The following is a 72,089-nucleotide window of genomic DNA, read 5'->3' as shown; positions in this document are numbered from 1 at the left end:
CAATTAAGTACACAATTATCATAGAACGACCACATTATGTACATGTTAATCATTCCGCTCAGTTAAAATACATTTTTGTTTGAGGTTAGTTATCATTAACCACACCTTTACGAGACGTGTGCTTGATATTACTGATCCATGGAGAAATAAGGATTTTGGCTTGGAGGCTAGCTGCTGGTGAATTGCTGGTGTGATAGGAAAACCAACACAGATGAAGTCTACTACTCCACCAGACCACACAGTGCAGCTAGCAGCTGGTGTCTATTACTGCAGTTGGTACTGGTCACTGATCCTATGCATGGAAAATATGGATGAAAGGGAGTTCATATGGACAGTTGGGGACACACACGAAGGAACATACTTTGGGAAGCAGCTGCAGCCTGGGCTTGCTGGTTTTCTGATCTGCAGGTTCACAAAGTTACAGATGATTTCACATGTTGCTACTTGAAGCAGCTGGAGGGAATCAGTGCATCATTTGTGCAGATCAAATGAAGAATGGGCAATACTGCTTGGGAAAAACACTGCTGTTTACAGCAGCTAGGTAAAAGCAGTGCAATGCATGGATTATACTATCACAAAGATAATCAGCTATGTCAATGATCTAACTATAAAGTGAAGTGCAATTCGTTTTGCTAAGGATTTCCTTGCAATAAGTTCCTAAAGAGTGTTATATCAAGCTGAGGGCACAGTACCAGAAAATACTGTCTGCATATTTGCAGCCGGACTATTTACTAAAGTCATCATATAAGGCTTAAGTTTTTCATTAGTTTAATTGTGAAATTATAAAATTTTGAACTTACATGGACAGCTCGGGCACGCTCATCAACAAAAGATTCTCCATCATGATCATGTGTATGGACATGCAAATGTACCTCACCTGGTGTTGGATCTCGACCCTTTGCAACAGCCTATGCAAAAGTTACTCATTTCAGAAAATTACACCAAGAACAATAGCAGTATAACCAACAATAGAAAAACCTAAATAATTCAAGAAAGACAACAACATAGTAATCAAGAAAATAGCAATATATATACCTAGGTAAACCAGAATCAAGAACTGCAAAAAACACCTTGAAAAAACAATTTTCAAGTAGTATTTTTCAAGTAGTAAATATAAAAAATTTAAGAGTGTATGAAAAAATATATACTTACAAGTCTCTTGCGATGCTCCCCAATGCAGATAGAGCCACCCGTGTGAGTCCCGGCAACAACTTTTTTCCCTCCACAACGATTCTTTGTATTTATTTCCGACTTTTCGACACACTTAGGATCCGCCCAAAGTTGCAACCAACGTTCCCACACATTATCAGACACATAATCCGGCTTAATCCTTTTTTGTTTAATTTTGCTAATGAAATTCCTATACTTTGTTGCTGCCTTAGTATTCCAATGTTTTCTGATTACACTCTCTTTTATGTTAAGATAATGGTGCCCCTGCCGTCTTAAAATCCTGGGTTCGCCTCTGCTATAGTACTATAGTCGAACCTCTCTATAACAGTCATTCTCCCCTATAAAAGTAAAGTTTTCTTTGGACCCCATATTTCATATTATATTATATGTGTTCCCTATAACAATTTTTGGCTATGGCAGCCAAAATATATCCGGACAAATGACGCTATTATAGAGAGGTTTGACTGTAATACATGCTAAAAAGCAAAGAAAGTTCCTATGGATATAATACACTAAACAGAGAAGATGGTTCTATCACATGACACAAAAACCCAACTGCAAGTAACGTTGAAGAACTAGCAAGGGTAGACAGCAAAAGAAGTCAAATTGTTTCCTTAACATGAATTGCTGTAAAATTACAGCTTCAATTGTAAACAAGCACATGAACGAAAACGTGAGCACGCTGGGATAAACTAACAAAATTTCAATTCCATTCCTAGTAGGTGAGATGTCCTTCTTCTCTGCTCTTAGTGACACTGGCTTCACATTGTCGCACCCATCATGGCCAACTTACCTACAAGATTACCTCAAATATTCATGATTCAATTTTTGAAAAAGAAAAAATTGGACCACTCAAATTTGGAATGATGCTCCAGTTAGCTTCTAATTCTTCAAAGGTTTCCCATGCCTATGTTACTATGTGACTAAATTTGTTTAATTTCTCACTATTATTCTTTTTTTCTTCTTTTTGTTCTTTGGGCCAGGGGAAGGGGACGGGAGGGAAGACATTGAATTTTTTCCTACTAGATAGACAATGACTTGTGATAATCCATGTTAGACTAATATGTTTTGATTCTTGAAGTTTTCTACTATATGGTAATTTTCTATTGCATCTTATGGGGACTTTGAGAAATTAAAGGACAAGGAAGAGCAAAACATGTTGCTTTAGACTTTTTTTTTTTTTTTTGTGGTGAATAAGTGAGATCCAATTAAACCATTAACATGTAATTTTTGAGTTCTGTTCTACTTTACAGATTGTGAGATTCCCCCTATTAGTCCCAATATTTTCAGAAATTATACTTTTGATGAAGACAGGGTGACAAACCATTTATATCAAAGTCCCTTTCAATAGTGAACTACTCATCAATAATGCAGCGTGTGTTTTAAAGTTTCCAGAGAGTGATATTTTTTACATCGATACAAAGACTAGCTAATTATCAGAGCTAAGGGACATGATTCTGAGACAAACAAGAGATTGGTAAAAAGGAAACAAACTGTAGAAAAACAAAATATCTAGAAAACAAAAGTGTAAACATAAAAAGTTTCAACATTTTACTAGCAGTCACAGTCTAGATTCTCATTAATGTATCAAATTGCTATTAGTTAGCTTTCCAGTTAGTATGTATACATTACTAAAGGGAAAAAGCAGATTTTTAACCAAAAAGAAAAAAGAGTAACCCTCTCATCCAGGATCCTTTCAAACCTTCACGCATCCAGGAAGAACAAACGAATGGATTTTTCTCATGTGTAGTACAGTCTAACTAAAGAGAAATTCCAACAAAAAAAAGGGTCCATCCTAAAATTTACATACATGATGCTACCCACTCAAACGAGTCACTTGCATTGAGATCAATCTTCAAACAGACAGACAAACACACACACACTGTATATACATATTATGCACACATTCATATAAAGGTACTTTAGTCTTTAAGAGGTCAAAAGCCTGAATTTAAGTCATTCAATATGGATTAAGCAAACAGAAGATCTGTCAATTCTTGCATAAAAGGCACTGAACCAAGAAAAGGAGGTGGACACTGATATGTGCACTTCTGTATTTTTCTAGAAGAAGTTAGGTACAAGCAAACCATTACCCGATAAGCCTTCAATGAAAGATCAGAAACCTCTTTCTTATCGTCACCGCTTTTGAACTCTACAAGATAGCGATAATAATCTCCTTTCTTGTACACAAAGTAAACCTAACCAAAATGAACAACCACTGAAGCTTCAACTTCCCCAAGTCATCATAAACAATATTTGTTACTCAAGCTGAGATTATATGAGAGGGTTACTCTTTTTTCTTTTTGGTTAAAAATCTATTTTTTCCCTTTAGTAATGTATGCATGCTAACTGGAAAGCTGACTAATAGTAATTTGATACATTGATGAGAATCTAGACCGTTACAGCCTCCAAGTAGATGAGAGGGTTACTCTTTTTTCTTTTTGATTAAAAATCTGCTTTTTCCCTTTAGAAATGTATACATGCTAACTGGAAAGCTGACTAATAGCAATTTGATACATTGATGAGAATATAGATTGTGACATCTTGGTTATAGCAACAAACTTTTGAATATTTTTGCAGATAAAATATGCTAGTTACCTAATCTGTTTTCCAATGATTGAACCAATTTTTGTGGTTTGACCTGTCTCCAAGCTATTTTTAAAACTGAACATTTTGTTCTTACTATTGTAAGAAAGGAGCAATAACAAAGACAAATCCAAAAGTAAAGCAAGAATGCATGGTTGAGAAACAATTCAAGTAGACAATCTGATAGAGAAGCAATTCAAGTAGACAATCTGGTAATCTCATTATAGCAAGGTCAGAACTCAGAAGAACAAAAGCAACCACTAAGCAAGAACAAAGCAAACTTCAGCTGGAGCTAGTATCACGAAAGTGAAGATATTAACACCACAACAGAATCACATCATGCCAACGAAAACAATGTATTTATACAAGTGAATTGCTCTAATATTTGCACTTTCAACATAATTGTCTAAAGAAAAAGAAAGCCTACAGTACCAATGGTTAATCGAGTAAGAAACCCAGTTCACTAACACTGATTTCAAATCACAGAGTACAAAAAAAATCGAGTAAGAAACCCAGTTCACTAACACTGATTTCAAATCACAGAATATAAAGAATGTTGAGTTCTTCAAGCTTTTTCTCAACATGCAACGAATTAAAACAAACTTTAACCACCAAATAATATTATCCTACAAGGTTTAGCACAAACAAAGGTCGAATTTCCATTTTCATCAGATTTTGGCCCAAATAGAGATTCCCAACACTTAACCTTCAAATAAATTATAAACCCAACAGTTTTCAAGACACCCACCTTCGATTTTAGCCAAAAAAACACTTAAAGACACTCTGTCCTTTAGATAATAAGCAAAAAAACACAGATTTCTTAATTTCTATTTTAGGTTTAATGTCAGAAAACACAAAGAAGGAGATAAAGAAGAAAGAAACTGCCCATAAAACATAGAAAAATCAAAACATACCTTTCCTTTAGATAAAAGATGCAACAGAAGAAGAGAAAAACACAATAGAAACTCTAGATTCACATTATTTTGATCTATGTTGTGCGCTCTCTCTCTCTCTATGTTAGCAATTTCGCACACTCTCTCTCTATATCTGTGTTGGGTGTGTTTTGAAGTGAAATGAAATAAATGTTTACGCTAGGATATATCTTCTGTTTTAACACTTAACGACGGAATAGCGACGGATTTTATATTCCGTCGCTAAATAATACATTGATTTCTTTTAATGATTAATATTGCGACAAATTTTTCCGTTGCTGTAAATATATATTTTTTTCGAGAAAAATTAAAAGGCCTAGCGACAGATTTTTCGTTGCTGAATCCGTCGCTACATAAAAATAAAATTTGTCGCGCCTCTTCTGCTGCTAAATCTGTAGTGAAATTTAAGGCGCCAAAATTTCGCGCTAATCATTAGTGACGAAACTCAGTTTTTGTTGCTAATCCGTCGCTATATAATGAGATAAAATTTTAGTTGCTTTTCTCGCGACAAAATGAGCAATCCGTAGCTAATCCGTCGTTAATTAGCGACAGAATATGGTCTGTGGCTAATATTCCGTCACCAAACGCTAGTTTTTTAGTAGTGAATATTTAACCAATCATCACTATCCGTATTAGAATGGTTGTGAACTTGTTGTATGGGAATCCTATAATCATATGCTTGTTGTAACATAATGTAAGTGTAGTTCCACCTAGTGTCAACTTCTACTTGAATTTTCCTAGGTCTAAGGCCATTTTGCACATAAGAATTCTTAAAATATCTCATTTTTTGGTTATTAGCATTACAAAAAAGAAAAGCAACCGCATTTCTAACTTTTTGAATAGAATCTTCAAAATAGTCAAGACCATCTCTAACAATCAAGTTTAAAATGTGATAACTACATCTCACATGAAAAATATTTTTTAGTGCAGGGTTTAATTCCCTTTTAAAAGACCAACCGCATTTGTATTATTAGAAGCATTATCTAAGGCAATACAAAGTGTTTTTCTATAAATGTTAAATAAAATTCAGAATAGTTGACATTGAATCCGCTAAAAAATTTCTGTCATGACGACCTTTCCCTTCATCATATAAAAAAGTTATAATTCTTTTTTGCATCACCCAATTATCATCAACCCAATGACATGTAATAGCAAAAAAATCTAACTTGTTAAGACTAAGACCCAAATAGGCAGTAAGAGAAACACTACAATTTAAAGAATTAAATACATGACGCAAATAAAATCTATATTTTTTATATAAATCTATAATATCCGCTCTATAGGTACTTTTAGGAATACCCTCAAACATTGGATTATAGCAACGTGGAATATAAGTAACAAACCCCAAATCCAAAGGAAAGGAAAATGGTAGAGCATCAAAAGTAATTATTTTAGCTATTTCTATACGCTTTTTTTTCTTGTCATGGCTAAAATTTCTACAAGTTCGTAGGTCTATTGTTTGTTGAATACCCCCCACATTTGGACCCGTTTTCTCTCCCCAAACATCCTTATGTTTAGATTTCATATGTCCCGTTAGTGAACCCGTTCCATCATCCTTACTAGTTTGTTGCCTAAAAACAAATTCTTATTTACATAAACTACATGTAGCTGTTTGTCTTTCCTTATTTTTAGTCATAAATTTTCAAATTCTAGTGGTTGGCTTCCGAGTTCTTAGCGGTTTGTCTTGTGTATGTGATTGTGCAGGACCTGTATCTCCTATGAGATTTTCGGGGGCTTGTGTTTCATCATCATCATCATCATCATCAATTTCATTAAAAGTGCCGGTATAATGTTACATTATCTAATGATCTAAAAGTGGATTATTTTCACAAATATCAATACCTAAATTAGGTGTTTCGTTCACAAATGTGTCCTCATTAAGCCCACCCCTAACAATACTACTACTACCGCCACCACGTCTCACTCTCTTCGACATTATTAAATAGAATTAATTTAAATCACATGCAAATAAATCACAAGAAAATAAATTGCAACAAATTAAATTGCGTAAATTAAATAGCGGAAAATAAAGATAGAGTTGGAACGAAGGTACCAAATTGCCGGACTACTTTCCACCAAAGTGAAGGCGACTAGAATTGCAAATCCACCAAAGCTTTGGAGCTACTTCGGATTGTTGCAAGATCACCAACTCCACCAACAATTTTTTTTTATAATTGCAAAATTAATAATTGAAACTAAAATAAAACTTTATAATATTTAATTGAGAGAAATTTAAAGTGCCTAATTGTTGCAAAGTAGCTATAATTGAGAGAAATTGAGAGAAAGAGAAGAGTGAATTGGTGTGGATTAAAATTGGAAATGGAGAGGGGTTTATATAGGGGTGGGGGATGAGTCAAAGTGTATAAAAAAAAGTTTGGGAGGCCAAAAGGGACGTTTGGAGCTGTTGGCAACGGCCATTTTTTGCAAAATGGACTGTCGTTGCCCAACGGTCCAGTCCACGCAGCAGATTTAAAAAAAAAATTGATCGGTTAACCGGTTTTAACCGGTCAACCGGTCCCAAAAATTGAAAACTGGACCGGTATAAAAATCCCGGTAAACCGTTAACCGGTAAACCGGTCCACCGATTCCAGTTTAAACGGTCCAGTTACCGGTTTTAACCGGTCCAACCGGACCGGTTGACAGGCTTAATGACAAGTAAAATTTTCATTAAATAATTCACCGAACATTAAATGAGCACAATTGAAAGACAACTACATTTACTTAGAAATAGGCAATTCATTCTTTACTTCCTCTATTGACAACACTGAAAGCACAAAAAGTTTAGTCAGCAAGTTGCAGTTAATACACTTTCTATATCGTCTCATTACACTATAGTATTGCTACAATTTTAAACTTATGGAACGACCTATAATGCGTCATAGAGCTTGGACAGTGACATTGGATGGACTGTGCTACAACACATTGATTCTCCATAACTTAAAACTTCTCTTAAGTATCAAGTCTAACCTCCCTAGTTTACCCCGCCCCCCCTCTATTGCCTATTATTTCCAAAACTTCTCTCCATACATACCTTAAACTTCACTTAAGTATTAAACGGAAACTTCCAAAATATACAACCCAACATAAAATATTACGCTACATTGCCATATTTTCAGTTTATACAATATTATACAACATTATACTGGGGAAAACATTATACATAATGTATCAACCTTGTATAAAAGTGTATAAAAGGTGTATATAAACAAATATGGACTAAACCGGGTAACAAACTCAAAATATGGGTAAATATTTTCTCCCATTAGACATAGAGCGTAATTTTCCCTAAAAATAAAAGGAAATGCAAGCGTAATTTTCCCTAAAAATAAAAGGAAATGCGTCTGCCGGGAGTCGAACCCGGGTCTATTGCTTAGAAGGCAATTATCCTAACCGGTTGGACTACAAGCGCTTTGATGACACTTGTTTGTTAAGAGGCACATCATATAACAAACGCAAAACAAAACGAGAGAAACAAGAAAATGTCTGTTGTATTACTATTCAGTTACGTTCCGTTGGAGATCTCAAGAAACTGAAGTTGGCTTTAGAAGAAATTTCAAAACTCAATTCATGTATGAACTTAGCTCCAGTCCCGTTCAAAAACACCAATTAAGAAATCCATAATATTTCACATAGGAAAACCCATCGAAAAACACCTGTGGTTGATAAAAAATTTCACTTAGACACCTCAATTGAACCTTGCACCATTTAGACACCTAAAGTAGAATTCGACTGTGTTGTTTAGGCACTTTTCGCTGACTAGACATATTGTGTGTAGTTTTTTTTTTTGGTGAATAGTTCTTATACTATTCTCCTTCTTCTACCTCACTCTTCGTGCCACTTATTCCACCTTCTACCACCATCCACCCAAACACCACCACACTAAATTTGGAAAATCTTACGAGAATATGGAAGAACGAAATAGGAAAAACTGAAAGAAAGGGAGAGAAAAATCTGGCCATCTTTGTCGGAAAATCACTGTTCAAACACTTTGAATATTGGTGTGAAAACCCAGATTTGGAATTCAATTTTGCTGGCAAAATTTTAATTGAAATGAACGATAGTTGTTTATTTCCGCTTAATTTCTTGATTAAAGCACCTTTTTGTCACTTTGGATGAAGAATGTTCATATGAAAATTTGAAGACTCCATTAAAATTCATTTGAAGCTTCCCACAAAAAATTTCCGGAACTCTTGCTGTCAATTTTTTTACAGAGCTTGACTTTGGAATTGAAATTGTTTGGCTTGAAATTGAAATTATAGTCTTCAGCTGGTTCGTTGTCGTTGGGCCTGAAATCGGTTTCGCCGCGGAGGCCGGCATGTTCCCTGACGATATTGATAGTTCGTGTTCCACTCCATATGTTAGTGCTTCGTCAAGTAGGGGTGTCAATGATTTTCAAAAAATCGACATAATCGACCGAACCGTATTGTATCGAACCGATTTTTAGGTTTCTTTTGATAAAACCGACGATTTTTATATAGATTTATAACCGTACTGAATAATTATGTTGGTTTTTAATTTTATATAAATAAACTGAAATAATACCTAACCAATCTAATAACTTTATATGTGTAAAATATATTTTATATATTACATTTTAATATAATAAAATATTAAAATTTTCACTTTGGGTTCGTGATGATGAAAACGACTACAAGCTGACAACATAAGTAACACCTGAAGTTCCAACTCTGAAACCTATTATACTACTCATATTGAAATTAATCTAGTTCTAGCATCTCGAGTAGTACCTAGCTTGTAAGCTACAAAGTATTCTAACGATCTTGGATAGAAAGCTACAAAGTATTATATATCTTTCCTCTCGTATGATTTTAAATTTCTCTTATTGGATACTTAATTTTAGTAAACTCAATTCTTGAGTCCCATATTGATTGATATTTGCCCCCTCATGAGATCTAAATTATATATTGGTCTTTCCTTAACATTGTTTTACACTACCGTAAAATAGTGGGTTCAATCTTTATTCTTGTCGTGTTTCATGTTTTCTTGATTCATCACTTTTTAAATAGTAAAAATGCTAGAGAGTTTTTGCCAATCTATAGAAGTATGCATGATATTGTGTCTTTAACTTTTACCACTGACTATAACATGATGTTTTAAAAAAAAAATAACTGAAAATTAATCGAACCGTACCGATACCGAAGAAAAACTGAGATGGTGGGAAGGTTTCGAAAAATCGAATTTTGGTGAAATAACTGAAAAATTGATATGATATAAATTTTATAAAATAACCGTCCGAACTGTATCATTGACACCTTTACCGTCAAGTCCGGTCCGTGGCAAACCACACACTGTCGTCTATTACAATGCTCAGGCGAGTCCGCACTTCGTTTTGTCAACTACTAGTGTGAAGAAGAATGTTGGCTTGATCTCGACGAAACTGAGGATGATGAAGAGAAAGGTTTGGAAGAGATCTGATTTTATTTTGGATGAAAATAGTTTTTTCTTTTCTTTTTTCTTTTTAGTTATTTTTAATTAAATTATTATTTTACACTCAAATGTCATATGTCCTCTTTTAATTAGTCATCATGTCACACCGGTGAGTGCATTACACACTTTGTAATTCTAGTTGACTGTAAAAAGAGTGTCTAATCGGAACAAATTCAATGTAGTCTGAGTGCTGAATAGGTACAAGTAGGGGTGTCAAAAAAATATGAAAAATCAACTGAACCAAACCATACCGAACCGATTTATAGTGTTTTTTTCAATAAAACCGTGATTTTTTATTTAAGCTTAAAACCGTCCCGAACAATTAGGGTGGTCTTTTTAATTTATTAAAAAAACTAAAAAAATCCCGAACCGAACCGAATAGCTTTACATGGATGAAATATATTTTATATATTACAAATATGTTAAATTGAATATGTTAAATTGAATATATAAAATATATTTTATAAGTTATGTTCCAAATATAAAAAAGAATGTTGGCCACTGGACATATATGTATCAAATTCAACTTGTGGTTTCTATGGCTTATAAGCTGATGTTTCTTTTGGCTCAATTGATCAACATTGTTGTCTTTGGCAAGTTACTCTTCTCCCTGGTCAATCAGTGAGGGATTCACGTCGTGATGATACTATCGTTGTTGTCTTTCTACTTGATATAACACATTTCAGTTTAATTACTTTGTGTAGTTTTTAATAGCTTTTACATTAAATATTTCAGAAGATATAAATTGAAGCTTTATTTGATGGTGTGCTACAAATAGGTTTGTGGAGATCTGTATCGTTACATTTTAATAATGGTGCATTTTTAGGTGACACTTTAAAATTAAAATAACTGAAAATTAACTGAACCGTACCGATATCGAAGAAAACTCAAGATAATGGGACGGTTTTGAAAAGTCTAATTTTGGTTATATAAAATAAAATAACCGAAAAATTGGGATGGTATAATTTTTTTAAAATAACCGACCGAACCGTCCCATTGACACCCCTAGGCACAAGACTTAGTTGAGATGTTTAGTGAAATATTTTGCCAACCACAAGGGACCTCCGATGGATTAGGCCTTCACACAGTGATAATTAAGTCAATCCGTAAAAGAGTTCCTATTCAATTGTTGATCTAACACCTCTAAACCTACCCAAGTCACTACACACTTCCCCTAATCATTCTTAGTGTTTACCCCAAATTTGGATAATCAATTAAATTTGTGAATAGGTATAGGATATGTGGTTAAGCCTCAATCTATTTGGTGAAAAAAGATATGTATGGATATGATATGAAGAAAGTAATAATGATCGGAGATTCGGTATAGATTTATGTATCTATTAATATATGAGTATTACTTAATTGAACAAATTTAAGAGATGAACACAATGAATCCGGACCAAAATCCGATATTGAGAGAGAGATTTGTATATATTTTCTAGTACAAAATTTTTTTAATATGAGGAAGCCAACCGCTCAAAAGTGGGGCAATGAACCGTATTTATAGTATCGCCCCATGGGCTTCATACAACAAGAGGCCCTAAAAAATAAAGAAAAACTCTAAAATGGATTAGGTTGGATTAAGTTGGTCGTACGGTCTGACACCCGTACGATTGGCAGCTAAACATGGCAGGACGGTATCGACGCGTGGCAATCGCGTAACGGATCTCCCAGACCAACGGCCACGATCAAACGGACTAACGGCCACGATCAACTCGACTATGGAGAAACCGGACCAAATAATGTTCTTCTCTCTCTTCCTTCAGTCTCTGGTCTTACCTGTTTAACATATATCCGGTTTTTACCGTATACAGATAGTCCCCACACTTTCCGGACCGTATTTTTATCGGAGTAACGGGAAGTGGATGCATCAAGAAACTGGTGGCTCAATTTATCCGTTGTTATCTTTTCATTTTGGCGGGAACAGTTGTGTCACGTCCCTCAGTCATCGGCCACGTGTTCTCATCCCGGATGGTCAACTCTGACAACCGCCGTAACGCACGTAGCTTCAAGTCATTCCTCATTAATTATGGGACACGTGGCACTCCCCGGTTGGCTGGGAATTGTAACCGCCTCGACCCCATGTCTACATAACGTCTTCCAACACTTCATTTTTTCATTTTACGATCCCTTTAATCTCATCTTCAATCCTTCACTTCATTTTCTTACAGTTTCAGTTCTTCATTTCTTCTTCATTTTATCTCCTCACTTACTATCTTCCAATTCACATCTCTCGTTGATTTGTTGCTTATAGTACGTAAAAAAGGAACGATTCTGCCAACTTCACCACTGGTCGTTCTTGTGTGTTGCTGCTTCTTCCTTTCGTTCTTTACCATTTTTGAATTCATTGACTGTCCCCTTCACTTTTTAACTTCCTTTCGAAATCACCCAATCTCCCTTTTCCATATTTTCAAATGTCTGCCAACACCGAAACCACTTCCCACGACGTCCCCTCGGTTTTTTCTCAAGGAACCGAGCCAACTTCTCCAGCCAAGGGGAAGGTCTCCTGCGAACCTACCGCTTCGGACATTGTACCGGCCAAACCTAATTTCAACAAAGACTTCAAGGTTGAAAAAACTTCTCCGGTATCCGATAGGGTTCGATGTGAGACGATATCCCTCATCCATTACCAAGGATAAGCTTGACTTAGTCCGAGTTGATTGTGGATGGGACAGCCGTTCGGTCCAAATTTTTGCCCCCGGGCTGGACGAATCAATCACCTACCATCGGGAAGGCTTCTTAAACGTTTATACTTACCCTTTCACCCTCAAGCTCGACCCCCCGGTCGATCTGGTCATCTTAGACATGTGCCGGACTTACAACGTGACCTTGGCACAGATTGGCCCAATTGTTTGGAGGGTCGTGGCCTGCCTCCGGCTGTTGGCCAATAATGCAGAAAAGGAATTCACGTTGGCCCACTTAATACGGCTATATTCCCCGAGGTTGTTCCGGGGTGGTGTAATAAAACTCGTAAAGCGTAGCCGGAATTCAATTTTTTCGAAAATGGATGAAGATAGAGACTGGGGCTGGTTGGAGCGATATGTCCGGGTGCGGACCTTGGACATCATTCCGGACAACTACATGCCTTTCCCGGAAAGGTGGAACAATAAGCATAAGTCTGAACTCTTTTCATAATCGCTTTTGTATGTTTTGTCAAACTTCAGTCCCACTTTCTCACTAATTGTCTTCTTACTTATATTAGCCGTGGGTTGGATTCCTCCGGTCGTCCGGAATCTCAATGAATGGGTTACTGCTCTCCTCAGCCAACATGCCCACGACGATCGGACGTGGGGTCACCTATCACGTGGCTGATGGGTCGCCAAGAACCACGGTAATACTTTGCTTCTATCCATATTCATTGCATCTTCTACCCTTCTATAGCATCTTCGATTTTCAGGTTTACCTAAAGGCTCGGTGAATCCAAGGCCGGAGTCAGCAGCTGAACCCGCAACGTCGGTACCCGAGTTCGATTCAGCGGGTGCATCTCATATCCTTGCTGCCGCCGCCAAGAGAAAAAGGCCCTCGGACAAAGGGCAGAAACCGAAGAAAAGGGTGAGGAGTGTCATTAGGACTTTGAGGGATGAAGCAGAGCCCGAGCTCCTCGTTCGGAGGATCAGTGTTGCCACTTCCATGGCTTCCATTTCGGAGGGGGGCATTACCGTTTCACCACCTCCTTCAGCTGGGGAAGGACCTTCAGCTCCAGCATTATACACAGGTGAGGAAGAAATTCATTACCCGACTCCTCTAAGGTCGATTGAATTTATTGATATTTTAGGCGATGTTTCTTCCGAAGAGACCCCTCTGCAAAGGACAAGAAGACCCGGGGAGGCACCCGCTGCCGGAGCCGGTCAAAGGATTGAGCCGGTTCCGGAGACCGAAGTCCCCACTGATATTTATTTGATGCCCGACCATGAGGCCGCTGCAACTTCGGAGATCCCTGCCTTTGCCGAAGCTACTGAAGTCCTTCCGAGATCTCCAGCCCTGGCTTCAAGATCGGAAGAGTTTGAAGACATATTTTCGGACAACCCTTCTGCTACCGGCGAAGCTGCTGGTTTCGGACATCTCCCGATCCCTCGAGCCACGAGGGCGGCTAGTCGGACCACCGAGTCCGGTGCTAGGGATAGCTTGGTCCGCACCTTTTCGGCCCCTAGTGTGGAACCGAGGAGGACAAGATCGCCTGTGATCACCGTTCCCGAGGATTGCAGTTTTCTTTCTCGCCCGGTGGGTGTAGAAAGATACCTGAGGCCCCTTGTCTCGAACTCGGACAAACGACAGATGAACGGAGTCCCTTGGCAGTGCCTCATTAATGAGGGTATGCACGCGGGCAATCGAGTAAGTATATCAACCATCTTCGCATAATTTCATTGAGAATTTTAATCTCGTTTATTCAAGTTTTTGACTTCATTTGCAGAGTGTAGTGCTTGTCAACGAAGCCTTTGTCCGTGCTCAGCAAGAGGTGGACGATCTTAAGGGCCAACTGGATGCCCAAGGTCGAGAAACGGAGAAATTTCAGCACCTTCTGCGGGTGAAGGAGGATAAGCTAAACCGAGCAGTTACTATTTCCAACCTCCAACCCGAGCTTGATGCAACAAGGGCTGAAAATCGTCGATTAAAGGGTGAGCTGGCCGAGATGGTCGAATATAATTGGAGTCTCGAAGTGGACAAGATTGGCCTTAGCCGAGATAACACTCGTCTTTCTTCAAAGCTTGGTGAGCTCGAAACCACCATCTCTCAACTCTGGGAGGAGCTGGACTCTGTCAAGTCCGAAGCTACGAGCATGGCCGAGAGGCATCGGCTGCTCGAATCTGAAAGTGCCCGGTATAAAGAGCGTATGAGGGTGTTTCAGGAGAAAGCGTAGAAGAGGGCCCCGATATGTGATGATCTAAAAACCGAGCTCGCGGAGACGGTTGATGCTAATGATACTCTCAAGGCCGAGATCGAGTCGGCCATTCAAATACAAAATGTCCTCGAAGAGGCTCGGGATGTTCTGGTGGCAAAGCTAGTACAGGCCGAGGCTGATTTGGAAGAAGCTCTAAAGAGCGTGGAGGCCGCCGAGGCTCATACTACTATTGCCGCTAAGTATGAAAAGTGGAAGTCTCGGAGGATCACTCTTGAGCAAGCCGAGCATGGCTTTGCGGATCTTCCGGCCTTGATACTCGAGGCTAAAAGAGTCGAGGAAGAGGCTAAGGGTGCCCTCGGGGCTGACTCCGACGACTCCGAGCGGATAGTGTCCGAGCACTCCGGATCCAGCCATAGCGGATAGATTAGGGCTGGTACTTAGCCTTTTATTTTTTGTCTTTGCAGGAGTCTCCGATGTAAAATCCTTTGTATACTTGATTCTTTACTTTGTTTGAATGTTTGTTATGACTTCTGCCCGAATCGTCGGTCCGTTTTAAGGAGTCATTATTTCTGATTGTGCCTGAATATCGGCTTTTCTCTTCATCCGGTACATTTTGTCCAGGAATTTTTCGGAGTTTTTGCCCGTGGGACTTATCTTATGCTTTTGTGAATTCGGACATCTCCGAATCACGATAGGCAGTTTTAGGGCCGGTATTTTTCGGCTATTTTTTAGGGCCGGTATTTTTCGCACACCTGAATCTCAGCCTTAGCTAAATTTTGATGTAACTGTCCCCGTTTGAGGGATTAACAATTTTGTCTTGGTTCACTATGACCTTGTTGCCTTTGTCGAATTTCGACCGTAGTGCCCGGAATAGGGTATATGAATGAAGTAATGCCGAAATACGGCGATAATCATCGGGGTAGTGTTTTAACAAGAAGACATCCGAGATATCGTTATCCGAACTTGCATTGATTTTTGTATTGCAAGTATTTGTACATACATTATGGGAGTTCTGTTTCCTTCTGCTTTTGCCGTAGCAAATACTAAATGGACACAATTCATTCTGATCGTTTGGCCGTTACATTGAAACCTAGTGCAGAAGGTCCGGTCTTAGTTTTGAAGTAGGAAATATTGAGTGGACACGATTTATTCTGATCGTTTGGTCCTTAATCGAAACTTACTGCAGAAGGTCCGGTCTTGGTTTTGCCGTACCAAATATTGAGTGGACACGATTCATTCTGATCGTTCGGTCCTTACATCGAAACCTACTGCAGAAGGTCCGGTCTTGATTTGTTGAGCTTCTCCGTCTTTCGTTGACTGGGGTAAACTTCGATATGGGCGTAATAGTCCCCTAGCGCTTATCCGAGCTGCAAGATCGGGTAGGCGCTATTAAGTCCCCATTCGTAGGGTGTGACCCCGAGTTTCCAGGCGTTTGTCCTTGTCTTCGTCGAGTAACACGTTGTACTTGTTGCCTCATTAAAAATCTTGTCGGAAAACCCATTTTGGGACAAAACCGTACTAAGGAAAAGAGTGCAACACGTGTTTTCAGACCTAGATTCTAACTTCATCCGGTACTTGACCTCCTGCAAAAGAGAAAGTATAAAAGAAAAACACGGGGATTCCATACCATAGCAGTAGTATCTTTTCAGATGAGCCACATTCCAGTTATTGCGCAACCGTTGCCCGTCCATGGATTCCAACTGGTACGATCCTTTGCCCGTTATCTCGGTTATCTTGTACGGTCCTTCCCAGTTTGGACCCAGTTTTCCTTCGTTGGGATTCTTGGCGTTCAAGGTAACTTTCCGAATCACCAAGTCCCCAACTTGAAAATGCCGAAAATTGGCTCTCCGATTGTAGTACCGTTCCATTCTCTGTTTCTGGGCTACAATACGGACCATCGCGTTTTCGCGGAGTTCATCCGTGAGGTCGAGTTTTACGGCCATGGCCTCCTCGTTTGACTCCTTGGTAGTATAGCTGAACCGGAGAGTCGGTTCACCAACTTCTACGGGAATAAGGGCTTCGGCCCCGTAGACTAACGAGAAAGGAGTTTCCCTATTCTAGATTTCGATGTGGTTCTGTAAGCCCACAATACCTCCGGTAATATTTCCCTCCAGTGATGCTTTGATGCTTCGAGTCTTTTCCTCAGATTTTGGATTATTGTTTTGTTCGTGGATTCCGCCTGTTCGCACACGGGTGATATGGGTTTGACACAATTTTCTTGATCTTCAACCCTTCGAGGAAATCGTTGACTTTGCCGCCCACGAACTGAGGGGGCCGTCATCACAAGTTATCTCGGTAGGGATGTCGAAACGACAGATGATGTGGTCCCATATGAAGTCAATGACCACCTTTTCTCTAATTTTTTCGAAGGCATGTGCTTCAACCCATTTGGAGAAACAGTCAGTCATAAACAAAATAAATCGGGCTTTACCTGGTGCCCATGGCAGTGGACCAACAATGTCCATTCCCCACTTCATGAAAGGCCACGGTGACACCACCGAATGCAGCAACTCCCCGGGTTGATGAATCATCGGTGCATGTCTCTGACACCCGTCACATTTTCGGACAAAATTCTTTGAATCTTCCTCCATCCGGTTCCAATAATAACCGGCCCAGATATTCTTTCGGACCAGAGCTTCAGTACCGGAGTGGTTGCCGCAGGTTCCTTCGTGCACCTCTCTCATCACATACTCCGTTTCTCCGGGACCCAAACACTTGGCCAGGGGTCCGAAGAAAGGCCGTCGATACAATTGGCCGTCTACCAAGCAGAAACACGCAGCTTTCGTCCTTAATGACCGTGATTCTTTTGGGTCGTTCGGGAGCTTTCCCTCACGCAAGTAATCGATGTACTTGTTGCGCCAATCTCAAGTTAAACCCATTGTGTTTATTTCGGCATGTCCGTTTTCTATCGTCGTATTCATAGAGTGTACCGTAGTCTCGAGGTTGAATTCTTCCTCTTCGATCGAAGATCCCAAATTGGCCAATGCATCGGCTTCATGTTTCTGCTCCCTCGGTACATGCTGTATAGTCCACTCTTTAAATCGGTGTAATATCACTAGGATTTTTTCCAGATACCTCTGAATCCGTTCGTCCTTGACCTCGAAGATGCCGTTCACCTGATTTACGACCAAGAGCGAATCACACTTTGCCTCGATTATTTCGGCCCCTATACTCCGGGCTAATTCCAAACCTGCAATCATAGCCTCATACTCGACTTCATTGTTAGTCAATTTAACGGTTCTAATGGATTGTCGAACGGCATCCCCGGCCGTGGTTCTAAGGACGATTCCTAGAACGGAACCTTTGAGGTTCGAGGCTCCATCCGTATGTTGCAACCAAATACCCGAGGCTTTCTGTTACACCACAGAAATTTCCCCGTGAACGTACAATGAATAGACTAACGAAGAATACAAGTATACGATGTTTAATCAGAAGGGAATGACGTTTGACGACCCAAAGTAATATTTCAAAGGAAATGGGAACAAGAGATAGGTTATGCTCCACAATGACTAATTATAGGTTTTTGAAGACGTGAGAGTTGCAGATTTGCACTTTGGCCCAGTCGATCGTAAAATGAAATACGGACCGTAAGGTGGTATACGGCCCGTAAACTACCATGTCGTATTTCAACTTACAAAACTTCAACTTTCTGTCAAATGCTTGAACGGTTAAATACAACTTGAAATACGGACCGTAAACTGAAATATGGCCCGTAAATTGAGTCGTAAACCACCATGTTCTCAGCCTGACTTTCTGGTTCTGTTATGCTTTAATACGTCCACAGAATACGGACCGTAAACTGGAATACGGACCGTAAACTGGGTTTACGACCACTGTGCACTTCAACTACTGTTCATTCCGGATCAGATTTTAAGTCATTAAAAGGGAGACCCAAGCTCATTAATTCATTTCATTTCCACGATACTTCTCTCTAGAAACCTCTAGAATATTCTCCACTCTTCATCTACAAGAAACAAAGGAAATCAAAGATCAATATCAAGAATCCAAGTGAATCAAGTGTATGAAACTCATCAAAGTTCATCCAAGTTAAGAAATTTCAAGAGAAGCAAATTAGGGTTTTGGTGCAAGAAGAGTAATACCACTCAAGGATTGTTCCTACAACATCTAAGGTAAGTTTTATGGAATTTACATGTTATTTAGGGTATGAAAGAGTTGAAACACTTGGATTATAGAAGGATGTAAGAAATGGGTCATGAAAGTGTGAATAGTAGCAATGTTGAGTAAAGGTTTGAATTGAGCCATGATCATTGATAATTTGTGATTATAAAAATGTTACGAATGACATTTAGAACTTGAAGTAAGTATCCTGTGTGAGAAAAATGCAACAATGAACCATGACCATGATTATGGAGAAAGTGAAGACAAATTGTGAAATGCGGATATTGTAAACGAATGATGAGTGTTGTCTATCATATTGTGAATGTTGTTGTGAGCGTTTGGGAGTTGATATAGAATATGGGAAAAGTAGTAGAAACAAAGGAAGTGCTGTCCAATTTTCCCTAGAAATAGTAGCGCGTTCTTATAGTTGACTAACTAACGATAGTGCGAATTCTCTCTTGAAGGTAGAGACGTGATATCGAAGGAGAACAAGCAAGCGGTAGCTTAGTTAAACGTCAAAGGTATGTGAGGCTAGTCCTATCTTTCTAATGGTATGAATCCTATAGCATGACTCTCTTTCCTCTTCATGAGTTCCTATATTCCAGAAAACTAAAAGCCTATGTCTATGAATAGCTATATAAGATAAGAGACATGTTATGAGCCCTAAAATGATATGATGTTATTTATTGCTCACACTCGCCGTATATGTTAGTTCCTTCGAGGTGAGGCAGAATGTCAAAGAATGCTCCATAATGAAATCGGGGGATCACGACCTTACGTCACCCCGATAAAGTGTAGTTGTTCTTGAGCCCTATGCATGTACTATGCTAAACATATTATGATAAGTATATTATGATAAGCATAATATGATGAGCATGTATGATGATGATATAACACCGCGCCTCTATGGCCGGGCAGTCACCGCTAAGGCGGGCAGCTATACACCATGCCCAGACGACATGGGCAGACACCACTAGTGGGCGGCATGAGATGATACCCCGGACGTGGGAGGCCTGGACGCAGGCTAATGTTATGATTATCACACCGATCCGATATGGACGGGTAAATTATTCATTATCACACCGTGCCTATATGGACGGGCAGCTTATACATTTATGCATATATGATATGACGATGAGTATGAGTAAGACAGTATGCATTACTTCTTTTATATTTGACAGTCAGATACATATGTTTCATATTGATATTTCCTTTGTATCATTGTCTTATTTCATTGTTTATGCCTCTTATATTCAGTACAATGTTCGTACTGACGTCCGTTTTCTTTGGACGTTGTGTTCATGCCTACAGGTAGACAGGGAGGAGAGCTTGACCCAGATTCGTAGTAGCTGTCAGCCGATTGGAAGCACTCCTTTGTTCCGGAGGTGCTTGATTATTCTTTTGTTTACATTCATGTATATGTATTTTGGGCCTGACGGGGTCTTGTCCCGTCTTCATGTTTAGCATTCCAGTAGAGGCTTGTAGATACGCAGTGTGGGTTAGATGGTCTCACGAGAGGTTATATATCTATATATATATATATATATATATATTATTTTGATGGTCGAGAGGCATATGCATATAAAAGTATGTATGTTTCCACATGAAATATGATTTTCCTACAATTTGAGCATAAATGTGACAAAAGAGCTAAATGAGTAAGATGAGTAGTAGAACGAGTGGTGCTCGGTGGCTAGCCCCGGGTACCCGTCGCGGCCCCTAGCTGGGTCGTGACAAAAGTGGTATCAGAGCAGTTCAGTCCTAGGAAGTGTCTACGAGTCGTGTCTAGTAGAGTCTTGTTTATGGTGTGTTGCGCACCACATCAATAAACAAAAGGCTACAGGGAATTTAGGAAAAATGACCATCTTTCTTCCTATAAGATCGTGTGATAGAGCCATGTATAAGATTTTATCCTCCCTAATAGTGTGTTGTGATTCCAGAAATGCCGCCAAAGGGAAAAGCTACAGTCGCCCAGAAGGGTAAGACTACGACAAAGAGGCGGGTAGAAAGAGAGCCTCCGATGAATATTGAAGAGGGTGAATCGCATAATGAGGCACCATCTAATACTTCCTCTACCCCGCCTAATGAGGAAGAGCAAGGAGGAGCTCCATCTCCAATCCCTCTACCAGTTGCTTCGGGTCAACAAATGACCAAGGCCATACATCTATTGACATAGTTGGTTGCCGCTCAGGCACAACGGCAAAATGTGAGTTCAAGTGATCAGGTAGCAAGTACCAGATCCCGTGATTTTATGAGTCTAAGTCCTCTGGATTTTTTCGGGTCAAAGCCGAATGAAGACCCACAAGGCTTCATAGATGAGATGTTGAGGACGTTGAGGATTGTCCATGCCTCCGAAACTGAATCCGTGGAGTTGGCATCTTATAGACTCCGGGATGTGGCAGTTTTATGGTATAACAACTGGGTACTATCAAGAGGAGAGAATGTGCCTCCTCCGGTTTGGCAAGAGTTCGTAGATTCTTTTATTCGTCATTACTTGCCACCTGAGGTCTGTCACACCCCATTTTAACCCCGGAGAGTAATTAAATTTAGAAGTATGACGTATTGGAGATTCCTGTTTTTTGTTTGTTGTTTTTAAGGAGTCGCCACCTAATTATTTACGGTGAATTAGGACACCTAAAGTTTATTAAAGTTATGTTTAAAGTTAACTCTGTTTAAGGTCTGCGAAACTTAAGATTCTAGGTAAGGGTTCAATTAGTCTAAAGGGAAGGTATTAGGCACCCTTTAAGACCCATTAACAATGGTTGACCAACCGGACTTAAAATTAATTAGGCTAAATGTAAATATAGGATTATAGAAAAAGAAAAGTAATTTTATAAATATGACTAAAGTTATAGATAAATGCGGAGAATGCTATTTAAAATAGATCTTTTAAAAAAAATAACAATAATTCGTATGAAAGAGTATTTTTAATGCTATTTTGAAATACGACTTATAAATGTTGTTAAGACTTTAAACGAAAGTAATAATGTTGTTTAAAATAATACTTGTAGAAAACATAATAATTTGCGTAAAAGGAAGCTTCAAATGCCTTCTAAAAATAAATGTTGAAAAGACTTTAAATAATAATGCTATTTAAGGTTTGCATAAATATGGTAATTTGCATGTAAACATAAGAAGACGCAAGTTTGTGCAGTGTTTTGCTAAATATTTGAAACAAGCTAAACGATGATATATCAATTGAATTTGCGTTTTAGAAGTATAAACAAGATTATATTTTATTAATTACATTTGGTCAAAAGTATACGTATTTTGGGATAAACCTCAAGAGATGTCCACAACATATTCTTTAATTCTCTTTCCGTATTAGTGACATTTAAAATTCCCAGAGGTAATAAGAATAAAATATGGTTCCTTTAACTCAAATATGACTTTACACTGTTGAGAGTTAATTATTCTAAAAGTAGATATTATAGATACTATAAATAATTTAATATAAAAAGGAAAGAAAGAAACTTATGAAACTAATTATTAGTTTTCCTTAAATTAACTACCCATTGCTAACAGCTAAAACCTACTAAATTCTCTTATAATGTACTTAAGCTGACAGATAGAATAAAACAAAGTGTTAGTTGTACAAAGCTAATCAAAATGTATGACGAACTAAAATAGAGAGGAAGGAAAATCAAATGGGTCGGCCCATTTTAAAGCCATAGCAATCCGTTACTGCTGTATGGGCTTTGGCCCAGTGACTTTCTACTTTGCTGTGGACTGAAGACTGGGCAGAGAGAGCATTATATTGTTGGGCTTTGGCCCAACACCGAATGCGGAAGGAGTGATGAGTCCGAGGGACTCGTATGCGATGTTCATGCACAAAAGAAAGGGAAGATTAGTACACGATCAATAAATAAAGTCAAACATGTAAGATATAACTCAAAGGAAATCAATGGACTATGGATATGCTGTGTATATTTGGCATATCTTATGTATAAATACATAGTCAATCAAAAAAAAAGGGGGAGGAGAAAGAAAGTATTGTGGAGCTTCAGAAGCATACGGTCCAATCTTTAGAAAAAAAAAACAGCAGTTACTAGGATCAGAGCCATAACAGTGAACAAACAACAATGCAGCTTTGAATAACAAAATGACAACTAAGAATATATCACTCTGAACCGGCAACTAATTATAGCAGAAAACATGTTTCAACCACAGTGGCAGGTGGTACAATTCAACAGATTTCAAACCAAACGAGGGCTGCTATGAAAACACTATGAAAACAGAAATGAGAAAGAAGGTGATCAACTCCATCAGGTAATAGACAACGTTTAACCTCATAATATCCAAAGCCAAAACAACAGCTTTTAACAGAGAAACCAATTTGTTTGTTTCTAGCGAGGAGAAGCTTATTTCCCCTTTTTTTTAGGTAACATTTTGTTTCCCAGAGAAAACATAACAACAGCCCATCAGTGGCCTATCTGACAGCAGGTGTTTAATGAAGGGCAGCCACGACAAACAGTGACGAAGCAACGATATAGGAAAACATCTCAAATATAATAGTGGTTCAGTCAGAGAGCATATCATCAGCCAAAGAGCAATAATTCGTGGTAATGGCAACGAGTAACAGTTCAAGTGTAACGTCTGTTTTCATGATTCATCGACATATCAGAAGTAAAAACATATTGCATGAACGTCAATATGATCTTACATAAATAGAAACATGAACTAAATTTAAACGCACTGCACGTGTTTAATCAAACAAACTCTGGGCAGAAATAAAAATAATTGCCAACAAACCAACAGCCAAGTGTGGAACATTTTAAAGGATTTCAGAAACTGATTTGTTAAGCATAGACAAACTGAGATGAGGAGGGGAATTAGAGGATATCATACTGAGCATAAATTATTTGCAAATCTTTTTTTTTTTTTTACTATGATGACTCACAGCTCCCTTTCAATCTTAATTCTTGAGCATACAGGATAAGTTTGGTCACACAAATCATATCATGATCATATATTGACTCTACAGAACCCTTTTGCCAACAAATTTGGATTTTTCAATAAACCAAAAAAAAAACCTGGACAGGACTAAATTCAAGATATGCATACTTAAACTGGGGTAATAACATTATTAACACACCAAACAGCTCCGTTAACCAGATTTGCATTCGTGAAAGCATCGTTAACTAAATATGATTTTATCATACTCTTCAAAACAGGACACATATTAATCGTAAGCAAGTTTGATGCCTAACACATATCAACTAACAATCAAACGACATGATTAACACATTAAGCAGGCATGAAAATCACTGAGTAAGATTAGACTATGATTGACTAACTTCAGAAAACTGGCCCATATGAACATCTAAATGCTGTCAAAAATTGAAAACAAAACCCAACATAGCTAAGGCATAAACATATAAATTCTAACAACTATTAAACTACAAAGCCCGAACTGAATTAAAACGTAAACATACAAACATCCTTAAAAGCAAAACCCAAAACTAAACAAATCTGAACACGCATAACTACAAGTTATAAACTAACATTCAACCCCCTGAAACAAACACGCGAATATACTCGAAACTTCAGAATTGAAAGGAAAAAAATCGTACTAACCTTTTGTGGGTGCAGTGAAGGGGATGCCGACGTCGTCGAATCTACCCTCGAACTCGAAGAATCCGAATCTAAACCCGATCAAAGTGATTAAAGTTTTAAAACAGAGGAGTAAAAAAAAAGGCAAATAAAGTTATTGTCGACTGTTTCTTGTTGTTTAGAACTGATATTTGGTAGGGGGATTTTTGTTTTCAGCCCTGGGTTTTCCTCCTCTTCTCCCTTTCCTCCTCGTTGTTCCCTCTCCCCTGTTGTCGTTCTTTTCTGTTTTTTTATAGGTTTTGTTTTCGTTGTTCTTGTACTGAAAAAAAAAAGGGAAGGAGGAGCGGGAGAGAGAGAAAAGATGGGGGACAAGGGTGAGTGGGGAGCGGAGAAGAAGGAGGGAAAGGGGGGTGAGTGGGAGCGGTGGCGAAGGAGAGGCGGGAATGGAGGCGACGAGGCGGAGAGAAAAAGGGAAAAGAAAAGAAGAGGAAAAGAAAGAGGCGAAAAAATGAAGGGGAAACCCTAAAAGGGTTTCCCTTAATTTGCTGAAAAAAATGAATTGGACCCGGTCCATTTGTGGACCGGGTCGAATTTTAGACTGGGTATTTAAAAGAATGGACTAGTAAATTAAACATGGACTGATCTAAAAAACTGAGATAAAAATATGGTCTAGTCCAGAAATATTAAGAATTAACCGGACTTTGATTTGGGGTCCGGTAAGTCAAAATACGGACTGAGTGTAAGAAATAGTTTGGCTTCTAAATTTGAATAAGAGACACATTTTGATTAACGATGTACTAAGGGTGCCAGAATATCACCTAATACGGAAATATGTAATTATAAAAAGACCCGGGTAAAAATTATATGATGTCGCAAATGACCGTGCAATAATATTTAATAACAAACGCTATCATTTAAATGTGCGAAATAAATGCGATGTGTGTGCGGAAGTTGGTAGAAACGTTTGAGAAATGCAAATTTCAATAATACTGAATAATAGTAGTAAATAAATAGCGGTAGCAATACTGCTAAATAACAATGATAATGGTAATAATGATAATGTTGATGATAATGGTGATAAAAAATAATAATAAATATAATAATAATGGTAAATAAAAAACATTGATAATAAATAATAATAATAATTATTAATAATAATAATAAAGATGATAGAAATTAATAAAAATAAAAATAATAACGATAAATAACAATTATTGATAAAATAATGATAATAATTAATAATAAAATAACGATGATAATGATGACACATAATTGATAACAAAAAATAACGCTGATAATAATGATTAGTAATTAATAATAATAATAATAATAATAATAATAATAATAATAATAATAATAATAATAATAATGGAAATAACAAGAATGATAATAATAAATGACAATTAGTAATAAATGATAATTTAAGAATAATAATAATAATAATAATAACAATAATAATAATAATGATAATAATAAACTGCAAAAGAATAAATAAAACGTGGGTGTTAATAAAAGACTAATAATTATAGCAAAACTTAAAATGCATATTTTTTAATTTCTCGAAATACCAGAAGTATAAATAGGTATTTCGGAGGAGATGCGGGACAAAATTAGGTGTCAACAGTATATAGAAAGTAAGGATTTATAAAGTGTTGTCTTGTAATTAATTTAACGATTCTAAACCCGAAAGTGAAATGACGATGAACATTTAAAATTTGTGATAAATTAATATTTGTAATGTTAAAATAAAAGTAGTGAATATAAATAGCAGTGAAAATAAAGTATCTAGCTCGTTAATAAATTTAGACGTCTGAATGAAATAGAATTAAATAAAGGAGGGACAAAATTGGGTGTCAACAAGGTCCGCCGAGCTAGAGCGGATAGATTCCTAAATTTGAGGCAAAGAAACATGAGTGCCCGGGAATATAGCCTTTAATTTAATTCATTGGCTAGGCATGCCCCGACTATGGTGGCCGACATGGGAGACCGGGTACATAGATTTGTGAGTGGCTTAGGGCCACATTTATTCAAAGATTGCTTGACAGCTTCGCTACAAGATGGGATGGATATTTCCCGGATACAGGCTTATGCCCAAAATTTAGAGGGGCGACAACAACCACAAAGACGTGATCGTGATAATGATAGAAGACAAAGCAAGAGGGCCAGATCTATGGGAGCAGGCAGTGATTATAGAGGGGGATCAAGGCAGACATATTCTAGGCACTTAGGTCAGTCGGTGACTAGTGCACCTCCTCGATTCGTAGGTAGGAGATTTGATCGCTCCTTCCATTCAGGACAGGACCAGAGTTCGAGGGGCTCAGATTCCCAGTTCAGGGAAGATTATAGCCAGAGGAGACCCCCAGTACCGCGATGCAGCCAGTGTGGTAGATTACATTCCGAACAGTGTCGCCAGAGTTCGGATGCATGTTATACTTGTGGCCAGGTTGGGCACATGATGAGAGATTGCCCGTCGATAAGTGGTAGAGTTGGGGTTCAGCCTACAGGTTCAGCAGCTGGTTCTTCCTCAGCGCGCCCGGTAGGGCAGACTCCTCAGATGTCAGCAGGCCGAGGCAGAGGCAGAGGGGCAGCATCTACTTCAGGTGCCACTCAGCCCCGTGTATATGCTTTAGCTGGACGGCAGGATCTTGAGTCCTCCCCGGATGTGGTTATAGGTACATTGTCCATATTTTCCCGTGATGTGTATGCCTTGATAGATCCGGGTTCTACATTCTCTTACATTACTCTATATGTTGTTGGTTTTATTGGGGTGAAACCTGAGCCAATCAAACCTTTCGAGGTATTTACCCCAGTTGGTGATCCCGTGATAGCAAGACAAGTGTATAAAAGTTGTGTAATTGTGATATGTGATCGCCAGACAAAAGCTGACCTAATTGAGCTGGAAATGTTAGATTTCGATGTAATTATGGGTATGGATTGGTTGGCATCATGTTATGCTAATGTCGATTGCCGAATGAAAGTGGTGCGATTTCAATTTCTGGGAGAGCCCGTGCTTGAATGGAAGGGTAATACAGCATCTCCAAAGGGTAGGTTTATTTCCTACCTTAAGTCAAGAAAGATGATAGCTAAAGGATATATTTATCATCTAGTTCGAGTTCATTACACCGAGGCAAAGTCGCCAGCTTTCCAATCTGTTTCGGTAGTGAATGAATTTCCAGATGTGTTCCCGGAAGAGCTTCCAAGCCTTCCTCCCGAGCGGGAGCTTGATTTTGCCATTGATGTGTTGCCGGACACCAAGCCTATTTCTATTCCTTCGTATTGAATGGCTCCGGCAGAATTGAAGAGCTGAAGGCACAGCTGAAAGATTTGCTTGAAAAGGGGTTTATCAGACCCAGTTCATCACCGTGGGGAGCCCAAGTCTTGTTCGTGAAAAAGAAAGACGGTTCCCTACGAATGTGCATTGATTACAGGCAGTTGAACAAAGTGACGATAAAGAATAAATATCCTCTCCCGAGGATTGATGATTTATTTGATCAGCTACAGGGTGCCAAGTGGTTTTCTAAAATAGACTTAAGATCGGGTTATCATCAAGTGAGAGTTAGAGAAGCAGATATTCCCAAAACAGCCTTCAGAACTAGATATGGCCACTATGAATTCCGAGTAATGTCGTTTGGGTTGACTAATGCTCCGGCCGTGTTTATGAATTTGATGAACAACGTATTCAGGCCTCTCTTGGACTTATTTGTGATAGTATTTATTGATGATATTCTGGTGTATTCTCGCACGGAATCAGAACATGCAGATCATTTGCGAATTTGTTCTTGGCATTCTTCGAGCCCGAGAATTGTATGCAAAATTTTCAATGTGCGAGTTTTGGCTAACTTCTGTGACATTTCTGGGCCATGTTATTTCAGATGATGGCATTCAAGTCGACACTCAGAAAATTGAAGCCGTGAAGACTTGGCCAAGGCCTACGACGCCTACAGAAGTCCGTAGTTTTCTAGGTTTGGCGGGTTATTATAGAAGATTTGTAGAGGGCTTTTCATCTATTTCAGCCCCATTGACAAAGCTAACCAAGAAGTCGGCTAAATTTCAATGGAGCGATGCTTGTGAACGCAGCTTCCAAAAATTGAAAGACAAATTGACCTCAGCTCCGGTCCTAACACTTCCAGAAGGGTCAGATGGCTATGTTGTGTATTGTAATGTTTTCGGTGTTGGATTAGGATGTGTCTTAATGCAGCATGGTAGAGTTATTGCGTATGCTTCAAGACAATTACGGAAACATGAAAAGAACTATTCAACTCACGATCTCGAATTGGCTGCAGTTATTCATGCATTGAAAATGTGGAGACATTACTTGAATGGTGTGCATGTTGATATCTATACAGATCACAAAAGTCTTCAGTACATTTTCAAGCAGAAGGAGTTGAACCTGCGGAAGAGGCGATGGTTAGAATTGTTGAAAGATTATGATGTGAATATTTTGTACCACCCCGGAAGAGCGAATGTAGTAGCTGATGCGCTTAGCCGCCGATCAATGGGCAGTATATGTGAGGTTCCTCCGGAAAAGAAAGAGATAGTTCACGAGCTCCATCAACTAGCTAATCTTGGAGTACGTGTAATTGATTCGGGTAATGCAGGGATTAGTGTTAATGATCCCACAGTCTCATCCTTGAACATGGAAGTGAAAGAGCACCAGTATGAGGATCCTAAACTGTGCCATTACAGAGACATATCTCATGGAGAAGAGAGGTCTCCATTTGAAGTTTCTATGGATGGAATTCTTAGGTACCGAGGCAGGTTATGTGTGCCGAGTGTGGCAGAATTACGCCGACGAATTCTAGAAGAAGCACATTGTTCCCGGTATTCTATTCACCCAGGTGCAACCAAGATATATCATGATCTCAAGATGATGTATTGGTGGGATGGCATGAAGAGAGATATAGCAGAATTTGTAGCACAGTGTCCAAATTGCCAACAAGTAAAGATTGAACATCAAAAGCCAGGGGGCCTATTGCAAGCAATGGAAATCCCTACTTGGAAATGGGAAGTAATCAACATGGATATTATTGTGGGGTTACCTCGTTCCCGTGAAAAGTATGATTCTATATGGGTGATCGTGGATAGATTGACGAAAGCAGCCCATTTTCTTCCAGTTAGAACCACGTACTCAGCAGAAGACTATGCGAGGTTATATCTCAAAGAAATTGTGCGACTTCATGGTATTCCATTATCCATTATCACAGATAGAGGAACGCAGTTCACAGCTAAATTCTGGAAGTCCTTCAAGAAGGTCTAGGTACCCAGGTGAAGCTTAGCACGACATTTCATCCATAGACTGATGGACAAGCCGAGCGTACTGTTCAAACTTTGGAAGATATGCTATGGGCATGTGTATTAGATTTTGGTGGTAGCTGGGATGATCACTTATCCCTTATTGAGTTTGCTTACAACAATAGCTACCATTCAAGTATTCAAATGGCTCCGTATGAAGCTTTATATGGGAGGAAATGCAGGTCTCCAATAGGATGGTTTGAAACAGGAGAAGTACAATTGATAGGTCCTGAACTGATTTAACAAGCAGTAGAGAAAGTCAAAGTGATCCAAGATCGATTGTTGACAGCCCAAAGTCGCCAAAAGTCTTATGCGGACAATCGCCGACGAGACTTGGAATTTCAGGTGGATGATTGGGTATTTTTGAAAGTTTCGCCAATGAAAGGGGTGATGAGATTCGGCAAGAGAGGGAAGTTAAGTCCTAGATATATTGGACCCTATAAAATTATTCGTAAAGTGGGTCATGTCGCTTATGAATTGGACTTTCCTTCGGAGCTTGAATCGGTCCATCCAGTCTTCCATGTTTCGATGCTCCGCAAGTGTGTTGGAGATCCCACAAAGATTGTCCCGATAGATGACGTGCAAGTAACAAAAAAGCTAACCTATAAGGAAGTTCCTATTGCTATTCTAGATAGGCAAGTGCGAAGACTTCGAAATAAAGAGGTAGCTTCAATTAAAGTCTTGTGGCGAAACAATAACCGAGAAGAGATGACTTGGGAAACGGAAGAGAGTATGAAGTCCAAGTACCGCATTTATTTCAACCCCCAGGGGAGATTCAAGATGAAACGCCAACGATATGAGGTATATATGCTTACTTTTCATGCTTTTGGTCGTGTGTGGCCATAGATATGTTGATATTGTGATGTAGCCCTGTGAGGCAATGATATTATGGGTTTTTGTGACAGGATGGTAGTGCCATATTACAGGGGAAACTCTGGCAGAATTTTTCTAGAATCCCCGATGACTTACCATTCGAGGATGAATGTTCCAAAAGGGGGGGGGGGGGGGGGGGGGGAGAATGTTACACCTCAAAAATTTCCCCGTGAACGTACAATGAATAGACTAATGAAGAATACGAGTATACGATGTTTAATCAGAAGGGAATAACGTTTGACGACCCTAAGTAAGATTTCAAAGGCAATGGGAACAAGAGATAGGTTATGCTCCACAATGACTAATTATTGGTTTTGAAGACGTGAGAGTTGCAGATTTGCACTTTGGCCCAGTCGATCGTAAAATGAAATATGGACCGTAAAGTGTTATATACGGCCTGTAAACTACCATGTCGTATTTTAACTTACAAAACTTTAACTTTCTGTCAAATGCTTGAATGGTTAAATACGACTTGAAATACGGACCGTAAACTGAAATACGGCCCGTAAATTGAGTCGTAAACCACCATGTCCTCAGCCTGACTTTCTGGTTCTGTTATGCTTTAATACGTCCACAGAATACGGACCGTAAACTGGAATACGGACCGTAAACTGGGTTACGACCACTGTGCACTTCAACTACTGTTCATTCCAGATCAGATTTTAAGTCATTAAAAGGGAGACCCAAGCTCATTAATTCATTTCATTTCCACGATACTTCTCTCTAGAAACCTCTAGAATATTCTCCACTCTTCATCTACAAGAAAACAAAGGAAATCAAAGATCAATATCAAGAATCCAAGTGAATCAAGTGTATGAAACTCATCAAAGTTCATCCAAGTTAAGAAATTTCAAGAGAAGCAAACTAGGGTTTTGGGGCAAGAAGAGTAATACCACTCAAGGCTTGTTCCTACAACATCTAAGGTAAGTTTTATGGCATTTACATGTTATTTAGGGTATGCAAGAGTTGAAACACTTGGATTATAGAAGGATGTAAGAAATGGGTCATGAAAGTGTGAATAGTAGCAATGTTGAGTAAAGGTTTGAATTGAGCCATGATCATTGATAATTTGTGATTGTAAAAATGTTAAGAATGACATTTAGAACATGAAGTAAGTATCCTATGTGAGAAAAATGCAACAATGAACCATGACCATGATTATGTAGAAAGTGAAGACAAATTGTGAAATGCGGATATTGTAAACGAACGATGAGTGTTGTCTATCATATTGTGAATGTTGTTGTGAGCGTTTGGGAGTTGATATAGAATATGGGAAAAGTAGTAGAAACAAAGCAAGTGTTGTCCAATTTTCCCTAGAAATAGTAGCGCGTTCTTATAGTTGACTAACTAACGATAGTGCGAATTCTCTCTTGAAGGTAGAGACGTGATATCGAAGGAGAACAAGCAAGCGGTAGCTTAGTTAAACGTCAAAGGTATGTGAGGCTAGTCCTATCTTTCTAATGGCATGAATTCTATAGCATGACCCTTTTTCCTCTTTATGAGTTTCTATATTCCAGAAAACTAAAAGCCTATGTCTATGAATAGCTATATAAGATAAGAGACATGTTATAAGCCCTAAAATGATACGATGTTATTTATTGCTCACACTCACCGTATATGTTAGTTCCTTCAAGGTGAGGCAGAATGTCAAAGAATGCTCCATAATGAAATCGGGGGATCACGACCTTACGACACCCCGGTAAAGTGTAGTTGTTCTTGAGCCCTATGCATGTACTATGCTAAATATATTATGATAAGTATATTATGATAAGCATACTATGATGAGCATGTATGATGATGATATAACACCGCGCCTATATGGCCAGGCAGTCACCGCTAAGGCGGACAGCTTTACACCATGCCAGACGGCATGGGCAGACACCACTAGTGGGCGGCATGAGATGATACCCCGGACGTAGGAGGACTGGACGCAGGCTAATGTTATGATTATCACTGAATGGCCTCGGTCATTTGTTGACCCGAAGCAACCGGCGAAGGAATTGGAGCTGGAGCTCCTCCTTGCTCTTCCACATTAGGCGGGGTAGAGGAAGTGCTAGATGGAGTCTCATTTTGTGACTCGCCTTCTCCAATATTCACCGGAGGCTCTCTTTCTACCCGCCTCTTTGTCGTAGTCTTGCCCTTCTGGGCGGCTATAGCTTTTCCCTTGGGCGGCATTCTGAAATCACAACACACTATTAGGGAGGATAAAATCTTATACATAGATCTATCACACGATCTCATAAGAAGAAAGATGGTCATTTTCCTAAATGCCCCGTAGGCTCTTGTTTATTGATGTGGCGCGCAACACATCATAAACAAGACTCTACTAGACATGGCTCGTAAACACTTCCTAGGACGAACTGCTCTGATACCACTTCCGTCGCGGCCCCTAGCTGGGTCGTGACAGTACACAAAAATCATCCTCTTCATACCCCGGATCTAACCCCGACTGCTTTGATTGCTATTTGGTGTCCTTTTCCCCGGTTGAATCTTCTTCCTTTTGATTCGATTTTTTGGGCTGAGGTGTCACTTCCTCGACTGCGAACATCTCCCTTGCAGTGGGTTGTTCACCTCGGATGTTTTTTATCCCCTCGGGAGTCGGGAATTTTAGCAGTTGAAGCAATGTCGACGGCACGACCATCATGCTATGTATCCAGGGTCTACCCAGTAATGCATTATACTTCATATCTCTTTCGATTACATAGAACACCGTTTGCTGGATAGTGCCATCGATGTTTACCGAAAATGAGATCTTCCCCTTTGTGGTTTCGCTCGCCATGTTGAACCCACTGAGTACTCGGGCTACCGGTACAATCTGATCGAGTAGCCTTAGCTGTTCGACCACTCTCCACCGGATGATATTGACCGAGCTACCTAGGTCAATCAAAATACGTTTAATTTGAGTTTTAAAGATAAGAATAGAGATTACCAATGCATCATTGTACGGTTGAATGATGCCTTCTGCGTCCTCGTTGCTGAAAGAGATGGAACCCTCGGGTATGTAATCCCGGCCGCGCTTTTCACGCACAACAGAGACCTTGGTTCGTTTCATCACCGGCCCTCGTGGGGTATCGGTTCCCCCAATTATCATGTTGATTATATGCTGGGGTTCTACTGGCTTAGCCCTTTTATGGGTCTCCCTTTCCTTGTAGTGACCTTTGACTCTTTCACTCAGCAATTCTCGGAGATGGCCATTCTTCAGTAACCGGGCTACCTCCTCTCTTAACTGGCAACAATCCTCAGTTCTGTGTCTATGGGTTCTATGATATTCACACATCATGTTCGGGTCCCGTTGGCCCAGATCCGACCTTAGAGGTCTCGGCCATATTACATCCGGAATATGGCCAATGGCCGATACAAGGTCCGAGGTGTTGACGTTGAAGTTGTACTCCGATATCCTCGGCGAATCTTTGTTGCCGGTAGAGCTTCCGGCATCACTCCTGAATGAGAGACCTCGACTGTTCGACCGGTGCTCGACCCGTTTATCACCCCGACCGGAGAAATGGCTCGGGCCAACCATGGATTTCTCCGACCTGAAGCTTGGTTTCTCCGAATGAGAATATGGCCGATACCTTTCCCTCGATGACCTCGCCTCCGGTTCGTAATTTTTCCTTGGTCTATCAAAACTTTTGTTCATCCTCCAACCGAATCTTCAACTCGTATCGGTTATGGACATCTTCCCATGTCATAGCCTCGTATTCCAGCAAGCTTTCCTTTAATTTGAATGAAGTCGTCGAGCTCCGAACATTGAGCCCCTTTGTGAAAGCTTGTGCAGCCCATTCCTCCGGAACCGGGGGGAGCTCCATTCATTCCCTTTGGAACCGGTTGACAAATTCACGTAGTAACTTATCATCTCTTTGGGCTATACGGAAAATATCCGCCTTCCGAGCCTGCACCTTTTTGGCTCCGGCGTGTGCTTTTACGAACGCATCGGCGAGCATTTCGAAAGAAGTGATTGAATGCTCGGGCAGATGGTCGTACCAAGTCAATGCTCCTTTTGACAGAGTTTCCCCGAACATTTTCAGCAACACGGATTCGATTTCATCTTATTCCATATCATTGCCTTTTATAGTGCAGGCGTATGAGGTCACGTGTTCGTGAGGGTCCGTTGTGCCGTCATATTTTTGGATATCCGGCATTTTGAACCTCTTCGAGATCAACTTCAGAGCCGTACTCGGAGGAAAAGGCCTTTGGATGTACCTCTTTGAATTCGGCCCCTTCAAAATAGGCGGAGCCCTCGGGATTTGATCCACCCGAGAGTTGTTTGTTTCCACCCTTTTTTCGGTCGATTTTACCCGCTTCGCCAATGTTTCGAGCATTCTCAGAACCTCAGTGGATGAACCAGCTCCGGACCCATTGCTTTCAACCATCCGTGCCTCATCTCTTCTGGGTTCAGCAACACCATTCGCCTTCTCCGGGGTCGTTTTATCTCTGCCATTTTGCAACTGGGCTATTGCGATTCCCTGTTCGGCAATCGCCGCTCTCTGTTCCTACAACATTTCAAAATTAAACGTAAGTCAATATTACCATTCACCGGTTCTTTTCAGCCCTGTGTCCGGGACAAAGTAATTGAATTGTGAGTATTTAAAGGGTCAGTGGCCGGCTGGGCGGCATTCTCCTGGTCCACGGTGTTTTGTCAGTTGAGGCCCTCTCTCGAATTAACGGGGTTAGGGTCAGCGGGGTTTGGTAATCCTCGTGGCCAGTTGTTTTCATTTTCGGCCACGATCTCGTTGTTGTTGACGTGATCAGATTGCCCACTGTTAGCCATTTGGTCCGTTTTTTCAGAGATGACCAGAAGATGTTTTTGATTTTGATGGGTAAGATAGAGATCAAGATCAAAGACCACTATTATCCTAGCCCCACGGTGGGCGCCAAATTGTTTACCCCAAATTTGGATAATCAATTAAATTTGTGAGTAGGTATAGGATATGTGGTTAAGCCTCAATCTATTTGGTGGAAAAAGATATGTATGGATATGATATGAAGAAAGTAATAATGATTGGAGATTCGCTATAGATTTATGTATCTATTAATATATGAGTATTACTTAATTGAACAAATTTAAGAGATGAACACAATGAATTCGGACCAAAATCCGATATTGAGAGAGAGATTTGTATATATTTTCTAGTACAAAATATTCTTGATATGAGGAAGCCAACCGCTCAAAAGTGGGGCAATGACCCCTATTTATAGTGTCGCCCCATGGGCTTCATACAACAAGAGGCCCTAAAAAATAAAGAAAAACTCTGAAATGGATTAGGTTGGTCGTACGGTCTGACACCCGTACGATTGACAGTTAAACATGGCAGAACGGTATCGACGCGTGGCAATCGCGTAACGGATCTCCCGGACCAACGGCCACGATCAAACGGACTAACGGCCACGATCAAATCGGCTATGGAGAAACCGGACCAAATAATGTTCTTCCCTCTCTTCCTTCGGTCTCTGATCTTACCGGTTTAACATATATCCGGTTTTTACCGTATACACCTAGTATGCTTGGTTCCTCCTCTTTGTAAGTTTTGGAAAATTTAATTACCCTCCCAAAAATGTTGGGTATTGTAGTTTACGTGGGGTTCCTAATAAAAGAAAATAAAGGAAAAAAGGAATTTGATGGCAAAACAAGTTACATGTGATAACAAGATTTGATATCTCAACTTGTGTTGAGACACGGTAACCGTCGGAATAAAGAAAAGCAATTTGCAATTTGCGGGATCCTATTACCCCTTTGAATTAATTTGAAGTAGAATTAATAGCTCCTTTCAGAAAATTAGTTAAACTTTTATTTTTAGAGCATTTTCTTTTATTTTCTTTTCATTTTCATTTTCTCTTTTTATTTTGTTAATTTCTTGTTTTGTTTCTCCCCCTTTTTTTCCCTCCTTCTTCATGGGAAAATACATTAAAAAAAAACCCCCAACGTATACTTGGATTAATCATGACGCACCCACCTTTTGCGGGCGACCTGTTACCTCCCTGGCCTTATTTTTTCTGTATTTTTGTACTTTTTTCGGCTAACATGGCACAATCAAAATTTGATGCCCAGTTTCTTAGTGGAGAGTGTTGCACACTCTCCGCCACATTGGCGCCATGTCACCGCCACTTTTCCTTTCTTTTTTTTTTCATTTGATTTTCTTTTATTAATTATATTTACACTAATTAACCTCTAATTAACCATTAAATCCTCCATTAGTTTTGTCTTCTTCATCACTAAACCCTTCTTCTTCTTCTTCTTCTTCTTCTTCTTCTTCTTCATTTCAAGAAATCCATCACCCATTTTCTTCCTCCATTAACACACACACACACACACACATTCAACCCATTTTCTTCCTCTATTAACACACACACATTCAATTTCTTTCATCAATCATAAATATCTTTTTAAGAAATCAACCAACCCATATTCTTCTTCCATTAATACACACACATTCAACCCATTTCTTCCTCCATTAACACACACACATTCAACCCATTTTCTTCAAAATAAACAATGAAGAAATTGCACGAACTGCCCTTCAAATGGACTGGTTGCTCAAAAATATTTATTGCACGAATTGCCCTTCATTGTTTACAAAATAAACAATGAAGAAATTGCACAAACTGCCTTTCAAATGGACTGGTTGCCCTTCATTGTTTACACGAATTGCCCTTCATTGTTTACAAAATAAACAATGAAGAAATTGCACGAACTGCCCTTCAAATGGACTGGTTGCCCTTCATTGTTTACACGAATTGCCCTTCAAATGGACTGGTTGCATGAATTGCCCTTCATTGTTTACAAAATAAACAATGAAGAAATTGCACGAACTGCCCTTCAAATGGACTGGTTGCCCTTCAATGTGTGTGTGTTAATGGAGGAAGAAAATGGGTGATGGATTTCTTGAAAAGATATGTATGATTGATGATGAAATTGAATGTGTGTGTGTTAATGGAGGAAGAAAATGGGTTGAATATGTGTTGTTAATTTTGAAGAAAATGGGTTGAATGTGTATGTGTTAATGGAGGAAGAATATGGGTCGGTTGATTTCTTGAAAATAAGCTTTTTATGATTGATGATGAAATTGAATATGTGTGTGTTAATGGAGGAAAATGGGTTGATTGATTTCTTAAAATGAAGAAGAAGAAGAAGAAGAAGAAGAAGAAGAAGAAGAAGAAGAAGAAGAAGACGTGGCAGTGATGTGGCACTGACGTGGCGCCAATGTGGCAGAGAGTGTGCAACACTCTCCACTGTGCAACTGGGCATCAAATTTTGATTGTGTCATGTCAGCTGAAAAAAGTACAAAAATACAAAAAAAAAAAAAAAAAAAAAAGGTCAGGGGAGTAATAGATCGCCCGCAAAGGTTGGGTGTGTCATAATTAATCCAAGTATACGTTTGGGGGGGGGGGGGGATTTATGTATTTTCCCCCTTCTTCATATATCTCAAATCTCCATTGTCGTCCTGAAGCTTTTAAGTTATAGATTTGTTCCACTTTTAGTCTGTTAATTCTACTTAGAAAAATATCAAGTTTTGCCCAAAAACAATTTCTAACTTTCTCTTTGCTTTTCTTCGTCGGCGATGGAGAAAGAGTTCCGGCAAAAGGAGGTCGTCGAAGTTCGATTTTGGTAAAGTCAGGATGTTTTCGGTCTCTTCTATTAGACATTGGGTTTGAGTTTCACAAAGGGAAGATCTCAGAAAGTGTTTAGATTAGTATTTTAAAAGAAAAAAACATACCCAATATTTGGAATGCTATAGTCAAGAGGGACCAACTTACTCTCTGGTCTGGGTCCTTAGGCCCATCACGAAGACTTTTAATCATATTAGGCCCATGAGACATGGGCCCATCTGGTACTATGGAAAACCCTGAAGGGAGCAGTGCCACGTAAGATGAATCTCCACCGTTCATCACCAAGTGCATTGCAGGTATGTCAACTGGCGCATATACTATAAGCGACCCTGATGCGTCTGTGGAAGTCTCTTGAAGAATTAACATGCTGCTTTGGCTCTCGTTGGAAGCCTGTAGAGAAAAATCAAATAAAATATAAATTTAATTTTAAATTTAATTTTTAATATCTCAGTTTATCCCATTTATTTGGGTGTTATCTTTTTCCATATGATCGAAAACTCTCAAAAATATAATTTCGAGATAAGTTAATACGTGAACCAAACAACCCCTTAGATTTCATTAGAATTTACGGAAGATGCCATTTATGTTTTTTTTTTTTTAAATATATCTCTTCGTTTCAATTTGTTTGTTTGTTTGATTTTGACTTCGCACGAGTTTAAGAAAGTAATTAAGAAGATTTTTAAATTTTGAGATTGTTAACTAAAAACACGTAGAACATATTAAAATATTATTTAATTTTATGGTCTTAATCAAATCATATTAAAAAAAAATTAAAGATTTACCAAAAAAAACAAACTGAATACGAGGGGCTAATAATTGCTGTTAAAGAGTATATGAGTCAACTAATGCCAGACACTTTTCATGAAAAGTATGTGACATCATGGTAGGCTGACCCATACAAGCAACAAGTGTCATGTGTTTTGACCCTTGTAAGAAGGTGACAGACAACCCAGATCTGTAATGAACCGTCTTTGAAGATACTTACAAAATTCCCTATTCCTCTTTTTCAATTCAACCTTTTTCTAATAAAAAGACAAATGCACACATATTAAAGTCAAATCAATTCTCGTCTTTCATTTACATGCATACACATTACACATATGAAACAGATATAACTCACACTGCATTTCATGTTACCCCCTCAGTATCCAAAATAAATCTAGTTTTAACTAAATCAATTTTATTTAAAATAAATATCACTTTAGGAAATAGAAAAGTATTTTATGATCTAAAAATTTTAAGAGATAAATATATAGTAACTTGAGGAGATATAAAGAATAACTTATCCAAATAACCCATAAATATGATGAATGCTACTAAATGGTTTTTACCTATTTGATTATCACCTTGACTTTAAAATATTAATTTGGCATATGTATTTTATTGGGGACAGTGGAATAAAATATTTAAAGTGATAAATAAAGAGTTAATGAATAGGAAATCAACACATTAAAGTTTAAAATTAAATAATTTAATGAATGTGAATTCTTAAAAGTATAAAATATAAAAAAATCAAAGAGTTTCAAATATTTTGAAACATTATAAAACAAGAAGAGTGAAAGAAGTATGTATTTACCAGCTTTATAGAAAAAGTGTGTATGTTCCCATGAAAAAACCATGCAATTATTTACTTGGTTTTGTGCTTCATTACTAAAGAGAGTTGATTTCTCATATATAGTTACTCAACTAATAATTATTGTTTCATAATTAATGTCATTTTTCTTCTCGATTCCAATTTTCTCAAAAAGCGTGATTTTCTGAGATAATAACTAAATGAGTGACTCAACACTTATTAAAGATGACGAGAAGGTGAGAAAGATTACACTAGCACGGAGTAGGGAGACGCAGTTGCCATGATCTTGGCCTTTAGCAATATGTGCCATTTCTTGAACAGGACCGCCATTTGAAAGAATATCCCATTCGCTCCTCAACCATTCATCACGAAGAAAATCGAAGAGTCTTTGTGTGGAAACAGGCAACCTAACAGACGTTGCCACGCTTAATACAATCCCCGGTGGCTCCCCGGGGTCATCAATACTCTTTCGGGTCATAACTCGAACATCCTCGTCCACATTTCCTACACAAAGTTTGTTCCACTTGTGTATGGAGGAAGCACAAACACCAGCACAAAAGTTGTTGGTCATACGTTGTGCTAACTTCAACATGCTCCTCCTTCCACTTGGAGTTAATGCTGCATTTGAATTATTTTTTCCCTCATCAATCATAGAATAAGCAACACTATTTAAAAAACAGAAATCACAGCCGAACAAATTTTGTAGATAAATAGTAGCAAAATTCGTCGCTATCCTATTTATCTACAGATTATCAGATAATTTGATTAACTACAAGCAATTTAGCGATAGATTAGTGACAAAGTTCGTAGCTAATTTCAATTTTTTTTTTTTTTTTTTGTAGTGTAATTAACCTAGTGATCATATGAAAAAGATCAATTCTTTGAACAACGGGGTTATCAAGTTTGGAGTTTATATTGTGTACGTGCACTAAACTTGTAAACCCGAATTGTCCGATTAAGTTAATTCCCAATTTCAATCCGTAATATGGCGTAAAAATAAAAAATATTTAACCTACTATAATTGGTTGAGTTTAAGACTTGTAGTACTGGCCAACTATAACTATTTTTTTTTCCGAAAAAGAAATAAGACGCTCCAAAAATGATTTAATGGGAAATAATACACTACTGTAATAACAAAAGAGGTGAAATGAAAAGTAGTAATATAACGAAGCCTCAGACAGCCGAATTGACATCAATGTAAATGTTCAGACGGTAATTCCAAATATTTAAAAACACCTCATTGGCTTCATTACTCACACATTAAAAATACTTTTTAAGAAAATAAATTTGGAAGATAATAAAAATGTAATCGCACGAAACGGCTCCGTGTAGGAATTGAAAAATCCATACACAGATTCCTATCAAGATGCGAAATGTTAATTAATAACTTATTATTGGTCCAATCATAGCACCTTCGGTCATTGCTTATTTTTGCTACCGTCGACGTGGCATCGGACCGAATAAATTAAAAATTGAAAAAAGTAAATAAATGTTACAAACATTGATTATAACATGGTAAAATGGTGATTAACTTCTTGTCACAGGTTATAATACAGTATATGCATAAATCCTAAATTAGTTAAATTATATTGAAAGTGCGAACAATTCTTTATACTGTCAGTGTATATAATTTAAATTCTTTAAGGATCGCGAGGTGTGTATACCTGTGTGATCCCTCGATGGCACAGCAGATGACATGAGGATTGCAAGGCATTCACACTGGCGTTGGAGTGTCGCAACCCATTTTTGTGCACCAAACCCCATGCCGGCACTGATCAATGGACGGTAGAGTTGATGAACCACACTCTCGTCGTATTCTGCATGTTCTACCCATGTAACCTATACATTTTCCATTTTTAGTTTCAGTTAATTCCTAGCCAGCCATTAAAATTAATAAATCATATGAATCATCTACATCTACGACCAATATGCCAAGAAAGTACAAAGAAACTTTTACACTACTTTTTCTGAGTGCACATACTTCTAAAATAAGCAAGGGTAATGACTACGAAGTGCGTTATAATTCGAATTCATTCCAAAGAACTGGTCGGTTTTAGGGGGGAAAAAGCTTTATTACTCCCTCTATTTCAATTTGTTTGTCTTACTTTCTGTTTTACTTAGTTGTTTAAAAAGAATGTCACTTTCAAAGGGATGCAAGAAATTTACTTTACTATAGCCATTGGGCATATCTTGCACTACACAGCCAGAAGGTAGCCTCCTGCAATTTGGAAATGTCGCTACACCAGAAGTTTCTCTTACTGTATCGATGGAAATATCAACAACAGCCCAAACCCCTTCAGCATGCTGTTTGCAAAACCTGAGAAAATTGACCTCTCTGATTGGTACTAATGGTGAAAGCACTTGGAGTTCAGAATGCATCTGCAAATAAAAATTAATTAAGCCTATCTGTTAATTATATATGAAGATGTAACTTTTGAGCCTATGAAATAAAAGAGAGTGCATATGAAATAAAAGAGAGTGCATTTTGAATTACCAGCTGAAGAGCACCATTTCTGGTTCCCCCAACACCACTTGATATCACATCTATAGTTGATGTTCTGGCAATCAAACAAGGAAACATTTCTGCCCATTTGTTCTGTCAAATATGAAAGCTAACCCCAGTTAACAGTACAACAAGTTGGGGTCGACTGTATGAATTATGTTCTTTCATTTTAAATTAATCTCAAGCCAACATTACACAAAAGTTTTACAAAAAAAAAGTTTATCATCAACATTACTCCCTCCGTCTCAAAGTATCTGTTGTGATTTTGAATAAATAATTGTCTTAAAATTATTTGTCGTTTCAGATGCTCAAGACAAAATTAATTTTTTTTCCCATTTCAACTGTTCTTGAAAATTACAAACACCTCAATTACGGGACTATGTTATGATTGTTCAAATACTAATAAAAGGTAAAACAGTTAAAAACCCCTTCTGATTAATGTTTGTTAAGGGCGTGTAAGAGAGAAAATTTCCCTACTTAGTGATTCTTGCATAAGTGTCCTAAAATATCACTACTATCAATAACTTCAAGAAATGATACTTAACAAGAAAACTAAAAGAAAATCAAAGAGCTTAGATGGATCATAAAGGAGGGTATTCAATTACTCACCGAGTCCATTAATGTCTCAACAAGAGCCAAACTGTTGATGATTACCATACCAGTCTGCCTAGAAGCCTCAGAAACAAATTTCTTTGGTTTCAAACCAATACAAGTACCAATTGTCCTCATGTACTCCTCATGATTCAATGCTTCTCCGCCACCTTGCCTGCTCCTTACCCATAGAGGATCATCACTTTGTGCCATTTTTACTAATTCATCCATAGCAGCCAAAGCAAGTTCCAAATACATAGATCCTTCAAATGACATTTCAAAGCCGGTTGTTTGTCTCGTATGAGGCAAAACTGACAAAGAATTTGAAATCCCTACACCGAAATCAGGAGTTTGTGCACTTGCTGGAAAAGATGAAATGGGCCGGCCTAAAAATTTGCCAGCAAGTGCACAAACTCGATCGAGTTCGTCTTTCAACCTCGAATTTTCAATCCGAAGATGTTGCTCTTCCAAAGATAATTCACCAATTATTGCTGGACCACCACAATTTGTGCAAATTGGGTTCCTTAAAGCCTCTTTTATAGACATGTTTTCAGCTCGAAGTTTATCATTCTCTTGTTGTAAATACGAATTTTCGTGGCGTCCGAGTTGAGTCTGGCGCAATCAAGTTTTAGCAAATTATTCAAACACCATTAGACATGGACAAGAAAAATAGCCCAAAACTTACTTTAAAAAATTGGAATTAGTGACAGACAATTTCTGTAGGAGTTGATTACTCAGATGGTCACTTGACTAATAGTTATTATCTCAGAAGTCATTTTCTTTGTTGAAGGAAATCGGAATCAAGAAGAAATGTGAGTTTTTGAGATAATAACTATTAGTTGAATGACCATATGAGAAATTAGTCCAATTCTATAAATAAACAGCAAAATTCATCGCTAATCATACTTAGTGATGGATTATTAAAAAAAAAAAAATACTAGCTACGAATAATTTAGAGACGAAGTTTGTAGTTTATTCCAGTCTTTTTTAGTGGAGGTTACATTTTTATCGGATCCCAAGAGTTACCTTCATTTGTGTTCTACGATTTTGGAACCAAAACTTAACTTGCCTCGTCTCTAAGCAAAGTCTTTTACTCAATTCCAACCTTTGTTTCTCATCAGGATGAGGACACTCCTTAAAGAGCCTAGAAGACCAAAAAAAAGAAAATGGTAATTAATACTACAACAACAACATACTTGCATAATTTCATCAGTGTAAATTGGAGATGGTGTGGTGTAGCCATACCTTATTTTACTTTTGGTGGATGGAAAGGCTATTTCTAATAGACAATATTAAAGGGAGACTTAAAGAATATCCTCAATTATGTTTTGTTGAAAAGAAGGAAATGATTACGTACGCTTCAAGTTCTTGAATTTGTTGAGGAGTGTGTCGGTGGTATCTTTTCTTTTTTCTTGGCGGTTTGTCAGCAACATCTTCATCATCCCCAGAAATACTCTCCAAATTGTCACTTCCAGATCTGCTAATTTCTTGCTCTAATTCCTCTCTGCTTCTTCTACCAACACTATTATTATTATTAGCCTCATAGTTCTCTCGATCAGGCATCCTTGCAATTTCACCCTGGCCTTCCATTCCTGTTTGCTGCCCACGAAAAAAAAAAAAACGTGTGTGTGTAATTTGAGTGAGTTAGAATAAAGGAAAAGTAATAGTACTACTATACTTAAAAGGCTGTCTTTTTTCAGTACTAGAGAATCAGTAATTTCTGAGGGACTTCTCATCGGTAGGGATTCCCTACGGAAAAGCAATCGAAAATGTTACTGACGAGCTAAATTCTACGAATTTCTTAGGAAATTGAGCTAAAAAATTTGCAATTTTCTGATAATATTTCTAATGGTTGTTTTGGCGTACAAGTGCAAGAGAGAGTCCAGGAGACTTGAACATGGACTTGGCAAGTGACTGATGAGAAATTGTACTAGTCATTGACATCATGTTGTTATTGTTGCTATTGGTAACGATTCTTGTTGCACCACCACCATCACCAGTACTGTTATCGAGTGAACTCCCAAAATTCATGAAAGCTATATATATCTCTCTTCTTTTCTCTATGGATTCTCCAAATGTTCTGTAAATAACTCAAGTGTATCTGTACACAAGAACATCCAAAGAAGCACTTTATGCTATGTGCTAAAGAAAGCAAAGAAGTAAGAGGGAATTTTGTGAAATGAGTTTTGGAGTACTATTGAAAAGAAAACTGTGCCTCAAAAAACAAGCTATGAATACAGAAGAAGGAATTCAAGAATGAAAATGCGTAGAATTTTTCTCCAATTTTACACCGAGAGAAAAAAAGAAGCGAAAATAAAGAAGGCAGAAAAAAAGCTCCTTTGTTCTGCGATTTTTGCACTTCTTGCTTCTATTGTGTAGAGAATTGTTTAAGCAAACTCTAGGTTTGAGGGATTCCTTTTTTGTGTTATTATTTGTGTATCTGCATGTTTGACTTGGAAAAAAAGGAACTTTTTATTCATCACCAACAAACGGAAGAAGTGGACACACTGAAGGAGGACTAAAGAAGCTTATTTGTTTGGTGAAGAAGAGAGAAGATTAGCAAAGAATTTAAGAAAAAACTGAAGATAATACGCAATACTTATCGAAGCCTTACATATTGTATACGGTAAAAATCGGATATATGTTAAATCGGTAAGACCGGAGACCGAGGGAACAAAGGGACAAGCACGTGCACAAAGACCTTCGTTCTGAACCGGAGGAGTGCTTGAACCGAAGCAAAGGAAGGGCATCATTTGGTCCGGCTTCTCCATAGCCGAGTTGGTCGTGGCCGTTGGTCCGTTTGATCGTGGCCGTTGGTCCGGGTGATCCGTTACACAATTTCCACGCGTCAATACCGTTCTGCCACATTGTACTGCCAATCGTACGGGTGTCAGACCGTACGACCAACCTTATCCATTTTAGGGTTTTTCTTTATTCTTTAGGGCCTTATGTTGTATGAAGCCCATGAGGCAAAACTATAAATAGGGGTCATTATCCTACTTTTAGGGGTTGGCTTCTTGAACTCTATAACATTTGTAATAGCAAATATATACAAATCCTCTCTCTCTCTCAATATCAGATTTTGGTCCGGATTTATTGTGTTCATCTTTAGATTTGTGTAATCAAACAATATTCAACATATTAGCATATACATTTAGCGCAGACCATCAATTACTATCTAGATTATTTATAGTTGATTACATTCCATTTTCTCTCAATCAAAGAATAGATTAAAGTTTTACCACATATCTTATATCTCACTCATAAATTTAATTGATTATCCAAATTTGGGGTAAACAGTTTGGCGCCCACCGTGGGGCTAGGATAATAGTGGTCTTTGATCTTTACTCATCCCTTACCCGTCAGAATCGAAAAAATCCGTTCTCTGTGAAAACGGACCAAATGGCTAACAGTGGACAATCTGGTCACGTCAACAACAACGAAATCGTGGCCGAAAATGAAGACAGTGGACCACGAGGATTACCAAATCCTGCTGACCCGAACCCCGTTAATTCGAGGAAGGGCCTCAACCGGCAAAACACCGTGGACCAGGAGAATGCCGCCCAGCCGGCCACCGATCCTTTAAATACTCACAATTCAATTACTTTGTCCCGGACACAAGGCCGGAAAGAACCGGATGCCCCGAATGATAATATTGACTTACGTTTAATTTTTGAAATGTTGCAGGAACAGAGAGAAGTGATTGCCGAACAAGGAATCCAATAGCCCAGTTGCATAACAGAAGTGATAAAATGACCCCGGAGAATACGAAGGGTGTTGCTGAACCCAGAAGGGAGGCACGAATGGTTGAGAGCAATGGGTCCGGAGCTGGCTCATCCACCGAGGTACTGAGAAAGCTCAAAACGTTGGCAAAGCGAGTGGACTCGACCGAAAAGAGGGTTGAGACATATAACTCTCGGGTGGACCAAATATCGGGGGCTCCACCTATGCTGAAAGGGCCGGATTCGAAGAGGTACATCCAAAGGCCTTTTCCTCCGAGTGCAGCCTCGAAATTGATCCCAAAGAGGTTCAAAATGCCGGATATCCAGAAATATGACGGCACAACGGACCTCACGAACACGTGACCTCATACACATGCGCTATAAAAGGCAATGATATGGAAGAAGATGAGATCGAATCCGTGTTGCTGAAGAAGTTCGGGGAAACTTTGTCAAAAGGAGCATTGACTTGGTATGACCATCTCCCCGAGCATTCAATCACTTCCTTCGCAATGCTCGCCGATGCGTTTGTAAAAGCACACGCCGGAGCCAAAAAGGTGCAGGCTCGGAAGGCGGATATTTTCCGTATAGCCCAAAGAGACGATGAGTTACTGCGCGAATTTTTCAACCGATTCCAAAGGGAACGAATGGAGCTCCCCCTGGTTCCGGAGGAATGGGCTGCACAAGCTTTAACAAAAGGGCTCAATGTTCGAAGCTCGACGACTTCATTCAAATTAAAGGAAAGCTTGCTGGAATACGAGGCTGTGACATGGGCAGATGTCCATAACCGATACGAGTCAAAGATTCGGGTGGAGGATGACCAACTCGAGCTTCCCCAGGGGCCAGTAAATATGAAAAAAAGTTTTGAGAGACCAAGGAAAAATTACGAACCGGAGGTATCAGCCATATTCTCATTCGGAAAAATCAAGCTTCAGGTCGGAGAAATCCAAGGTCGGACCTAGCCATATCTCCGGTCGGGGTGATAAGCGGGTCGAGCGCCCAACGAACAGTCGAAGTTTCTCATTCAGGAGCGATGTCGGAAGCTCTGCCGGCAACAAAGACTTGCTGAGGATATCGGGGTACAACTTCAACGTCAACACCTCGGACCTCGTCTCGGCTATTGGTCATATCCCGGATCTAAGATGGCCGAGACCTCTAAGGTCGGATCCGGACCAACGGGACCCGAACATGATGTGTGAATATCATGGAACTCATGGACACAGAACTGAGGATTGTCGCCAGCTAAGAGAGGAGGTAGCCCGGTTATTGAAGAATGGCCATCTCCGAGAATTGCTGAGTGAACGAGCCAAAGGTCACTACAAGGAAAGGGAGACTCATAAAAGGGCCGAGCCAGTAGAACCCCAGCATATAATCAACATGATAATCGGGGGCGCTGATACCCCACGAGGGTCGGTGATGAAACGAACCAAGGTTTTTGCTGTGCGTGAAAAACACGGTCGGGATTATATACCTGAGGGTTCCATCTCTTTCATCAACGAGGACACAGAAGGCATCATTCAACCGCACAATGATGCATTGGTAATCTCTATTCTTATTTTTAAAACTCAAGTTAAGCGTATTTTGATTGACCCAGGTAGCTCGGCCAACATCATCCGGTGGAGAGTGGTCGAACAGCTAAGGCTACTCGATCAGATTGTACCGGTAGCCCGGGTACTCAGCGGGTTCAACATGGTGAGCGAAACCACAAAGGGGGAGATCTCATTGCCAGTAAACATCGATGGCACTATCCAGCAAACGGTATTCTATGTGATCGAAGGAGATATGAAGTACAATGCATTACTGGGTAGACCCTGGATACATAGCATGAGGACCGTGCCGTCGACATTGCACCAGCTTCTTAAGTTCCCGACCCCGGAGGAGATAAAAACCATCCGAGGTGAACAACCCGCTGCAAAGGATATGTTCACGGTCGAGGAAGCGACACCTCAGCCTAAAAAATCGGATCAAAAGAAAAAAGATTCAACCGGGGGAAAGGATACCAAATAGCAATCAAAGCACTCGGGGATGGATCCGAGGTATGAAGAGGATGATTTCGGTGTACCCAGATCATTCGTCATGCCTGATGACTCGGATGCAACCAAGTCAACGGTAGAGGAGCTGGAGCAGATCATCTTGTTCGAATATCTACCGGACAGAAAGGGAGGTTCCCCCGGTAAAGCAGAAGAGGGGGTCCATGGCAGAAGCAAAACACGCCTTCGTAAAAGACGAGGTAATAAAGCTTTTAAAAATAGGCTCTATATCTGGGAGGTAAAGTACCCGGACTGGCTAGCTAACGTAGTAGTGGTGCCGAAGAAAGGTAATAAATTTCGAATGTGTGTTGATTACAAGGATCTAAACAAAGCATGCCTGAAGGATTCATTTCCGTTGCCTCACATCGATAGAATGATCGTTGCGATGGCAGGGCATGAGATGTTAAGTTTTCTCGACGCCTACTCCGGGTATAACCAAATTCGGATGCACCCGGAGGATCAAGAGAAAACATCCTTTATTACCCGATATGGGACTTACTGTTATAATGTCATGCCTTTTGGATTAAAAAATGCCGGTGCAACTTACCAACGCCTAGTTAATGGGATGTTCGAAGAACAAATAGGGAAAACAATTGAAGTTTATATTGACGACATGGTGGTCAAGTCCCTGGAAACAGAGGACCATTTAAAGCATTTGCAGGAAACCTTCGATGTACTCCGCAAGTATAACATGAAGCTCAACCCGGAAAAATGTGCCTTCGGTGTCCGGTCTGGCAAATTTTTGGGTTTCATGGTGTCAAACCGGGGGATTGAAATCAACCCGGACAAGATCAAGGCCATCGAGGATATCGAGGTAGTGAATAACGTCAAAGGAGTGCAGAGGCTCACCGGAAGAATAGCGGCGCTAAGTCGCTTCATATCAAGGTCCTTTGTTATATCCTGCCTTTTCGCATGTTCGGAAAATTCGAAATAATTTTGACTTGTAAGAAATAAGGCCATAATTTGATCTTTATTTAAAATATATGTGTTGCTTATGAAATTGTTGATGTGGAAACATGGAGGAAGGTCAAAGGGCAAAATGGAAAATTCTAGAAACTAGTTTCGGGAATTTTAAAATAAGACCCGCAACAATTTGGGCCTAAATGAAATGAAAAAAAAAGGAAAAGAAGCCCAAAAGATTAGGGGTGGCCGGCCAAGAGGGGGAGGCCCAAGCCCATGGAAAAATTTAAACCCAAATAAATAAAGGAAGGGGACCATAATTCATCTATTGTTCAAGAAAGTTCAAGAACACAAAAGAAAAAAAAAGAAGAGCAGAAAGAGAAAGGCCATTCGGCCATAAGAAAAAAAAAGGAAAAAAAAAATTTCCCTTCAACTTTGATCCAAAAATCCTAATTTTCTTGAATTCCTATTAAGTTGGAAACTCTCTTCAACGTGATACAAATTTGGAGACAAGAGAGTACTTTTTTTATCAAGTGGGAAAAATTGGAAAAGGTAAGAATTCTACTCTTTTCTTATGGAAAATTTAAATTGTTATAGTGAGTAGAGTTTAATGAAAAATATGGAGATGTTGTGTGTGGTGTGTGAGCCGTGTGTGTGTGTGGGGGGGGGGGGGGGGGGGGGTTGTGGCTGTATGGTGCCCTTTTTGTGAAGGGAGATGAGTTGAATTTGTTTAGTATGTTAGATTATGTTGTTGTGACCTTGTGATGTGAATGGAAGATTAATGGTTCTAGTTGGCATGAAAAATTTGTTGTTAAGTTGTTGTCGGAAAGTATGTGATTTTATTATAATTTATGTAATTGTGGGAATGGAGTTGTAAGATGCAAATTGTGGTTGTTGTTGATGAAATTAGAAGATGAAAAATGCGTTGTGAATGTCGTGTCGAAGGTTGGAGGTTTCGGGTGAATTATAGTTTTTGGTGGGATTGTCGAATATTTTGTAGATTGTTTAAAATGCTTTTGAATTGTGTTGAATGATCTTGGATTAGTACTTGAATGTGTGATCGAATATGGATTGAATATAATTGAGACGTCGTTGAAGTTGTAGAACGAAATTGCTAATCCTAGTATGCGTCTTGAATCGATGGTGGATATTGTTAGAATAATTGTTGGTATTGTTGATTGATATTGTGGCCGAGTCAAATTCTCGGATTTGTTGTTGTATTTTTGGCCGAGTTGAATTCTCGGGGATGACGCATTTACAGGGGAAATGCTGCTGAAATTTCTGTAGATTAAGTGTTGGTCTTGAATTGGACTCTAAGGGTTGATGGCTAATGTTTGGTATGTATGAATATTGATGTAGATCTTGCGAAGTCAAAGAATTAAATTCGGATTTGCGTAGGAAGCGGGCAAGGTATGTAAGGCTTACCTCTCTTTCTTTTGGCATGATCGTTTGGAACGAACAAATAACGTATATGTATAATCCTAAAGAGAATTCTACTCTTAGAGCCACTAGGATGGCCAATGTCTTTGATTTCGATAAGTGTTCCCTATGGTTTGATATGTATATATGATGTTCGAAGATTCTAGTTGGTATGTTTCCGAACGTTGGTTGAAAGTAAATCGATATGACTTAAGTCTTTGAAAAATATTTCGATACGTACATATGGATCTAAGGTCTCCACTTGGTTTGATCCATAATGATATTGGAAAACTACTTAATATGTTTGTTACCTGAATTTCCAAATATGGCTTATGTTTTAATGTTCAAATGATAGCAAGTCTGATTATTCCGCTAAGTCTTTGAGACACATTGATAGGTACGTATGATTCTAAAGGATATATTTGATTTGATTCATTCGATAGCCGAACGATACATGATATGACTATGACTTCTGAAACCCTCTGTGACATGTTTCCGAGTCTGTCTGTGATTCCTATTCACCTTCGATATGAGTACGCTCTGCTCGGTAGTTGAGTTATTATATGGATGAATAACGAGATAAGCATAAAGAATTTTGTTTCTAAAAGAATTCTGTAAGTTTTGACGTCACTGACTTTTGTAAGAAATCTCGGATTTGCTTTGAAATGTCCGTAAAGGTTCTGTGGTAAAAATGTCCATAACTTTCACATACTAACTCCGATCGACTCAGAATGAGTTTGTGATCTTCAAACATCGGTAAGTGTTCGTATCTATCGAGTCTGGATATATATGTGCATTTAGTTTCTCACTACTCTGCTCGTGCATGTGTCATGATCTCTTTCACCGGGTCCCGGGCCGGTATGTATCGTGCGGATGGTTCGCCAAGCCCCTTGTTTGAGGGTCGGGTTCCATATATGAATTTCGAAGTATGATGTGTCCGGTCTCGGGGTACCGTGTATATTTGTCCATCCCCGGGTACCGTGTATATGTTACGAAGTATGATGTGTCCGATTCCCCGGCGTGTTATATGTGCCCGGGTACCGAGGATATGCTATGATGCGTTATGTGACGGAGATGTTCGAAGATATGAAATATTTTGGAATATGGTGTGTTATGGCGCCATAGATAGGAGTGGCGACCATGTTCTTGTGCCCTGTGTATGACTTTGATATGCATCGTTTGTGAGTTAAAAGTAAGCAATCTGATATTCTGGATAAACTACTTACCTTTTGTATTTCTTCTGATATATGATTCTGACATGCATTGATAGTTCTGTTCACCGCGTCCCTTATGAAAGGGTCGGGATCTGTTATATGCACATATACGATATATGATTCTGATATGCACGATGTGTGTTTGGAAAGTAAGCTCTTTAGCACTCTGTACTTCTTCCGACATATGGCTTCGGCTTATATGATCTGTGTTAGAGAAGCCATCAATCTGACACTCGGAGTTTGCATTTTTCTGATATCTGGCATCTGCATTACATGGTTTGTGATTTGGAAATAGCGCTTTGATAATCTGGATAATACCTTACTTTTTGTGTCGTCGTTCCGGTTATGTTTCTGTCTTCTGTATTCCATGCCTTTCATACTCAGTACATATTCCGTACTGATCCCCTTTCTTCGGGGGCTGCGTTTCATGCCCGCAGGTACAGACGCTTATTGAGGTAATCCACCAGCCTAAGGTACACATTCTGCTGTTCTGAAGCGCTCCTTTGATCCGGAGCCCATACTTTTGGTACAGATCTTTCTGTTGTACATACCTTTGTGTTTATGATTATTTTGGGTACGGCGGGGCCCTATCCCGTCATATGATTCTGTTGTCTGTATTAGAGGCCTGTAGACATATATGTGGGTCGTGGGTCGTGTTTGTTCAGTAATGTTTATTCAGGTTGTGTTTGGCTTTTCCCTACACTACGTTACTCGATCGATTTAAGTGTTACAATATAAGGAACGACTTAAATGATATGTATATGATTTTGTATGCACGAGGTACATAATATGTAAACGCAAGTGAAATTTGGTTAGTAAGTATGTACGAGTGTACATGTCGGGCACTAGTCGCGGCCCACGGGGTTAGGTCGTGACATCCTCGGACAAGAGTCATCGCTTCTTCTCCTTACTGAGGAAGAAGAACGACTTCGTTTGGACACCGGAGTGTTAAAGAGCTTTACAAGAATTAAAGAGATACTTGTCCAGCCCACCGCTGTTGCACACACCAAAAACGGACGAGCAGCTTTTTCTCTACCTTGCTGTCTCCGAGGTGGCGGTAAGTGGCATTTTGGTCCGAGAAGAATCAGGTACGCAGTTCCCTATTTATTATGTAAGTAGAACTTTGGGGGATGCGGAGACCCGTTATCCCCACTTGGAAAAATTGGTAAGCGCTTCTAGAAAACTCAAGCCCTACTTTCAATGCCATCCGATATGTGTAGTGACTACTTACCCCCTAAAAAACATCATGCACAAACCAGAATTATCGGGTAGACTAACTAAATGGGCCGTAGAAATTAGCGGATATGATATCGAATATAAACCTCGGACGGCCATCAAGTCCCAGATCTTGGCCGATTTTGTGGCGAATTTCACCCCGGCTATGGTCCCCGAGGTTGAGAAAGAACTTCTGCTGACCTCGAGGAAAGCCTCGGGTATTTGGTCGCTACACACGGACGGAGCCTCGAACCTCAAGGGTTCCGGGCTAGGAATCGTCCTTAGGACCCCGGCCGGGGATGCCGTTCGATAGTCCATTAGAACTGTTAAATTGACTAACAATGAAGCCAAGTATGAGGCTATGATTGCAGGTTTGGAATTAGCCCGGAGTATGGGGGTCGAAATAATTGAAGTGAAGTGTGATTCTCTCTTGGTTGTAAACCAGGTTAACGGCGTCTTCGAGGTCAAGGACGAACGGATGCAAAGGTACCTGGAAAAAATCCAAGTGATACTATACCGGTTTAAAGAATGGACCATGCAGCATAAACCGAGGGAGCAGAACAGCGAAGCCGATGCATTGGCCAATTTGGGATCTTCAGTCGAAGGGGAAGAAATCAACCCCGGGACTACGGTGCACTTGATGAATACGGCGATAGAGAACGGACATGCCAAAATAAACACAATGGGTTTAACTTGGGATTGGCGCAACAAGTACATCGATTACTTGTGTTATATCCCGTATTTTGTACGTTTGGATATTTCAAGGTAGTCGTGGTGAGTTAAGGGCAAGACTATGTTCCAAAGTATTTTAATGTACAAGTTGGTTATGAATATTATTTATGAACATTAGTAGTATGGAAATATTGAGAGAGGCTAAGGGCAAAAAGGGAAATTCACAAAATGGCTCATGGTAATATTGTGGAAGGCTAGGGGAAAAATGGAAATTTCACAAAATATTCAAGAAAGTTCATGAAAAGGCCAAGATGGCCGTGTGGCATGTGTGTGGCATGTGCCCACATTTTTATTTGATGGGGCAAATTATCCATATGGACAAAGCTTGCATGGCAAGACATTAGTCTTCTTTGTTTTAATTTAAGAAATTTCAAGAAAGGTGGAGAAGGGACATGTGTCCCTTTGGTATTGGAAGGATATATATATAGAGAGAGAGAGAGAGGGATGACCAAATAAGATATATTCATCTTCCAAATCAAGAAGCTTAGAGAGAAAAGAAAAAAAAAAAAGGGAGAGAAAGGGGGGTTCGGCCATGGTGGCCGAACATGGAGCCATGGAAAGTTTATCCGAAAAAAATTATTTCTTCTAGCTTTTGTACTAAATGGAACGCCCTTATTAACATGGAGTAGTTGTTGGAACAAGCACAACATTCATTTGGGCAATTCATAAGCCTAGCCGAATGAAGGAGTTAAGTGAAGAAGGTATGTATTCAATCTTCTTTCACATGTGTTAGGAGTGATTTTTGCATGTTATAGTATTGAGGAATGGATGAAATTCATGAAATATATGCATGTTGGTTGTAGCCGTGTGGGTGGTTGTCTTGTGTAGAAATGATGAATTAATTTTATTAAGTATTTTGATGGTTGTAGTTGTGGATTCTATGATGTAAAATGAGGATTTAATGGTTGGAAATGAAGTTGTGATTGTTTGTGGATTATGAAAGAAGTTAGTGTGACATTAGTATGGTTTCTTATATTTGTAGGAATGATATTTCTAATGTGTAGGTTGGAAATATAATTCATGAACTTGGAAGTGAGACATTTGTTTGGAAGATTGTAAGTTGGGTTGTGGTGATTGAATTTGAAAGAAGGAAATAAGTTGTTATTGTTCTTGTTGAATTTGGAAGGTGTCGGGTGAAGTAGTGTGTTGATTGAATCGTTTTGAATGTTATGTAAATTGAATTGAATAAAAATGAAATGTCGTTGGATTGTATGACAAAGGTTGTTAATGTTAGAATGCGTCTTGAATTGATTGTTGATGTTGTTGGTATGATTGATGGTATTGTTGTTGATAGTTTGGCCGAGTTGAATTCTCGGATTGTTGATTGATGATTTAGGCCGAGTTAGATTCTCGGGGATGGTGTATTTACATGGGAGATGCTGCCGAAATTTCGGCAGATCATAAGTGAATTTATTTGAAAGACTAAGACAAGTGTGTGTGACGATGAACCTAATGATTATGTAAATCTTCTTGGATGTAGACTAGCGATAACGAGCTTGGACAATTAAGCGTAGCTAATAGGACGTGGAGCAGGTATGTTAAGGCTCGTCCCTTTCTTTCAAAGGCATGATTCCGATGTTATGGCTTCATAAATGTTTCCATATCTTCCTTATTTCCAAAAGTTAGACGTTTATGATTTCAAGGCATGATTTCTTTTCCCGATAACCCGTAAATGTTTTCCAAAGTGTCCATATTTTTCCAAAATAGAGGTTTATGATTTTGTAAGCTCTTATGGCAACAATGATGGATATGTTTTACAATGACAATGATGATGTCAAGGATGAGAATATGTCTACGATGGCTATGATGAAGATGATTTTACGTTTAAAGGTTTTTTTGCAAGGGGCAATGTCCATAACTTTCTTATACTAACTCGGATTGACTCGAAACGTGGTTCTGATCTTATTCTATGTTCACTTAAAGCTGTTATTTGTTGATAGTCTCACCTTATAATAATTGTTCCTTCAAGGTGAGATAAGGCCACGATGATTATTCCATAATATAATCGGAGGTTACCGACCTTACGTCACTCCGATAGATACATGACTTTCTTTGGGCTCTCCTGCATGCTGCTTATATGATATATGTATATGTATATGTATATGGGGAATATGGGAAAGGGCCAGAGCGTTATATACGCGTAACCACCTGATCATTTGGTATTGGAGCCGGTGGTGGGGTAAACCCAATGGTGGGGCAAACCTCAGCAAGAACGCTGAGTCCCAGAGTGGGGGGTGAGTATAAGGCTTGCCTTAGGCAAATCCCACATTGGTTTAGGCAAATCCCACATTGGTTCAGGCAAATCCCACATCGATTAATATGCCCGGACGCGGGACATATGTGGGGAAGCCGACGTTGTTCGGCACTATGATATGTTCTATTTTCTATGTATATGAACAAGAAATGTTTTTCAAAGAAAGCTAAGCATGCATGGCATCCGCCCTAAGAGGCACTCAGATGTACAGGTTACTCTTTACCTCGTGATATGCTCTATATTTCCATTCTGTTATTATTCATAATTACATCCCTTATTATGTTACTATTCATGCCTTACATACTCAGTACATTGCTCGTACTGACCCCCTTTCTTCAGGGTGAGTAGAAGCTATTACAGAAGAGGTTCCAGCGGAGTTTGGCAAGCTCCATTTGCTCTGGAGCGTTGCCGGGTCAGAGTACTATGCTATGATGTCTTGTTCGAAGTTAGAGACTTTGCAGACAGAGTCGTGGGTGTAGTATGTCAGTCTTAAAAGCGGCATCATCAGCCAACGTGTCTTATTGTATTATGTTACCGATCCATGATGACTACGGATTATACTTGATTGGAGTACGATGAAAGAAAATTCTGAAAGCTTAACCATGTTTTTCATTTCTTATTGATGTAAGAGTCTAAGGAGATTAATTATGTAATAAGAGTCAGCGGGTTCGCTCGGCTCCGAATATGGGGTTGGGTGCCTATCACACCCTAGTAAGGTTGGGGTGTGACAACTTGTGAGATGGAAAGCTCTCGAGTGATCCAAAAGAATCACGGTCACTAAGGACAAAAGCTGCGCGTTCTGCTTGGTAGACGACCAACTGTATCGACGGTCTTTCTTCGGACCTCTAGCCAAGTGTTTGGGTCTCGGAGAAACGGAGTATGTGATGAGAGAGGTGCATGAGGGGACCTGTGGCAACCACTCCAGTGCTGAAGCTCTGGTCCGAAACATTATCAGAGCCGGTTATTACTGGAACCGGATGGAGGAAGATTCAAAGAATTTCGTCCGGAAATGTGACGGGTGTCAGAGACATGCTCCGATAATTCATCAGCCCGTGGAGTTGCTGCATTCGGTGGTGTCACCTTGGCCTTTCATGAAGTGGGGAATGGACATTGTTGGTCTGCTTCCGTGGGCACCAGGTAAAGCCCGTTTTATTCAATTTATGATCGACTATTTCTCCAAATGGGTTGAAGCACAGGCCTTTGAAAAAATTAGAGAAAATGAGGTCATTGACTTCATATAGGACCACATCATCTGTCGTTTCGGCATCCCTGCCGAGATAACTTGTGATAATGGTCCTCAGTTCGTAGGCGGTAAAGTCAACGATTTCCTCGAAGGGTTGAAGATCAAGAAAATTGTATCAACTCCATATCACCTGTGTGCGAACGGACAGGCAGAATCCACGAACAAAACAATAATTCAAAATCTGAGGAAAAGACTCGAAGCATCAAAGCATCACTGGAGGGAAGTATTACCGGAGGTATTGTGGGCTTACAGAACCACATCGAAATCAAGCACGGGAGAAACTCCTTTCTCGTTGGTCTACGGGGCCGAAGCCCTCATTCCCGTAGAAGTTGGTGAACCGAGTCTCCGGTTCAGTTATACCACCGAGGAGTCAAACGAGGAGGCCATGGCCGTAAAACTCAACCTCACGGATGAACTTCGTGAAAACGCGTTGGTCCGTATTGCAGCCCAAAAATAGAGAATGGAAAGTTACTATAATCAGAGAGCCAATTTTCGGCATTTCCAAGTTGGGCACTTGGTGCTTCGAAAAGTTACCTTGAAAACCAAGAATCCCAACGAAGGAAAACTGGATCCAAACTGGGAAGGACCGTACAAGATAACCGAGGTAACGGGCAAAGGATCGTACCAGTTAGAATGCATGGACGGGAAACGGTTGCGCAATAACTGGAATGTGGCTCATTTGAAAAGATACTACTGCTAAGGTATGGACTCCCCGTGTTTTTCTATTAACCTTTCTTTTTTGCAGGAAGGCAAGTACTACGTGTTACTCGACGACGACAAGGACAAACACCCGGAAACTCGGGGTCACCCTACGAATGGGGATGTAATAGCGCTTACCCGATCTTGCAGCTCGGATAAGCGCTAGGGGACTATTATACCCACTTCGAAGTTTACCCCGGTTAGCGAAAATCGAAGGAGCTCAACAAAACAAAGCCGGACCTTCTATATTAGGTTTCGATGTAAGGACCAAACGATCAGAATGAATCGTGTCCACTCAGTATTTGCTATGGCAAAACCAAGAACCGGACCTTCTGCATTAGGTTTCGATGTAAGGACCAAACGATCAGAATGAATCGTGTCCATTTAGTATTTGCTATGGCAAAAGCAGAAGGAAACAAAATTCTTATATCTTGTACAAATACTTGCAATCCAAAAATCATCGAAAGTTCGGATAATGATATCTCGGATGTCTTTTTGTTAAAACACTCTACCCCGATGATTATCGCCGTATTTCGGCATTACTTCATTCATATACCCTATTCCGGGCATTACGGTCGAAATTCGACAAAGGCAACAAGGTCATAGTGAACCGAGCCAAAATCGTTAACCCCTCAAATGGGGACTGTTACATCAAAATTTAGCTAAGGCTGAGATTCAGATGTCCGAAAAATACCAGCCCTAAAAAATATCCGAAAAATACCAGCCCTAAAAATGCCCATCGTGATTCGGAGACGTCTGAATTCACAAAGCATAAGATAAGTCCCACGGGAAAAAACTCCGTCAAATTCACAGACAAAATGTACCGGATGAAGAGAAAAGCCGATATTCAGGCACAGTCCGAAATAATGACTCCTTAAAACGGACCGACAATTCGGGCAAAAGTCATAACAAACATTCAAACAAAGTAAAGAATCAAGAAAAATGCATGTTCTATTTATACAAAGGATTTTACATCGGAGACTCCTACAAAGGCAAAAAACAAAAGGCTAAACACAGGCCCTGGTTTATCCGGTATGGCTGGATCCGGAGTGCTCAGACACTGTCCGCTCGGAGTCATCGGAGTCAGTCCCGAGGGCTCCCTTAGCCTCTTCCTCGACCCTTTTAGCCTCGAGTATCAGGGCCGGAAGATCCACAAAGCCATGCCCGGCTTGCTCAAGGGTGATCCTCCGAGATTTCCACTTCTCATACTCTACAGCAATAGTAGTATGAGCCTCAGCGGCCTCCACGCTTTTAAGGGCTTCTTCCAAATCGGCTTTGGCCTGGGCTAACTTTGCCACCCGTACATCCCGATCTTCTTCGAGGACCTTCTGCATTTGAATGTACGACTCGAGCTCGGCCTTAAGCGTGTCATTAGCATGAACCGTCTCATTGAGCTCGGTTTTTAGATCATCACATATCTGGGCCCTCTTCTCCGCCTTTTCCTCAAACACCCTCATACGCTCTATGCTCTTTGTACCGGGCACTCTCAGATTCGAGCAGCCGATACCTCTCGGCCATGTTCGTAGCATCGGACTTGACAGATTCCAGCTCCTCCCGGAGTTGAGAGATGGTAGCTTCGAGCTCACCAAGCCTTGAGGAAAGACGAGCGTTGTCTCGGCTAAGGACAATCTTGTCCGCTTCGAGACGCCGGTTATATTCGACCATCTCGGCCAGCTCACCCTTTAATTGACGGTTTTCGACCTTTGTTGCATCGAGCTCAGGTTGGAGGTTGGAAAGAGTGACTGTTCGGTTCAACTCGTCCTCCTTCACCCGCAGAAGGTGTTGAAATTTCTCCGTCTCTCGACCTTGGGCATCCAGTTGGCCCTTAAGATCATCCACCTCTTGCTGAGCACGGACGAAGGCTTCGTTGACAAGCACCACACTCTGCAAATGAAGTTAAAAACTTTAAACAAGATCAAAATTCTCAATGAAATTATGCAAGGATGGTTGATAAGCTTACCCGATTGCCTACATGCATACCCTCGTTAATGAGGCACTGCCAAGGGATTCCGTTCATTTTTCGTTTGTCCGAGTCCGAGACAAGGGGCCTCAGGTAGCTTGCCACACCCACCGGGCGAGAAAGAAAGATGCAATCCTCGGGAACGGTGATCATAGCCGATCTTTTCCTCCTTGGTTCCACACTTGGGACCGGAAAGGTGCGCACCAAGCTATCCCTAGCACCGGACTCGGTTGTCAGACTAGCCGCCATCGTGGCTCGAGGGATCGGGAGATGTCCGAAACCAGCAGGTTCACTGGTAGCAGGAGGAGTATCCGAAAACAAGTCATCATACTCATCCGGTCTTGAGGCCAGAGTTGGAGAACTCGGAGGGACCTCAGCAGCTTCAGCAAAGGTAGGGATCTCCGAAGTTGCGGCAGTCTCATAGTGGGGCAGCGGACTAACATCCGCGGGACTTCAGTCTCGGGGACCGGCTTAGTGCTTTGACCGGCTCCGGCAGTAGGGGACTTCCCGGATCTTCTTGTCCTTTACAGAGGGGTTTCTTTGGATGAAGCATCACCTGAAATATCAACGAAGTCAATTGACCTCAAAGGAGCCGGGCAATGAATTTCTTCCCCACCTGTGTCTAATGCCGGAGCTGAAGGTCCTTCCTCGGATGAATGAAATGGTGAAACGATGATACCCTTCTCCGAAATGGGAGCCACGGAAGGGGCCACACTGATCTTCCGAACGAGGAGCTCGAGCTCTGCTTCATCCCTTAAAGTCCTAACGACGCTCCTCGCCCTTTTCTTTGGTTTCTGCCCTTTGTCCGAGGGCCTCTTCTCTTGGCGGCGGCAGTAAGGATACGAGATGCACCCGCTGAATCGAACTCGGGTGCCGACGTTGCGGGTTCAGTTGCTGACTCCGGCCTTGGATCCACCGAGCCCTTAGGTAAACCTGAAAATCGAAGATGTTACAGAAGGGTAGAAGATGCAATGAATACAGATTTAAGAAAAGTATTACCGTGGTTCTGAGCGACCCATCAGCCACGTGACAGGTGTCCCCACGTCCGATCGTCGTGGGCATGTTGGCTGAGGAGAGCAGTAACCCATTCGTTGAGATTCCGGAGGAATCCAACCCACGACTAATATAAATAAGAAGACAAGTAGTGAGAAGGTGGAACTGAAGTTTGACAGAACATACAAAAGCAATTATTAAAAGGGTTCAGACTTACGCTTATTATTCCACCTTTCCGGAAAAGGCATGTAGTTGTCCGGAATAATGTCCGAGGTCCGCACCCGGACATATCGCTCCAATAAGACCCGGTCTCTATCTTCATCCATTTTTGAAAAAATTGGATTCCGGCTACGCTTTGCGAGTTTTATTACACCACCCTGGAACAACCTCGGGGAGTATAACCGTATTAAGTGGGCCAGCGTGAATTCCTTCTCTGTATTATTGGCCAATAGCCGGAGGCAGGCCACGACCCTCCAAACAATCGGACCAATCTGTGCCAAGGTTACGTTATAAGTCCGGCACATGTCTAAGATGACCGGATCGGGGGGTCGAGCTTGAGGGTGAAAGGATAAGTATAAATATATAAGAAGTCCTACCGGTGGTCGGTGACTGATTCATCTCGCCCGGGGGCAAAAACTTGGACTGAACGGTTGTCCCATCCATAATCAGCCCGGACTAAGTCGAGTTTGTCCTCGGTAATGGATGAGGGATATCGTCTCACATCAAACCCTCTATCGGATGCCGGAGAAGGTTTTTCAACCTCGAAATCTTTGTTGAAATTAGGTTTGGACGGAATAATATCCAAAGCAGTGGGCTCGAAGGTGATTTTTGCCTTAGGTGGTGAAGTTGGCTCGGTTCCTTGAGATGAAACCGAGGGAACATCATGAGAAGTGGTCTCGGTGTTGGCAAACATTTGAAAATATGGAAAAGAGAAATTGGGTGAATTCGAAAAAGAAGTTAAAAAGTAGAGTAAGGGAACAGTCAAAGAATTCAAAAATGGCAAAAAACGAGAGGAAGAAGCAGCAGCACACTCAACAAAAATGGTTAAAGTGGAGAAGTTGGCAGAATCGTTCCTTTTTACGTCGTATAAGCAGCGAATCAACAAGAAATATGAGTTTAAAGATGATAAGTGAAGAAGTGAAATGGAGAGGAAGTGAAGAACTGAAAAACAGAGAAAAAGTGAGTTGAAGAGGTAAAAATGTTCAAATGAAGAGGTAAAGGATTTTATATAGGCATGGGACCGAGGCGGTTACAGGTCCCAGCCAACCGGGGAGAGCCACGTGTCCCATAATTAATGAGAAGCGACTTGAAACGACGTGCGTTACGGCGGTTGTCAGAGCTGACTGCCCGGGATGAGACACGTGGCTGATGACAGACGGGACGTGACGCAACTGTTCCCGCCAAAATGAAAAGATAAGAGCGAGCATTCGGAACCACCAGTTTTTGATTCATCCACTTCCCGTTACTCCGATAAAACTACGGTCCGGGAAGTGTGGGGACTATCTGTATAAGGTAAAAATCGGATATGTTAAATCGGTAAGACCGGAGACCGAGGGAAGAAAGGGACAAGCGCGTGCACGAAGACCTTCTTTCTGAACCGGAGGAGTGCTTGAACCGAAGCAAAGGAAGGGCATCATTTGGTCCGGCTTCTCCATAGCCTAGTTGGTCGTGGCCGTTGGTCCGTTTGATCGTGGTCGTTGGTCCGTTTGATCATGGCCGTTGGTCCGGGTGATCCGTTACACAATTGCCACGCGTCAATACCGTTCTGCCACATTGTACTGCCAATCGTACGGGTGTCAGACCGTACGACCAACCTTATCCATTTTAGGGTTTTTCTTTATTCTTTAGGGCCTTATGTTGTATGAAACTCATGAGGCAAAACTATAAATAGGGGTCATTATCCTACTTTTAGGGGTTGGCATCTTGAACTCTATAACATTTGTAATAGCAAATATATACAAATCCTCTCTCTCTCTCTCTCAATATTAGGATTTTGGTCCGGATTTATTGTGTTCATCTTTAGATTTGTGCAATCAAACAATATTCAACATATTAGCATATACATTTAGCGCAGACCATCAATTACTATCTAGATTATTTATATTTGATTACATTCCATTTTCTCTCAATCAAAGAATAAATTAAAGTTTTACCACATATCCTATATCTCACTCATAAATTTAATTGATTATCCAAATTTGGAGTAAACACATATACACACATCCAATGATCCAAAGGAATATAGAAAAAAAGTTTTGGTTGACTCCCACACTAGCTCCTTTTTCTCTCTATTCTCAGTCCACATTTTAAAATCCGAATAAAAAAAATATTCAATGGGTAAACTTAATTTACTGTAGTTAGTAAATTTTCTTGATTTGTTATGTTATTATAATTTTTTAATGGACAATTATATGTAAATAGTTTTTCATTAACGTGATACTCCCTCCGTCCCAATTTATACAAAAGTTGACCTGTTTGAGTAGTCAAACAACTCTTAATTTCAAACATAGATTCTTCGACTATTTTATAATAAGATTTACATATTTGAAAACTATATAAAATGTACTATAAGTTTGTATAATTTATAATTCACAAAATATAAAAAGAGCTGGAGAAAACTGTAGTAAAAGAAAGAGCTGTTTGACTCCTCAAATATGTCAACTCTCATATAAATTGAGACAGAGAGAGTAGTATAAAAGAAATTTAAACTATTAGTATATAATTTTTAAATATAGATATCTAATCCATTTGAAGGAAATGTAATCTAGGAGTGTTTTCGGATCAGTGAAATTTCTCGCTTTCCCTCACTCCTGTACCTCTATTACTATGATTTCACTCTCTCTATATATATCCTTTTATTTTATTTTATTGTCTTTTTGGCTTTCTGATTATGGAGGCACATTGGGATCGGCAATTGCGTGAAGACTATTAAGAACTCCCTCCGTCCAAAAACATTTATTTTAATTTGACTTGATAAAAAAATTAAAAAATAAAAGAAGATTTTTGAAATGTGTGATTCAAAATAAATTTTAAATATTTATATAATTGTAAATCATCTCATAAAGTTAATTATTTCTAAATATAGAGAAATGTCAATTTTTTCTAAATAAACTAAAAAGAAAAGGAAAGATAATTTTATTTAGGACGGTGGAAGTAATATGAGCATAAACTACAGAGAACTGACAAATGTTTATGGATGTGCAAACTTGTGTTCAATAGTCAATGCTTCGGTCACCATTCTTCATGTGGAAATAGAGAATAGAAAAAGATCACTTAGCTTCCTCCAGCTAGCCCATAATTTACTCTAGAGTCCGCAACCAAAATGCTCCAAAAAAAATCACTTTGAATTAAAATATTTCAATAAAAAAAATGTTACAAAATTATTTTTAGCGCAGTAATTTATTGTGCTAAAGCAGTTCACAGAGACGGAGCCGTTAATTACTTTAGCGCAGTATTTTACTGCATTATATAAGCTGTTAAAAAATAAATCTATAACGCAGTAAAATACTGCGTTATAGAAACAGTACAAAAAAAATAAAATTGGCCAACTTTATTTTTTGAAACACTTAGTGTTTTTTTTTTTTTTATACTTTGACCAATGATTAGTCGTGTGTCAAGACTCCGAAACGTCAATATTTTATATAGAACCTGATATTTTTTTCTGCGAAAAATAATGTAGGCTTAATACATCAAGGATACGTAAACGTTCGGATCGTCATTTTAGGGGTTGAAAAGGTGCCCGAAGTAAGTTTTGTTTGTAAACTTTAGGTTTAAGTGTTCTATATACATAGACATCCATTTTTGTTTGAAGACTTGTTGTCATTAGCTTAAAGTTTTTTATTTTTAGGGTTTAGATTTAAGTGTGTTATTTTTTAAAGCGTAACTTTATTTTGAATATACGCGATTTTTTGCGCTCGGACATCCGATTTACGCGATTATTTTTTTGCAACATATTCGAAAGAAAGTTACGCATTAAAAAATAACATACTTAAGGAACTTAGTGTTTTTTTCCATAAAAAAATCGCAACATCTTATTTTAATAAATCTTTTCTTTGCAGCGCTTAGTGTTTTTTTCATACTTTGACCAACAATTAGTCGTGTGTCAAGACTTCGAAACGTCAATATTTTTTATAGAACCTGATTTTTTTTTTTTTTTGCGTACTATAATGTAGGCTCAATACATCAAGGATACGTAAACGTTCGGTTTGTCGTTTTAGGGGTTGAAAAGGTACCCGAAGTAAGTTTTGTTTAAGGTTTAAGTGTTTTATTTTTTAAGGTTTTGATTTAAGCTTGTTATTTTTTAATCAAGACATAACTTTATTTTGAATATAAATATAATAATAAAAAAATATAGGGAGAAAAACTAGTTGTAAAGTGGTCATAACTTTGCGCTCGGACGTCCGATTTACGTGTTTTTTTTTTTGAACTTGCGGATTTTTTCGAGATCTATGCCGACAAAGGCGGTTTGGCCAGCCGATTTTTAAAAAACACCTTTTATCCCATTCAATTTCAATTTCCCCCAAAATTGGCCTTAAATTTTCAGTTTTATTTACTTATAAGATGATGATGATACACAATAGATTTCAACGTAAAAATCCCGGGGTAATGTAGCTGTGAATGTCAATTTCACTTCTGCGGTTTTAATTTTTGAAAATAAAGCTGACTAATTTTCTCGACATATAAAGTTGACTAAAATAACCTTACAGTCAAACACTAAGTTTTTTCAAACAAAACTTACCTCGGGCACCTTTTCAACTCCTAAAATGACGATCCGAACGTATACGTATCCTTGATGTATTGAGCCTACATTATTGTACGCATAAAAAAATATCAGGTTCTATATAAAATATTGACGTTTCGGAGTCTTCACACACGACTAATCATTGGTCAAAGTATTAAAAAAAAACACTAAGTGTTGCAAAAAATAAAGTTGGTTATAGATTTTTTTTAACAGCTTCTATAACGCAGTAAAATACTGCGCTAAAGTAGTTAATGGCTCCGTCTCCATGAACTGCTTTAGCGCAGTAAATTACTGCGCTAAAGGTAGTTTTGTAACATTTTTTTATTGGGGTATTTTGGTTCAAAGTGCTTTCTTTGGGGGCATTTTGGTTCCGGACTCTTTACTCCATAACTACCCACTTGAATTATGTATAACAAAGAAGAGCATGAGTTATCAACAAAGATTGTGGCAAAGTAATAAGCATTCGTTTCTTCTTATTTAAAGATTTTGATTTGTGGACTATGCGTATGACGGTTTAATCGGGTCTCAATATAAGTATCTCACATCAAGTTGGCAAATTCAAGATTTTGTCAACTTTGTGAAGAGGGCCATATTCACAAGATTTGAACTCTGGAGCGCAATGATTAATGATGGAGGAGCTCAGTTTTGGAAGAAGTTGATGAAGACTCTACTTGCTAAATATGGAGTGAAAGATAAGGTTGCAACTGCATACCATCCACAGACGAGATGGCAGGTGGAAGTATCTAATATGGAAGTGAAGTAAATCCTCAGCACTGAGATTGGGCAAATAAAGTTAGATGATGCACTTTAGGCTTACAGTACAACATACAGAACATCTATGGGACTTCTCCCTGCAAGTTAGTTTATGAAAAGCATGCCACTTGCCCGCCGAGCTTGAGCACAAAGTCTATCGGTCCCTTAAGAAGCTAAATTTAGACATGGACTTGGCTCGTGAGGAGTGATTGTTGCAATTGGATGAGCCGGACAAATTTAAACTCCAAGCCTATAAAAGTGCTAAGCTTTGCAAATAGAAAACCAAGAGATGGAACGAAAGACATATTCAACATCGTGAGTTTGCATTCGACCAATTGGTGCTCTATTCAACTCTAGATTGAAGTTATTCCCAAGAAAGCTAAAGTCAAGGTGATCGAGGCCATTTAAGGTTGTTCGTGTCAGATTACATGGAGTTGTTGAGTTGTGAGAGCCAGGGTTTGATATTTAAATGATTTCCCATAGCTTATGTCAATGTCAATTTTAGTAATTAAGCAAAAGAAAAATTAAGAATAAATTAGCCTCTCCTGGTTACCCAAACTTGGATAAATTTCTCAACAAGTAGACGGCTGGGCCGAAAACCCTTTTTTACCCCAACCCAGCTACCTGAGGGTGCTCGACCCGACATCGAAATAGACAGGGCCCATCTTTAGGGGGCTGGATTGGGCCCGACCAGTCCCACTTGTTAGGCTTAGGGTCAAGTCATGCTCAAGCAATGGACGAAGTACACAAATATCTATTTTTTTAGGGTCGCCATTTAATCTTTACCCGGAGTTGAAAGTATTTTGTAAGTTTATCCACTTCGGACACAACTTCAGACATTCATATCAAAAGTATTGCCTTGTGAAAGTCAAACATCAGATGTTTTTGCCTGAGTCGTGTGTGTCTGAAGTTTTCATGTATGCCTGAACTTCAGTCGTACATGAGTGAAGTGTATGTGAAAGTTGGGTAGAATTTCATTCATGTATGTTTGAAGTTTTATTTTTTTTTCCAAAAAAAAAAACTTGTTCTTCAAATTTCAATCATCCAACACACGATTCAACACTCAAATCTACTTCAAATAAGCTCAAATCTGAAACATAAGTTCTATATACCATAAAGAACAAATACCAATCATCAATACAACAAACAATTTAACAAACTCATTTTTCACCCTTTATATTTTTATGTATGCCTGCACTTTAGTCATACATGATTGAACTACGTGTAAAAATGGGCTCGAATTTCAGTCATGCGGGTCTAAATTTTTCATGTATGCCTTAACTTTAGTCGTACATGACTGAAGTGCATGTAAAAATGGGCTAGAATTTCAGTCATGTGGGTCAAATTTGTTCTTCAGATTTCGACAATCCAACACATGATTCAACACCAAATCTACTCCAAATAAGCTCAAATTAGTATCTTGTATCATCCTGGAAAGGCGAACGTAGTGGCTGATGCTCTTAGCCGCAAATCCATAGGTAGCTTATGTGATGTTCATCCAAATAAGAGGGAGATTGTTCGTGGGCTTCAACAGTTAGCTAGTCTAGGAGTTCGATTGTCGGACTCGGGCGATCTGGGTTACTATTCATGATGTGGCAGTTTCATCTTTAGTAGCTGAAGTGAAGGAGCGCCAGTATGAGGATACCATGTTAGTTCATTATAGAGACGCAGCGCCTCGGAAGAAAAAGTCACCATTCGAGATTTCTGTGGATGGAGTTCTTAGATACCGAGTTAGGCTATGTGTTCCAAATGTTGCGGGACTTCGTCAGCAGATTATGGGGAAGACTCACTACTCCCGTTATTCTATTCACCCTGGAACAACGAAGATGTATCATGACATTAAAGAGTTATATTGGTGGGATGGAATGAAAAAGGACATAGCAGAGTTCTTGGCCCAGTGTCCTAATTGCCAACAGGTGAAGATTGAATATTAAAAACCCGGTGGATTATTGCAAGCCATGGAAATTCCAATGTGGAAATGGAAGGTAATTAATATGGATTTTATTACAGGCCTGCCTCGTTCTCAGCGTAAGTATGACTCCTTATGGGTGATTTTTGATAGACTCACTAAATCAACCCATTTTCTGCCAGTTAGGACTACTTACTACACTGAGGATTACGCAAAGCTTTATATAAATGAGATAGTCTGGCTTCATGGTGTTCCTGTATCTATTATCTCCAACAGAGGTGCACAATTTACAGCTACTTTCTGGAGATCTTTCAGAAGGGTTTGGGGACTCAGGTAAGTCTTAGCACAACATTTCATCCCCAAACAGACGGATAAGCTGAGCGTACTATTCAGACCCTCGAGGATATTTTAAGGGCATGTGTGCTACACTTCCGAGGTAGCTGGGATGATCATTTGCCACTTATTGAGTTTGCATATAATAATAGTTATCATTCCAGTATCCAGATGACCCCGCATAAGGCTTTATATGGGCAAAAGTGTAGATCACTAATTGGATGGTTCGAAGTGGGGGAGACTAAGTTAGTAGGGCCAGACTTGATCCAACAAGCGGTGGAAAAGGTCAAACTTATTCAGGATCGATTATGGGCTGCCTATAGTCATCAAAAGTCTTATGCAGATAACCACCGACGAGATTTAGAATTTCAAATTGATGACTGGGTATTCCCGAAGGTGTCACCCATGAAAAGCGTTATGAGATTTCGCAAAAAGCGTAAGCTCAGTCCTCGGTATACTGGACCTTACAGGATTGTACGTAGGGTGGGCCAAATGGCATATGAGTTAGACTTGCCTCCAGATTTGGAGTCAGTCCATCCAGTCTTCTATGTATCAATGTTTCGTAAGTGCATTAGAGATCCTTCCAAATTCGTACCTGTAGATGATGTTCAGGTTACTGAGCAACTATCATATAAAGAGGTTCCCATTGCCATTCTAGACAGACAAGTTCGAAGATTGAGAAATAAAAATATAGCATCAGTTAAGGTCCTTATGCAATATAATATGTAAGGGACACAAGATGTTACCGTGGAAAACTCCTTGCTCAAGGGATTAAAAACCACGACCTACCCCAATAGGATTTCACTTCCACTAACTAAGCAACTTCTGATTACATCCTATTGTAAGCTAGGAACTAACTCCCCCAATCCCTCAACCCTTACAATAGTAGCAACCTGGGAACTAATTCCTATAGTCCCTCAACCTTTGGAATACTCCGATTGCAACTATCTCCACTTGACTAACTCTAGCCAAGGAAACTAAGTTCAACTACCTCTTAGCCAGACCCAACTAATACACCTTAGACTAACACTAGCCAAGAGTACCACTTAATAAATTGAAAGGTAAACTGCCTAACAACTACTAAGAATTTGAAATACTTACAACAACTTATTATAAGGGAAGAGTAGGTTTACAAGTAAGAAGCACATGAAACAAAGCTTAAAACCAACTAGGAGACTAAAGCATTTCAGTGTTGGAATCAGGTCCTTCAATTTGTGATTGGCTTTGATGAACACTTGGAGATTCTTGCGACGGCTACACCTTTTGCGTGATTTTTAGGTTTTCCAAGTGTTGCACAATATATTGCAACATATTGTATATATAGTGAGAAGCATATGGGATGTATAAAGACCATTCATTCAATAGTTTGACCTAAATCATGGGCCAGCTCACTGTTGTACTTGTGTGCAGTGAGTAGCTCGACTTTACAACTGTCTCTTCTAATGGTGCATTGTACACAGAGAGAAGATCACAGACCAGGTCTCTTTCTGGTTCTAAATTAGTTTGACAATCATCAAAATAAAAAAACACTTGGATTTATCAAGGTTGCATCCGGTCAGTAACTTAACGACTAGGATTATCTGTTCCATCAACTGTATCTCTTCGAGGAATTGGAGTTTCCCCACATTAACTGCCTAGCTGGATCAATGAGCACACGTTTAATGTTAAAATCAAGGATTTGTAGAGATATTACTAGTGCGGCGGTGTGTGGGGATTCAGTGATCCCACCATGCAGACTTCCAAATGATACGACGTCTTGGGGATGATCTCGCCCCCTCTTTCTAGGCAGGGTGGACTCCTCAGACTGCAGCTTTTGAGATACTGCTCCGATTAATGTTTCTTCAAAAATCATGTTGATGGTTCCCAGGCGGGCGGTTGCTTATGCGAGGTTCCGACTCCTTTGTTGTGGACATACTTGGATTGATCATTAAAAAAGTCCTTCAGGTTTCCTATACCGATAAAGTCTTCCTCGTCATACCTAAGATGCTTACAATCCTCGGTTAAATGTCTCGGGATGCCATGATACTCACACCAGAGGTCTACGTCTCTTCGGTTTGGGTTAGATCAAGTTGTTGCCGGGAACCGTACTTCTTTTATATTTCTCATGGCCATTACCAATTCACCCGTTCAATGTTCAAATTGTATGAAGCTATGCTGGAGGACCTGTTTCTCCCGAGGGTTTCCTTTTTACTATCACCCTTCCTTCTTCGGCTGACCTTGATCATACTGTGCCCTTCTCATTCTTGCCTCTACCCTTAGAGGGTGCGGGTGCTGATTATGGTTTGTACCAGACTCTCGGATTTCTCTATTTAAAAAGAGCTATGTTTTTAGGTATTTCCTATGGTCATCCCTTCACTTCTATCCAGGAGTCAGCCCTTAAATCATCCTCGATTCTCATATTTGTTGTGTACTAATGGTTCACCTCATTTCCTATTTTGGCGAGGAATTCTCTCAATCTCTCCTTCAGCTTTCTCGACTCATCTGAACTATTTGAGTTCAACCCGTCGGTAAATGCTGCAGCGGCCCAATCCTTTGGGATGGTTGGAAACATCATTCTTTCTAGCTAGAACCTCCTGATGAAACTGCGGAGCAACTCATCCCTTCGCTGCTTTATAGTGAAGATGTCCTCTTTGTCAATTTTGATCCTTCGGGCCCTTGCATGAGGTTTTACAAAGGCATCTGCAAGAGTAGCAAACGAGTTAATAGAATTTTCAGGTAAAAGAGTGTACCAGGCAATTTATACCTTTATGAGCGTTTGATTCAATTTCTTAAGCATGACTGACTCAATCTCATGCTGCTTCTAGTCATGCCCAGTGATTTTTTGCTTCAAAAGTTGTTATATGCTCCTCAGGATCCATGGTTTTGTCATACTTTGGTGTCTCCAGCATTT

General features: G+C 39.5%; 2 protein-coding genes and 3 non-coding genes across 6 annotated transcripts in view; all 5 read right to left on the bottom strand.

Moving 5' to 3' along the window:
* The window catches only part of LOC132610542 (uncharacterized), a 3,575-nt gene extending 1,742 nt beyond the window's left edge, over nucleotides 1-1,833 (bottom strand). Inside the window, exons 1-3 of the mRNA XM_060324864.1 lie at nucleotides 1,810-1,833; nucleotides 1,153-1,473; nucleotides 801-908 (exon numbers count right to left, since the gene is read on the bottom strand). Coding sequence (XP_060180847.1) covers nucleotides 801-908; nucleotides 1,153-1,473; nucleotides 1,810-1,833 — 453 coding nt within the window. The remainder of the gene's footprint in view (nucleotides 1-800; nucleotides 909-1,152; nucleotides 1,474-1,809) is intronic.
* Nucleotides 1,834-8,024: 6,191 nt separating this feature from the next.
* Nucleotides 8,025-8,097, bottom strand: TRNAR-UCU (transfer RNA arginine (anticodon UCU)). The gene has a single exon. It is a non-coding gene; the product is annotated as a tRNA-Arg (tRNA).
* A 14,410-nt stretch (nucleotides 8,098-22,507) lies between these two features.
* LOC132633229 (homeobox-leucine zipper protein ANTHOCYANINLESS 2-like) lies at nucleotides 22,508-46,035 on the bottom strand. Of its 2 annotated transcripts, XM_060349510.1 has the most exons (10): nucleotides 44,952-46,034; nucleotides 44,443-44,684; nucleotides 44,112-44,229; nucleotides 43,104-43,697; nucleotides 42,486-42,587; nucleotides 42,158-42,370; nucleotides 41,656-41,830; nucleotides 40,242-40,609; nucleotides 38,566-38,808; nucleotides 22,508-24,740 (listed from the first exon to the last, which is right to left on the bottom strand). In XM_060349510.1, the coding sequence occupies exons 1-10, from the start codon at nucleotides 45,114-45,116 to the stop codon at nucleotides 24,714-24,716; spliced, it is 2,247 nt and encodes a 748-aa protein (XP_060205493.1). In that variant the 5' UTR covers nucleotides 45,117-46,034; the 3' UTR covers nucleotides 22,508-24,713. The 2 variants fall into 2 exon arrangements, with proteins under 2 accessions (XP_060205493.1, XP_060205484.1); XM_060349501.1 differs by lacking the exon at nucleotides 22,508-24,740 and having other exon boundaries at nucleotides 36,612-38,808; nucleotides 44,952-46,035.
* LOC132619414 (small nucleolar RNA snoR77Y) lies at nucleotides 41,157-41,238 on the bottom strand. Its single transcript, XR_009574715.1, has one exon. It is a non-coding gene; the product is annotated as a small nucleolar RNA snoR77Y (small nucleolar RNA).
* On the bottom strand, nucleotides 41,293-41,449 carry LOC132619450 (small nucleolar RNA snoR2/U65). The gene has a single exon (XR_009574721.1). It is a non-coding gene; the product is annotated as a small nucleolar RNA snoR2/U65 (small nucleolar RNA).
* Nucleotides 46,036-72,089: the final 26,054 nt, after the last annotated feature.

Source organism: Lycium barbarum, chromosome 1, assembly GCF_019175385.1.
Source record: "Lycium barbarum isolate Lr01 chromosome 1, ASM1917538v2, whole genome shotgun sequence".
Lineage (NCBI taxonomy): Eukaryota > Viridiplantae > Streptophyta > Magnoliopsida > Solanales > Solanaceae > Lycium > Lycium barbarum.
Note: the sequence above shows the minus strand (reverse complement) of the source record. Positions and strands in the feature narration are given on the sequence as shown.

What these genes read in the sequence shown, in the direction of transcription:
- LOC132633229 (XM_060349501.1), bottom strand. Translation starts at nt 45,116, where the DNA reads ATGAATTTTGGGAGTTCACTCGATAACAGTACTGGTGATGGTGGTGGT. An exon ending in CTGGACTCTCTCTTGCACTT is followed by an intron (nt 44,685 to 44,951) that starts GTACGCCAAAAC and finishes TTTCGTGGGCAG; the next exon opens with CAAACAGGAATGGAAGGCCA. An exon ending in TCTCCCTACTCCGTGCTAGT is followed by an intron (nt 38,809 to 40,241) that starts GTAATCTTTCTC and finishes TTTTCTCTACAG; the next exon opens with GCTTCCAACGAGAGCCAAAG.